Genomic DNA, 70,039 nt, shown 5'->3' with positions numbered 1-70,039 from the left:
GAGAACAAGGCAGGCAGATCACTTGAGGTCAGGAATTCAGGACTAGTCTGGCCAATATGATGAATCTCCACTAAAAATACAAAAATTAGCTGGGTATGGTGGTGCACTTGGGAGGCTGAGGGACGAGAATTGCTTGAACTCGGGAGACAGAGGTTGCAGTGAGCTGAGATCACACCACTGCACTCCAGCCTGGGCGACAAAGTGAGATTCTTGTCTCTAAAAGAAAAGAAAAGAAATTCCTACATATTGTTCATAAGTGTAAAATTGGACATTATGGAGAAAATTTAGACAGTGTTGATCAACGGTGCCTACACCCACTGACCTAGCAATTCTACCTCTCTAGAAATTCTCCATATGTAAATACTCATACATATGAACATGAAAATGCAAGAATTTAGGCTCAGCGTGGTGATTCACACCTGTAATCCCAGCACTTTGGGAGGGCAAGTCGGGAGGATTGCTTGAGTCCAGGAGTTCCAGACCAGCATGGGCAACACAGCGAGACCTTGCCTCTAAAAAAAATTTTTAAAAAATTAGCCAGGTGTGGCGTGCACCTCTAGTCCCAACTACTCGGGAGGCTGAGGTGAGTGGATCGCTGAGGTGGTAGGCTGCACGGAGCTATGACTGCACTACTACACTCCAACCTGGGTGACAGAACAAGACCCTGTCTCAAACAAATAAAAAAATTAAAGCATAACCTGTAGGAGATAGCTCAGTGAATGCTGATGTTCAGAAGAAGGATTTGAGTTATCTCTGATTATTTTAGAAAGGTGATGGATTAGCGATCAGGGAACAGTCTCTTGAATAAGGATCCCCTGGATTTGACGCCCATCCCTATTGCTTTTGGCTGTATAACCTTGAGCAAATTACTTACCTGAGCCTCAGTTTCCTCATCTGTAACTGCATTACAGCTGTGTTGTGAAGGTTCGATGGGATGGTGCCTGCAAAGCTATTTTACTCCAGTACCTGGCGCATAATAGGCACTCAATGTAGCCGTAATTATTATTTAATAAACAACATGTTGTTCTATGTGATGATGGCAGGTTAAGGGGCTACTTTGGCAATAGAATCTGCCCTCTTGGAGTAGGGCTGAAGGCTATGGAGTTGGGTGAATTCCTCTCTAGCACTAATCAGCCTTCAAGCACATCATTCGCTAGCCTCCACTGGCCTCAGTTTTCTCAAATGTAAAGTGACCAGAATAAATTCCAAGTCTTGAGAGTTTGCTCTGACACTTAAACGTATACTATTCGTAAGAGTTTAATACACAATTATTTTCTTTCCTGTCAACCTAATGGCGAAGACATGGAATAACCCATCAAACAAACAGCCCAGTAACCCCAGGAAACAAGAGAGACGGAGACTAGGGCGACGGGAGAGTCAGTTAGGGCCAGTGCGCCGCGTTTCGAAGGGGACGGCCACGGAGCAGTGGGCGGTCGCTCAACTTCGCAAAAGCTCTCCGACAGCGGCTGGGGAGACAGGATCCTACTGGAGGCTGCGGCAGCCTGACTGTCACCCGGGCAACCCCGCCTTCCGGTTCGCTCTACAACCCCTTTCCTCCGCTTCCGATTCCGGCGTCGTGCGTCATCGCTGGGCGACTGATTTCAAGTTTCCGGTCAGGTCAGTCCCGGGGTGCGGTTGGGCGGAGGGAGGTGGAGAGTCGGGGGTCACCAAGCCTATCCTCGGCGTCAGTCTGCCACTGAGGCTCGGCGCTGCCATGGATAGCGGAGGGCGACCCTCGCTGTGCCAGTTCATCCTCTTGGGCACCACCTCTGTGGTCACCGCCGCCCTGTACTCTGTGTACCGGCAGAAGGCTCGGATCTCCCAAGAGCTCAAGGTCAGTGCTGAAGCCGGCCTGGCCTCAGCCGGCTCCTCTCTGTCCCAGGTCCTGGGAGCCCACGATTCACGTTGGCCGCCCCACCGTCGGACACTGTCCAAAAAAGGAAACAGCTTCTGAAGGGTGTTATCCAGCCAGTAAATAGAGGAGCGTGGGGCAGGATTCGGGCTCGGGATAACGGCTGCTCAGCTCTTTTCTCCCAAGTCCCTCTTATGACTCAGAGTGAATCTTCACTTCATTACTTTACTCGAAAAATATTTATTGAACACTTGGGATGCTCCAGGCAGTGAGTAGAACAGATGAAAGTCCCTCCCCTCGTCCCCTCATGGAGATTCCATTTTAGTACGACTAGACAGCAAATATGTAAATCAGGCGGTGTGACAGATGGTGAGCAGTGCTTTAGTAAGGTAGGGGAGAGAGGACATGGAATGCTGGAGAAAGGGGGATCTCCTATTTAAATAAGGTGACATTTGAGCAGAGCCCAGGAGGAGTTGAGGGGTCTTGCAGATATCTAGCGGGAAGACGGAGGAAACAGCAAGTGCAAATATCCATTTACTGAACCACTCTGCTCCTTGCTTTACAGACGCTTCCTTTTTTAATATTATAGTTACTTTTTAAATGGCACTCTTTTTTTGAACTGTGCTTTATAGTTTACACAACACTTTTGTATTATTTTCCGGGTTCAGTCGATTCTCCTGCTTCAGCCTCGCGAGTAGCTGGGTTACCATGCCCAGCTAATTTTTTTGTCTTTTTTAGTAGAGGCAGGGTGCCCGGCCATGTTTTCATGTTGATATTCTTTCTCTCTCTCATTCTCATTCTCTCTCTCTCTCTCTCCCCCCTCCCTCCCTCTCTCCCCCCCCTCCCCTCTCTCCCTCCCTCCCTCTCCTCTCTCCTCCCTCCCTCTTCTCTCTCCCCTTCCCTCCCTCCCTCTCCTCTCTCCCCCTCCCTCCCTCCCTCCCTCTCCTCTCCCCCCCCCGCTCACTCCCTCCCTCCCTCTCCTCTCTCCCCCCTCCCTCTCCTCTCTCCCCTTTCTCTCCCCTACCCCCTCTCCTCTCTCTCCAACCCCCTCTCTCCTGTCTTTTCTTTCTTGTCTTTTCTGTTTTTCTTGATGGAGGCTTGCTCTGTTGCCCAGGCTGGAGTGCACTGGCGCGATCTAGGCTCACTGCAACCTCCACCTCCCAGGTTCAAGAGATTCTCCTGCCTCAGCCTCTTAAGTAGCTGGGAATAAGGGCACCTGCCACCACACCCGGCTAATTTTTGTATTTTTAATAGAGACAGGTTTTGCCATGTTGGCCAGGCTGGTGTCCAACTCCTGAACTCAGGTGATCTATCTGCCTCGGGTTCCCAAAGGCGTGAGCCACTGTACCTGGCCAACAATAATTTTTGAAGTAGATAAAATGACAGTTACCACCACATTGCAAATGAGGAAATTGAGAGGAAAGGCTTTTCCTTTTGGAGGAAAGGCCATACAGCTAGTCAGTTTGAAACTTAAATTTAGTTTTTTTGATTCCAAGGGTAGGATTTTAATCTGATTGTCATTGCTTTATTGTGACTATCTGGCTGGTCTAGAGAGATGGGCCTCTTTAGGTCAGAGACACGGTATTTATCCATCTTCTTTCCTCTAGCTTCTAACACAGTATTTGACAAGTGGTAGATGGTCAGTACGTGTTTGTGGGTTCCTTTTGGCTGAAGTTTCAGAATACAACAGCTAAAGACCTAACTTAATTTGATGTTTCTATGAAAGATGGATTCCTAAACCTGGTTAACTTCATTATCATATTGTTTTCAGTAAGGGTTTAGAAATCAATGTGTGGGCCGGGCTGGGTGATGAGAGCAACACTCTATCTCACACACACACTCACACACACAAAAAACAAAACAAACAAAAAAAACAATGTGTGAAATACCTGCTATGAAGGGAGTTTTGGAATCTGGGAAGAACCGAGTTATGAGGCAATTGAATTTGCTGTGCAGTGGCATTCTAGTGAGATTCCAGCTGCCCTGTACTTCACCTAATTCAATAATCAAGTTACTCCCAAAGTCATTAGCTCTGTGAAACTGATACTTCACTTTCTGACTCCAAACCACTTTGGCTTCAAGTTGGCTGGAAGTGGGATTTTTTGAAGCCCCATCTTTGTGTGACCTTAAAACCTTTGCCAATCAGTTCCTAAATGAGGCTGAAATAGCCCCTTCCTGGAAGAAGAGTTGAGAGTCTTTAATATTTTAGATTCTGTTTTCTATTTCCTTCCTCTCTTTCTCCCTCCCTCCCTTCCTTTTCTTTCTCTTTGTCTTTCCTTCCTGTCCTTCATTTCTTTTCTTCCTTTTTTTCTGTGTGGTGTTGTTTTTGTGACAGGGTCTTACTCTGTTGCCCAGGCTGGAGTGCAGTGGCATGAACATAGTTCATTGCAGCCTCGTGCTCCCAGGCCCAAGCCAGTCTCCTGCCTCAGCCTCTTAAGTAGTGAGGACTGCAGGTGCTCACCACCATGCCCAGCTAGTTTTTATTCGTAGAGATGGGGTCTTGCATGTTGCCCATGTACTGTTGGCTTCAAGCAGCTGTCCCACTTTGGACTCCCCAGAGTGCTGGGATTACAGGTCTGAACTACCATGCCCATCATAGAGTCTATTTTTTGATCAGATGACAAAACTGAGTGGGGCTTGTGTCCTATCCTGTGTATCTCTCACAGTGAGAATGCATACTGATTGCATGCCTCCTATGTGTCAGCCTCTGGGCTGGATTCTTTCACACCTTCAAGTTCATTTAACCCACATAAAAAATCCTGTGAAATTGCGTTTTCCCCGTCCTTTATGGTTTTGGAACCTGAGACCCAGATAAATGAAGTTGTCCCAAGTCACAGTGGATGCATTGGAACTTGATTCAACTCCAGAGCTTTCTGATTGTATTCTTCCTCTTCCCCCTTTAAAATTTGAATTGGCTATCCTGTGATAAATACTTACTGTCTGACTCAGGGCAGATCACTTCACCTCTCTGAGCCTGTTTCCTTACCTGTAATTGGTGATGATAATGTCTGCTGTATAGGGATGGTGTGAGCATTAAGTAGTTTATGCATTTAAAGTGCCTAGCATATTGCCTGGTACATAGTATATTTAAATGCCTATTTATTCATTAATTTATTCATCAAATAATGTGATAAATGCTTGTTGTGCGTCACGCAGTTATCAGCTATAGGGGGATAGCAGTGAACAAGACAAACAATGTCCGAGCCCTCCTAGGGTTTAACATTTTAGTGGAGGGAGACAGATAATACCTGAGTAAATTGTTAGTTGTTATTGCTGTTATTGTGGTATCTTCAGTGTCAGTGGCTAAGAAATTTTGATTGACCTTGTTCCTGTCATTTACTGTGTAGCAGTAGCTTAAATTCAGAGTGACCTTCATATACATCTCGTATCCCATCACCTCTTTAGAGGTTACTGAATCTATCATTATTAAGAGTTGTTTCTGGGAATACCCTGAAAGCAGAGATGGTCCTTTATTCTTCCCTGAATCTCTAACATCCAGCACAGTGCCTGGCACATAGATGCTCAGGAAATGATTGTTGATTTTATTCCTTTTGTCTTATTTTTGAAACAGCAGTAACAGACTTGGTTTCCCAAGTACAGCGGGTTGGGCACTCTGAGTTGGAATTGGGAGGAGAACTAGGGATTGTTAGAGGAAGACAGCAGCAGAAGGAACCGTGCTCACTTAATTATGACCGTGAGAAAGGCAAAAAGTAGAACAGACTGGGTGCAGTGGCTCATACCTGTAATCCCAGCACTTGGGGAGGCCGAGACAGGAGGATTGCTTGAGCTCAGGAGCTCAAGACCAGCTTGGGCAACATTGGGAGGCCCTTTCTCTACAAAATAAAAATATTCGCCAGATGGGGTGATGCATGCCTGTGGTCTCAACAACTTGAGGGGCTGAGGTGGGAGGATCACTTGAGCCTGGGAGGTTGAGGCTGCAGTGAGCTGTGATTGCACTGCTGCACTCCAGCCTGTGTAACAGAGACCCCATCTAAAAAAAAAAGAATGGCATTTGGTACTAGTCAACAGAGACTTGCCCTGTTGAAGCAAAGGCAACCTCCCATCTTGTATTTTTAATAACACACAATGCAGAGCATTGGTTTGTAAAGATGTGGTAATATTAAGAATAACACTACCAGTTCTCAAACCACTACCATGTGCTAGGCAATAGATTAGGTGCTTTAGACCCAAACCCTTTGATCATAGCTCTGTGTTGTCAAGAAGAGATTGAATGATGTACAGTCTGTGGTATGTAAATTGACTAGTACCTTTTCTATTTTCACTAAAAAGTCTTACATGAAAAGGAGTGTAGGTTTTGGCTAACTGGAAAAAGAATGTATGTGGCACCCCCATTCTGCAGTGATGGAAGAGGGCAGAGGCATGGCTCCATTCCTGTTGATGTACACAGCTTTGAAATCTGATTCTCGGTAGTCACCTTCCTGTCTAATTTCCTTATTCTCTTAACACACACAAAAATAGAATCTTTTTATTTTTTTGCCCTTAAGTTTGATTGAGCATGTCAGTGTTCAACGGCTAATTTATTTATGTGTTTTTTTTTTTGTTTTTTTGTTTTTTTGTTTTTTTTTTTTGCATTTAGGGAGCTAAAAAAGTTCACTTGGGTGAAGATTTAAAGAGTATTCTTTCAGAAGCTCCAGGAAAATGTGTGCCTTATGCTGTTATAGAAGGTATGTTTGCTTTTTGGTCAATGGAAAATAACTTCCTTTTTCCAAAAGATTGATAAAGATAATCTTGGCTAATATTAAGTGCCTTTCATGGTATTGGGTCCATGGTCCAGAACATACTTTGAAAGTATATTGGGGTCAGAAAGACGTGGGTTATTGCCTTGCGATCTCTAAGATTACCAAACCTTTCTGAACCACTTTTGCCCCATCTCGAAAATAATGCCTACCTTTATGGGGTTGTTATAAGACAGATTATGTGATCCAGGCAAAGTGCTTAGGAGAGTGCTTCTAGAATGTGGCTTATGGTGATCAGAATGTCATTGTTTTGATAAATTAGCAAAAGTCAACTGAAAACATTTAATTTTTAAACTTTTTAAATTAAAAAAAATTTTTTTGAGGCCAGGAGTGATGGCGCATGCCTGTAATCCCAGCACTTTGGGAGGCTGACATGGGCTGATCACTTGAGCTCAGGAATTTGAGACCAGCCTGGCCAACATGGTGAAACCCCGTCTCTACTAAAAATATAAAAATTAGCTGGGAATAGTGGCACATACCTGTAATCCCAGCTACTTCGGAGGCTGAGGCAGGAGAATCGCTGGAACTTGGGAGATGGAGGTTGCAGTGAGCCAAAATTGTGCCACTGCACTCCAGCCTGGGTGACAGAGTGAGACTCTGTCTCAGATAGTCTTGGTTCTGTTACCCAGGTGGCTATAGTATGGTGGCATGAAGTATAGTGGCATGATCATAGCTCACTGCAGCCTCAACCTCCTGAGCTCAAGTGATTATCCTGCCTCAGCCTCCCAAGTACCTGGGACTACAGGTACATGCCACCATGCCCTGCTAACTTTTTTATTTTTTGTAAAGATGGAATCTCTCTATGTTGACCAGGCTGGTCTCAAACTTGTGGCCTCAAGCGATCCTTCTGTCTTGGCCTCCCAAAGTGTTGGGATTGTAGGTGTGAGCTACTATGCCAGACCAGAAAACACATTTTAAATTACATGAAAGGAGAGGGCAAAAAAATTCTTCAGCAATAATAGAATTTGTGTCCACTTAGGAGCTGTGCGGTCTGTTAAAGAAACACTTAACAGCCAGTTTGTGGAAAACTGCAAGGGGGTAATTCAGCGGCTGACACTTCAGGAGCACAAGATGGTGTGGAATCGAACCACCCACCTTTGGTATGTATCACTTCTCCACTGGCCAAAACCCTTGCAGTTGGTCCATTCAGATGCTGCGGTCCTGGGTGCTGTTGCTGTGTCTTCAGCTTCTCCTGAGACAGGTGGAAGACCAGTCTGTTCATACGGGTCATGTTCCTGTGTGTTGTCTGCGGGCCTCCTTCATCAGAATCACCTACGCATCTTGTTGAAATAAAGGTTTCTGGGCTCCCTTTCAGACTTACCCAACCAGAATCTCCAGAATCTGGAATCTGTTGTTAGGCATACTGAAGCTTGAGAACCACTGGTTTTTGAATTAGTAATTTCAGTATTTCCTAAAATGCTTTTGTGCCATCACATGAAATATCAATTTTTCTTTTCTTTTTTTTTTTTTTGAGACGGAGTTTCGCTCTTGTTACCCAGACTGGAGTGCAATGGCGTGATCTCAGCTCACCGAACCTCCGCCTCCTGGGTTCAAGCAATTCTCCTGCCTCAGCCTCCCGAGTAGCTGGGACTACAGGCATGCGTCACCATGCCCAGCTAATTTTTGTATTTTTAGTAGAGAAGGGGTTTCACCTTGTTGACCCGGCCAAAATATCAATTTTTCAACTGGTCCTACTGGTTTTTGTTTTACAGTGGAAAGGGAAATGAATGGTTTCTGCAGTCTTGTGGGGGTGTTTCTTGCCCACTAGTAATCGTCCCAGGACCTAAAACTGGAGCCTCCTTGTTAGGAGGCACCTGGAGATAGTGATCCTACTGTCTTGTTCCAGGTGCTTCAGACTCCACGCTGTCCTCCACATTTAGCTGATCTCTAGCTCTGCCTGGGTGTTTGGTGTTTGCCACCCTGTATCTTCAGTTCTCTTCTTCTTTTAGGAACGATTGCTCCAAGATCATTCATCAGAGAACCAACACAGTGCCCTTTGACCTGGTGCCCCACGAGGATGGCGTGGGTGTGGCTGTGCGCGTACTGAAGCCCCTGGACTCAGTGGATCTGGGCCTAGAGACTGTGTATGAGAAATTCCACCCCTCGATTCAGTCCTTCACCGATGTCATTGGCCATTACATCAGCGGTGAGCGTCCCAAAGGCATCCAGGAGACTGAGGAGATGCTGAAGGTTGGAGCCACCCTCACAGGGGTTGGTGAACTGGTCCTGGACAACAACTCTGTCCGCCTGCAACCACCCAAACAAGGCATGCAATACTATCTCAGCAGCCAGGACTTCGACAGCCTGCTGCAGAGGCAGGAGTCGAGCGTCAGACTCTGGAAGGTGCTGGCGCTAGTTTTTGGCTTTGCCACATGTGCCATCCTCTTCTTCATTCTCCGGAAGCAGTATCTGCAGCGGCAGGAGCGCCTGCGCCTCAAACAGATGCAGGAGGAGTTCCAGGAGCATGAGGCCCAGCTGCTGAGCCGAGCCAAGCCTGAGGACAGGGAGAGTCTCAAGAGCGCCTGTGTCGTGTGTCTGAGCAGCTTCAAGTCCTGCGTCTTTCTGGAGTGCGGGCACGTCTGTTCCTGCACTGAGTGCTACCGCTCCTTGCCAGAGCCCAAGAGGTGCCCTATCTGCAGACAGGCGATCACCCGGGTGATACCCCTGTACAACAGCTAAGGGTTTGGAAGCCACACAGCTTGACATGGAAGCACCCCTGCCCCTTTCCAGGGATTTTTATATCTAGGCCTTTGGAGGAGCAGTGGTGGGGGTAGCTATCACTTCTAGATATGATTGAAAGAGGAACTGGGTAGAAACTCTCCAGACCCACACCTGCAACAGCAAGATGCCACCTTTCCCACCCAAGAGGGGACCCTGTCCATCTGGGTCTTGAGAATTAGAGCCCTGCCCTGGGAGGGTGCTGCGGCATGGCATCTCCTCCCAGGAGCCAGATTAGCGTGAGTGTGACTGAAAATGCGTCATCGCTTAAGTACCAAAGCCAGTGCTCAACAGCACTTATGTTCCTGTGTCTTCTGGTTCTTTCTGGTGAATCGTTGATTGTTGTGGACTTGGTGGAGGACTCAGTTGGAGGGGAGGAAAGGCTAGGCCCTGAGTACAGCAGATGCCTCAGGTGCAGCAACTGAAGACTCTGTTGCAGCTTTTCTTCCTTTTGCTCATGCCCTGGGAAAGTCTTTCTTCAGAATTGTCAGGCTGGGCAGGTCAACCTGTGCTCTTTTCCCCTCGTCTGCTTGCCTCCTAAATGCCTGCACGTGTGCATAGAGGATAAAGGAACGTGAAGTCAGCACATCTGCTTCTGCCCAGATGTGTGGGGCCCTGGGCAACAGATTGAAGAGAGATCACGTGAGGGGCAGTTGGTCAGGCAGCCCTCCTGGTTTTGCCACTGGCCCTGATTTGAACTCCTACCACTTGGGAGACCTCAGGGGTGGCCCCTGGTTTTCCCTCCTGGAGAATGAGGCACAAAGGCCTCGCCTCCCAAAGAATGCAGTGTGGACGCTGCTGTCCTAGTGTCCTGGCTTCACAGCTTCCTTGCAAGGCTTTCACAAGGAAAAGCAGCTGGCCAGTACCCTGAGCAAATGGCCTTTCAGGGCTCCCTGTCCAGCCTGTCGCAGCATCAGCATCCTTGGTGTGCTCATGTTGCTTCTCCTGGTGTGAGCCCCTCCCTTTGTTACCGTTTGCCCCTCACCAGCCCTTCGTGAGCCTTTGAGTGCAAGACAAGTGGGGCTGCCTTTTGCCACCTTTGAGTAGTCAGAGTTCACATACACAGCTTTCTTATTGCCCTTTTCTGCCTCTGAATATTCATCTCATCTTCCTTTGTGCAGGGGGTGCTCTCAGGGGCTGACACTAGTGCAGTGCAGTGTCCAGTGTGAACAGCACAAATTAAACATGTTGCAAACGAGTGCTAGCCTGTTGCTTTGTTAAGAGTTAAATGGCTAAGCCAATTTAACAATCCCAGGATGGGATTGAATCCCTGCCACAATGAAGTGAAAGGTGGAGAGTTTGAGGCCTCTGTGTCCTTTTCCTTGGCTGTAGTGGTTTGGGGCTCCCCCAGATGGTGTGATGAGGAGGCTGGTATGCCAGCCTCCTGGGGAGGAATCTGGACAGCCCACCTGAGGGCCATACCTGGCCTTGCTGACAGTCTTCTAAGAAGTCTGTTGCGACATCTTACAAACCAGGGCAGTGAGATTTTACCTGATGGGAGAATGGGATGGGGTGCTGGGGGACAGCAAAGAGGAAATGAGCATTTAGCAATGCTGCTGTGCACAACCTATTGTGCCGCGTGCTGTTTCAAACTCACTTCAGAGTGGGTTCATACTCACAAAACCCCTGCAGGCTGAGCCCTGGGGTCTGCTGTGCAGGTGAGGAAGTAGGCCTGGAGAGGGTCCATTCACTGGGCTGAGGGCACAGAGCTCGTAAGTCACGGGTCTGAACTTAAACCCCAGGCTATCTCTAAAGCCCTCATCTTCCTGCTCATCAGTGTGGGGCCAGCGTACTCCCTTAGTGCTAACAACACAAGAGAGGTGTTCCCAAGTCGGTAGAGGAGGACTGGCGGCCACACTAGAGGAACAGGTGAAAGTTGTGGTAAGAAGCCACTTGCCAATACTGAGTCCGTCCAGTGAAGTACGAAGACCCTGGTTTTACAGAAGGTGCTGGAGGGTGGGGCAGGGCGAGAGGCTACTGATGGCAATGAACTCTTTGCACACTTTGGAAGCCTCTGTCCCCTTTTCGTTGTCCTTCAGGCACTTAGCTTGTAATAGCAGGTGAATGAACTGGCCCAGGGGGATTTGCATGGTAATCTATCTGAGTTCAGCCTGTGGCATAGCTTTCATGGGTAAATCTGATCAAAGAGATTAGAAAGGAGCGGGCAGGCTGCTTTCCCCAGCCCACCTCTATCTTGGGCAGACTCCAACTTCATCCCGAGTGTTCCTCCCCATTGAGCTTCTCAACTGAGCTCCCTGTCGTGGTAGACCCAGGAACGGCACATAACTCCTGCCTCAGGAAGCTGGCATGCGCCTGGACCCCCTGGGTATGAGGGCCCTGCTTGGTCGTAGCCTTCTGGGGACTGAGACTGTCCCATGCTCTACTCAGCGATCACTGGCAGTTCCCACCTATTTGAAACGCCTCGTCTCCAGGAGGGCTGCATGGGGCCTAAATGGATGTATGGAACCAAGGCTGGCAGGAGGGATGATGGAAAAGGGAAAGCAGGAAGTCAGTTCTGAACGGACTGTGGGATGATGATGGTGAATTTTGAGACTCCCCTAGATCAGCCCTGTGCTCACTTTACTCCTAGGCAGCCAGCGTTGGGCAGGAATCATCTTGAATAGTTGCTGCTGGTGGTTCGACTGTCCAGGCCAGGCACTTTATTTGCATGAATGTGGCCCTATGCAGTGGATATTGTTACCTCCAATTATTGGGGCTCAGTGGGGTTACATTTTGCCTGTATCACATCATCACAAGCCCAGCAATGTCAGGCTCTTCACAGGTATTGTTTCCAATACAGCAAACCAGCAGAGGAGGCCACATCCCCCTTTTACAGGCTATGTGACTTGTTCAAGGCTACCACGGTCTGACTATAAAGCCTGCAATCTTTGCTTTTTATCACATGAGGTCTGGGAGGCTAAAAAGGGAAGTTGTCCATGAGACAACGAGTATTAGCGTCAATACATAGCATTTTACAAGCCGAGCACCACCTCGGGAAGCACCAATCACACCCCAGATCCTAGTGAGTGGGGCTGGAAGGAAGTCTTTAGAATCCAAATTCATTCAGAATTCTAATGGAAAATCTAAAAAGCAACAAACTGTGGGAAAATTTAAAAACCACATGACAAACCAGGCTACTCTCTGACACTCTCTGCAACCCTGATCATAGGTCATGAAAACCCCAGTTGGGGAATGGATGCTGATGGTCCCACAGGGCCTCTGGAATGCTCAAAATTTGGTATCATGGATGGACATTCATTCATTCATTCATTGAGATGGCATTTCACTCTTGTTGCCCAGGCTTGAGTGCAACGGCGCCCTCTTGGCTCGCTGCAACCTCCACCTCTGAAGTTCAAGCAATTCTGCCTCAGCCTCCCAAGTAGCTGGGATTACAGGTATGTGTTACCACGCCTGACTAATTTTTTGTATTCAGTTGAGATGGGGTTTTACCATGTTGGCCAGGCTGGTCTCGAACACCTGACCTCAGGTGATCCACCGGCCTCGGTTTCTCATAGTGCTGGGATTACGGGTGTGAGCCACCATGCCTGGCTCGTGGATGGGCATTTATTCCCCAACAAACATTTGTGAATGTATATTTTGTGCCTGGAGATACAAGATAAATAACAGTCCCTGCCTGCCAAGGGCTCAGAGTTGTTGCAAAGGATCCTAATTGAACAGGAGTAAGCCCTGTTTGACAGGTGTATTAATTAGCCCCTTCTCACACTGCTATAAAGAAATACCTGAGACTGGGTAATTCCTAAAGAAAAGAGGTTTAATTGGTCACGGTTCCGCAGGCTGTGCAGGAAGCATAGCAGTTTCTGTTCCGCTTCTGGGGAGCCCTCAGGGAGCTTTAAGTTGTGGCAGAAGGCAAGGGGGAGCAGTACTTCATATGTCCGGAGCAGAAGGAAGTGAGGGGAGAGAAACAACAACCGGCTCTCACATAACTCACGATCATGAGAACAGCGCTGAAGGGACGATGCTAACCCATTCCTGAGAACTGTGCTCCCATGACCCAGTCACCTCCCACCAGGCCCCCCCCTCTGACACTGGGGATTACAATTCCACATGAGAGCCAGACCATATCAATGTGTATAGTGACTCTGTTGTTAGGATCATTTGTGGTTCACAGAATATGGGACTTGAGCCTTTGTGACAGGTCTGGTTAGAGTACATTCTATGACCATTAGAGATCAACCAAGCAAGGGTGGTGGCATTGCTGAAGGGAAGCAGAGAAAATATATCCCACAGGGTCGGGAACGATCTATTTAAACCACCAGCCTTGCCAGGTCCCTCCTCTGCTTCAAGTTCACCTCCAGGTTCTCTGCCATCTGCAACATCATGTCCTGGCTCTTCCATGGCATGAGATGCCCTGCATGACACAGTCCGTGGCCACCTCCCCATCCTTGTTTGCGTCCCTCTCAGTCTCATACTTATGACTCCAACAACATTGAACTGTTGAGTTTCCTTAAACATGCCGTGCTGGCCAAATGGCTCACGCCTGTAATCCCAACACTTCGGGAGGCCAAGGCAGGAGGATCACTTGAGGCCAGGAGGTAGAGTTTGAGATGAGCCTGGACAACATAGTAGGACACTTTCTCTACAAAAAATAAATCCGGCCGTGGTGGTGCACACCTGTAGTCCCAGCCACTCAGGAGACTGAGGTGGGAGGATGGCTTGAGCCCAGGAGATTGAGGCTGCAGTGAGCTGTGATCATGCCACGGCACTCCAGCCTGGGCAATGGAGTGAGACCGCAACTCCAAAAACAAAACAATAAAAACAAAAACAAACAGAACCATGCTGTGCTGTTGTCTGTCTTTGCTCACAGGAATTCCTGTCTCTGGAATGCTGGTCCTCCTTTCTTCACCTTCCTCATGTCTATTCACCCTTTAACACTCAGCTTTAGGTGTCCCCTCCAGGGAAAATCTCCCCTGACCCTCCCCACCGAGGCCCGCTGGGTTAAGTATACCTCCTCTGACATTCCGTCATAGAGTCTCAATTCTTGATTCCTGCTCTTTAGCCATATTGTCCATGTTTTGGGCTGGGACTATCTCATTTCTTTTCCTTCTTAAGCACAAATTCTCGGTTGTCACTACAGACTAATTAGAACTCACATCAGGACTTACTATTTGCTGGTTACCCTGAGAAGTGCGGGACATGATGATCTCTTCCGATCCTCACTTGCGAGGTTTGGAGGAATATGTTTGTATTATTCTTAAAGGAAACTGAGGCTTAGAGCAGTCAAGTGCCTTGCCCAACTACACAAGAGAGATGGGACTTAAACCCAGGCAGTCTGACTCCAGAGCCCAAGCTCTTAACCACAGAATGTACACGGAATGAATGAGTCAACCCATGAATGAAATAGTAGGTGTGGGCGAAAAAATCCTGGAAGGCTGCCTAGAGGAGCTGGTTTTTGGACCATAGATGAAAGTGGTGATTGTAAGGAGTGAGGGCATTCCCACTTTTAGGACCTGGGAGCCAGGATGGATGATGTACAGGAGGAACACCGTGTGCAGTGACCTGTCCAGAGCTTTGAGAACTCCACCCAGGAAAGTCAGAGCAGCGTCACTGGATGGTGATAAATAGTCTTGACTGGGAGCCCAAAGACTGGCTTTCTTGCTGGTCCTGCTCCATTGCTGTGTGATCTTGATCAAGTGATTTAACCTCTCTGGGCCTTAGTTCTGTCTATGAAAGAAGCAAGCTGGATTAGAAGCTCTCCTCCATTCAGCTCTATTTTGCATGTCTATGGGATGCAGCATGGGTGCAGGGACCAGGGAGGACACTCCTGGGTCTGGTTTGAGAGATGAGATGTGGCTCCTCTGCAGGCTAGCTGGGTGCCACAGCCTCCAGACCATGCTCCCAGAAAGCTGGGTACTCAGCGCATTTTCTCTCTAATTAGATAGTGTTAACTGATCAGTTTTGAATGAGATCAGTTTCCATGTGTGCTGTCCCGAATTGCTCCCCAAAGTGCTCATTAGTCACTTCCCCTGCAGCTGCCTTATTGTTTTCCAGATGCCAGCGAGGGACTTGGCATTTCCCTTCCCTGAGACTGGAGCACGTGAGGCTGAGCCAATGACACTGCTGGTGTGGGGCAGCGGGGACTGAGCGGGTCTGAGTGAGGCGCCTCATCTCCTGCTTTTTTAGTGCAGTGGTCTGATCTTGGCTCACTGCAACCTCTGCTTTCTGGGTTCAAGCGATTCTCCTGTCTTAGCCTTCTAAGTAGCTGGGATTAGGGTGCACACCACCTCGCTTGGCTAAGTTTTGTATTTTTAGTAGAGATGGGGTTTCGTCATGTTGGCCAGGCTGGTCTTGAACTCCTGATCTCAGATGATCCCCCCGCCTTGGCCTCCCAAAGTACTGGGATTACAGGGGTGAGCCACCATGCCTGGCCTCTCATCTCTTGCTCTTATCCTTTAGTCCCTGCTGGAGGCATTGCCCCTCATTAGGGATCTCACATCCACATTTTGTGGCCACTGTGCTGCTGCTGCTGCCGCCATTGGGCCATGACTTTGGGGAGGGGGGCACAGCCAAACTCAACAAGCATTTATTAAGCCCTTAGTGGACCAGGCACCTTACATCTGTAACCTGAATGTTCCCTAGGTCTGGTGGGGGGGAGGCGAACAAATTAGGTCATCCCTATGTTAATGTCCAGATGATCATAATTTCATGCCTCCCCCCCTTCACTGTCTTCCCGAGCTGTTGAAGGTGCCTCCTGCATTCCCTAGTTATTGGGCTGTGCTCCACGCATGCTTGTAACAAATCGCTCATCTTCTTCATTTCCTCCTTCCCTTCCTTCCCCAGCCCCAGAATTCACGGTGGGAATCCCTCCTCATGCTGCAGTCTTCATAATGTCCTCCAGGTGGCGCTATGTCTCTATGGTTGAGGAGTGCCGGAGGACTTGGAAGATAAACAGATTGAGCTTCCAAAGGCCTGTGGGATTTTCCCTTCCCCAAGGGGTGGGGAACAGGCCTTGGAAGTCACAGAGCAGAATCTGAGGAGGACACTGGCCTCCTGATCCCAGGAACAGCTGGGAGCAGCCCAGAAAGGGCGAAGCAGGAATTTTCTCTCCAGTGTCCTCCTTTCTCCACCCGGCTCACCAGGGAGCTGGCTGCAGATGTGAAAGTTTTGAGAAACGCAGAAAATTCAGGGGGGACAAAAAAAAATCCCACATTTCCCCCTCTATAATTTCCCAGGCATTCACATCTTTAAATACACTAACCATAATTTATTTAAACAAACGAGATATGCATAATGCATTGCATGTTCTTAAAATATGCAAATGACTTCACACTGGGAAAGGATGCTTGGAAAAAAATTGTATGGCACAGATTTTGAGTTTTCTCCCCAGAAGATTTTCCCCATGGAGAAATCCTGCTTCTCCAGCCTGGCCAGCTCTCCTCACCATCTCGTCCTTTCTCCTGTGCTTCCGGCTTCTCTCTCTGCCTTCTCACTTCCTTGTCTTCTGCTTCCTCTTGGGTTCTATCCCCTGCTTTACTTGGAAGTTCTGCCTCTTGTCTGCCCAGTTTGTCTTCTGCCTCTGAGCCCAGGAAAGAGTTTCTTCCTCTGTGTGCGGCTCTGTCTTCCTCTCTGGGGTTGTTTTTACTCTCTTGGATTCTGTTTCTGCCAATTTCAGCGAGTCTTGTTTTCACCTGTCCCTAGCACCTGCCTCTTCGATCAGATTGTCCTCTGCCATGTCCAGCCCAGGGCCTGGCAGGGCTGGATGGGAGGGCCTCTGTGACCATGTGCTGGTGGCTCTGTAGTCTCCTATTTTCCCTATTACATAGGAAGTCACTTCCTAGAAAGAAGAGACCCCTTTCTCTTCCCCTGAAGGCCGTAGGGAGCTCTGGGCCATGGGACTCACTGCTGGAGCTGTCCCTTGCTCTCACCTTAATGCCTCAGTCTGCACCTCTTCTGAGCCCCACAATCTCCCTTTGAGGCTGATCTTGTCAGCCTCATTTTATAGCAGAGAGGGATTCTGGCTCAGAGAGTGGAGTGATTGCCTCAAGACGGCACAGGTGGGAGGGGGTGGAGCTGGGATTGAACCCAGGTCTCTGGGTCCACTCTCATTTAACTCGCTTTTTCCACTCTCATTTAACTCGCTTTTCGCGGGATTCAGTGAGCAGGGCATGCCGTGCTGGTTCTTGGGAGGCGTAGTCTCAGTGCTGGTGGCTCTGTCTCCAGTTGAGCAGCTCATTTTCCTCATGTGGGACTCACTTTTCCCATCACACGGTGGGAAAATATCCCTGCTGTGTCCTGCCCACTTTACAGGGTGATGATGGATGTCAAATACCTCATATCCATCCAATGGGAAAGTGCTTGAATGCAGTGCTTGAGAACTGAAGGGTCCAGAGACCTGCACAGCCTGACTTCTCGATGGGATCCTGGGCTCGGCAGGAGGGGCCGCATCCCTCTGGTCAGAATGGAGCCTTCACAGGTCTGACCCAGATCTGGGGCCTCCTCTGCTGGTCCTGGTGCCTCTGAGCTTAAGGAGTAAAAAGCTCTTCTGTCGTCACGGAACGCTGGTGGGGGATCCTATAATGCCACTTGAGGATCCAGCCCTGACTTTTTTATGTGAAGGGTCTTTGGGGTTCAGCGATCCCCTGGAAGTTGTTTACCCCAATGTTCTGCCTCTGGGAAAGAGAATTGTCTCTTCCATCCGATTTCCGAAAAGGTCCTCGGCTGTGAGAGGTTTGGACTGTGATCTATGCCCACTCTGTTTCTGGGGCTAGGCTGAGATGTAGGGACTAGAAGAGGTTTGCCTGCTGTCCTGGCCCCGGGCCTGCTCAGGGAGGCAGTGCCACCCAACAGTGGGTGAGCCTGGCCTCTGGCGTCCAACCTGCTGCCTCCCACTGGCTGTGTGGTTTTGGGCTCATCTATGAGCTTTTCTGGCCTTGGAGTCATCCTTTGTGGTATAGAGGTGACAGTCACAGCCACCTTTTGTGGCTATTGGGGTAAAGGCATGGGTACAGGGATTGGTATGACCCTGGGCTATAGCAAGCTCTCAGTAATGATGGGGGCAGGGTGTTGAACTGGAATCAGAGGGCAGTGGCTGCCCCTTCTGAGCTGGGGTGGGGTCAGCTCCTCAGCCACCTTTAGTGGCCACAGTTTGGCTCAGTTCATTGCTCTGCTGAAGTCGGGGGCCGCTTAGTTACGGGGACCTCTAGCCTCTTGGGACGCCTGGACAGGAGAAGCCTGATAGGCCATGTGATGTTTTCAGAGCCTGGGCTTTGCAGCCAGGCCATGTTTCCAAATCTCCTGAGCCTCAGTTTCAGGAGGTGTATAAAAACCCAACCTTGGGTTTTTATTGGGGCTCTGTCCATCGGGGCTAAAGTCGTCCCTGCCCCCAGGGTCTTGAGGACACTCCTGTGACTGTAGAAGTATGATTGTGTCAGATCTGTTTGCTTTTCTTTCCTCACTCTCCAGGCTTGACAGGCAGCGAGAGTTCTCCAGGGTGCCTGGAGTCCCAGCACGTCCTACCCACTCAGTCTGGGCTGGGAGTTGTAGACCGAATTTCTCCCTCAGAGCTCCAAGCCCAGAGTTCCCTGCCCGGCCCAACTCCCGTGGTCCTCACACACTGCTGATGTGGAATGATGGGAATGGGGGGTGGGGCACACAGGCAGGGGGCAGGGTTGGGCACCTGGGTGTCTGGTGGCCTTACCCCTCTCACGCCCTGGTGAGGCTGGGCTCCTAAACCCTTCCCAGCTCTCCTCTTGGTTTTTTACGTTTTCTTGAAGAGCCCATGGGACTATCATTCTGCAGGTTGTTGGTGTGATAAAAACTTTTTTAAATGACCCTATGATCTTTTTATTTTATTTTAAAGAAATACACCAAACTTCATTGTCAGAAAAAATGACCCTTTATTTTGTGACTGATCGCTCATTGCTGGAACTTCCCTCCCTTTTGTGACTCCAAGCATGACACATGTCATGTCCTGGTGGCAGGAATGTGAAACTGGGCGTAAGGAAACCTGTGTTTTACTCATCCCTGGCGGGGCCTCAGTTTCTCCAGCTGTCATGTGAGGAGTTAGATGAGCTCTAGGAGTGGCTTTTGCACCAAGTCTGGCAGAGTTTTGGGTGTCCCTTGGAGACTGTTGGGGACCAGCTAGGGGATGGATGGTCCCGAAGGTGGGGTTCTGACCTCTGTGACCCATCAGCTTACCCTTTATCTAAGTTTCATCTATTGAATTTTCTCGTAAGATTTTATTTGGAAGGAGGTCTTAGTGATTAGACAGACAAATAAGTTAACACTCTTTGAGTTGTACTGGGAGCAGGCTTGTGTCTGCCACAAAAGTTCTCAACAAGTGTTTGCTGAATGAATGAATTCTTCTCTTAACATTCCTTGATTCTGGATCTAAGCCACCTCCAGTCAGTCAGTATGCTCTTCTCTCACTGTGTGTGTGTGTGTGTGGTCACGAGGCAGGGTTGGGGGCAGAGGCCCTGCCTTTCAAATAGAGTAGGGAAGGGAAGTGGCTGCATCCAGATACCAGTCACTGAGCTGAGAGGGTGGTGGGGCCTTGGGTTTTATACACCTCTTGCGCAGAGTGGTGATTCCCTGCTGGGTGGCCACTTAGCCCCTCTGGAGGTGACCAGCTGGCTATTGACATGGCATTGCTTCCTTGCCTTTCCTGTTGACCATCTAGAGTCTGAGCTGGCTCTGGCAAACCTCAGCATTCCCAGCACCCCATCTCTATGGGAGCTGGGCTAGGCCTGCCATCCAATGCCCAGGTGAAGAAATGGACACCAGAAGGCAGGTGCAGAGGCTTGGGCTGGGCTGTCCCACAGCCACATTCTTCTCTACGTCTTGCCAGTCACTGGCTGATGCTGCTCTCCATGCCTCAGTTTCCCCATCTTTGGCAGGAGGAGACGAGACCAAGGGGAAACGGATGTGTGCTGAGCCTCCCTTCTGTGCTGGGCCCTGCTGGGGCTGACCTTCCCCTTTCTTATCCCACCAGCTTGAGTGTGGGGCTTGGTGCACAGTCTGGACTTTCAAATACCTATTTTTGATCCCGGAATGTCTGTGCTGAAAGGGCCCATGGGGATGGTCTGGTTCTGTGGTTCTTACTTCTAGAGTCCTGGGGTTTGGTGAAGGAGTTTCAGGCGAAGTTTTGGGGAGAAATTGGAGTAAGGCCCTGGGACCCTCCTTTGCTTCAAGCAGGTTTTATCTACTTTAGATTTGGGAGAAGTGGTTTTACCACTGAAAAGATGTGATCTTCTCCAGGTTTCCCATTGGATGATGTAGAGTCAGAGGCAGCTTATTCTAAGCCACAGAGAGCCCACAGAAAATAATAACAACCACCTTTATTGAGGACTGACTCTGTGAGACATGTGTATGTATGATCTCCTTCCCCACAATAAGCCACCAAGTGGTAATGATTCTTATGCCCATTTGACAGATGAAAAAACTTAGGCACAGAGAGGTGAAAGGATCACAGACCTAGGAAATGACAGAGCAGGGTTTTTAACGTTTTTTTTTTTAGATGGCGTCTCTCTCTGTTGCCTAGGCTGGAGTGCAGTAGTGCAATCACGGCTCATTACAGCCTCCATCTTCCTGGCTCAAACAGTCCTCCTCCCCCATCACCCTCCCAAGTAGCTGAGACCACAAGCATGCCTCACCATGCCCAATTCATTTTTAAATATTTCGTAGAGATGATGATCTTGCTATATTGCCCAGGCTGGTCTCGAACTCCTAGATTCAAGAGATCTGCCTACTTCAGCCTCCCAAAGTGCTGGGATTATAGGTGTGAGCCACTGTGCCCAGCCAGGGCTTTGAACTTGACTGCCTCAGTGGGCTCTTCATCCTAGACTACTGCCCCAGACCATGTACTGCCAGGCTTTCTTGTGGGGAAGTGGGGAGGGAAGCCTTCATTCCTGTCTTATTAGGTTCCTTCACCTGGGTCTGGCCCCTTCAACACAACCCTGGGCCTCCGGTACAGAGCCAGCCCCTTTGGCTTTTGGGAATGAGTGTAAACAGGCAGGAATGGAGTCCCAGGACTTCAAGGTGAAGGGATGCCTCCACCAAATGCTGAAAGGAATGGAGGATTGAGTGAGGCCTTTGTGATGAAGACAAGAGAGAGGAATGGGGGTGGAGGAAAGCTACAGTGACTCCCACCTGCCCTTGCGGAACTTCTGCGTGACCTTGGAGACCTCACCCCACTTTCAGGCACCTAGTCTGTGAAATGGGCATGACAGCCCCAGTCCGGTCCACTTCTGAAGCTTGGCAATTAATGAGCGCATAGTTACGGAGATGCTTTTCAAGCTGTCAACCGCTGTGAGTCATATGTGCTTCATGAAGGGGGTGGGTACTGAGTTGGGAACGCGGATGCTGCCACCTTTAACCTTATTTGGAACAAGGCAAGGTAAACATAAAAACAGATGGGGTAGATAACGGGCTTCTCTTCTTCCTCTCACTTGCTGTGTGTGCGTCAGCCCTTGCTGTGTCTTTCTGCTTATCTTCTGTACAGTAGGTGCTCAGTGTGTAAATTGCTTTGTGCCTCTCAGCAGCAGGGTAAGAGCCAGGTGGACGTGAGATGAATGGGGTGGTTCCAGACCTGCATGCTGACACCACTGCAGGAAGTCCCCTATGGAATCACGGCTGGCCACAGTGGTTTCTCCTATCACTAGGTTGTGACCTTGGGCAAGTCACTTATCCTCTTTCTGCTACGTCAGTTAAACAGGGATACAACGTCTCCTCTTTCTACCTCGAAAGGTATTTATTTTGAGAAGCAAGGTCAATAATGGATGTGAAAATGCTTTGGGGGAAAATAAGAAAGCAGGAGGCAAATGTCAGAGCTTCTTGTAACTTTATCTCCTGCTTGTTACGCTCTTGTTTTCTCTCTTAGCACTTGGCCTCAGTGCTAACCTCAAAGCAGGCACTCGGGAAAGCCCTAATGAATGAGCAGGTGGCTTGTGGAGAGGAACAAGGTCAGTCTGGGGACCTGAGGCTTCTGCCATCGACAAGCTGTGAGATTTGGGGCTAGCCTCTGGCCCTCTGTTTCCCCATATGGAAATGAGGGATAGGCCCAGCTCATCTCTAAGGATTCTCCCAGCTCATGTGGTCCTGAAATGGAAACGAATGAAGTGCTACTGCTGTTTCTCACTCATTAAGTCATCTCTCAAATGTCTTTTGCACATCCACACCCAGCCAGGCATCAGAGCCTGATTTTATTTTTGTTTTCATAACTGTCCTGCAGGGTACACAGGCAGTAGTTAGCAGAGATCATGGAAGCTCAGAGAGGAGAGATGACCCGCCCAGGGTCACCATCAGCAAGCCACCTGACTGGGATTCAAACCCAGACCTGAATCCAAGAGGCATACTTATTCCACCTGCCACGTGGCTTCAGTCTCCCCTTTCTCGGCTCCCTTCCTTCTCCCCGTGGGGGATCTGGCTTCCCGAGGCCATCCAACCCTTTTACACAGTTTGGAGAGGCGGCTGGACTGACTCCCCCCGCCCCCACCAGATGTTATACCAGAAAAAACCTCCCCCTTCTGCCTCCAGCCCCATCTGCCAGAGTTCCAGATGGGAGAGCTCCTTCCACTGCTGAGGGGACCCCCTGCAGGGCCGCGGAATGAACCGGGCGAGACTGGGCCACCTGGCTGTATTTCCTAGCCCTGCCTCCAGCAGCTGGCATGACCTTGGGTGGTCGCCCCTCCCTGTGGTCAAGCCGGCTCTGCTGAGCAAAGAAGGTCTCTGGCGGAGGCAGGTGATGTTGGCTCGGGTGAGGATAATGAGCGCTCCTCATGCACCTTGCCCCCTCGGAGTTACCATCTGCTTGGCAGATGCGCCTCCTAGGCCTCTGGGGCTGCCCCAGTCTCCCTCCCAAGATCCGGGAGCCCGGTCCTCATCTCAGAGGCCGTAGTCTCTCCCTAGGGCCCGCGGCTGTTGCTGGAAGGGAAGCCCCCGAGGGCAGAGGGCGGCAGGCCCGGGACGTTCCCAGCGGAGACAAGACGCCGGGAGCCAGGCGAGAGGAGGCGCTCCCAGCTCCTGCAGGAGGCGGGGCTGCCCCTTCCCTCTCCCCCTCCCCTTCCCCCTCCCGGAGGCCCCGGAGGAGCGGGAGTCCAGCGCCTTGGGTGGGGGCGGGGGGAGCGAGGCCTTCCAGGTCGGACTGAGCGGGGGCGGGAGGAGAGTGTGAGGCCCCAGCGGCTGGGCCCTCAGGGTCTGAATTGGGCAGCAAGTGTGGTGGGGAGAAGGGCTCCCCGGTTTGGAGCTGGCGGAGATGGGGGCTGTGTCGGCGGGTGGCCCTGGAACCCTCCGATCTTGGCCCCGCAGCATCTGTCCCCCAGGGAGGTCAGCATGCGTTTGCCCTTCCCCGCGTGTGCGTCGTGGGTCCGCTCCCCCTCTGGCTCCCCGAACCCCCACTGTCCCGAGGTCCCCTCGGGAGACAGAGCCCGCGGCGGGGCGGGCGCGTACCAGCTCCTGGCCCCGTAAACACCCGCGGGCGGGACGGCTGGGGCTGGAGGCGGGGGCAGGAAGCTAGCGGCAGCCCGGGCCAGCCGGCGCGGCCCCGTGACGTCGCTCCGCTCGCAGGGATCTCTCCCCGGGGCCCGCGGGTCCCCTCCTCCCCGCCTCCTCCCGCCCTCCTCCCCGCGCCTCGCCTCCGCGCAGCGGCCGGCATTTCTCCTCGCAGCTCGCTGCCTCCTCTGTCCCTGCCTCCCTCTCCCCCCCTCTGTCTTTCTCCCTTCCTTCCCTCTCCGACCCTCTTCCTCTCCCTCCTGATCCTTTCCCTCCTCCTATTTCTCCATTGTCTCCCCGTTCTACATCGTCCCCCCACCTTTTCTTCTTTCTCCTCCTCTCCTTCCTCTCCCCCTCTCCTCTGCCTCCTTCCACCGTCTCCCCTGCTTCCCTGTCTTTCAGTCCCTGTTTTTCTCCCCGTCTCCCTCTTGGTTTCTCTCCCCCTCCCTCCCTCCGGGTTTCCTCCCCCGGTGCCCTCCCACCTCCCTCCCTCCCCTCCCCCTCCACCCCTCGCAGCCCCGCCGCTTGCAGCTCCCAGTCTGCCTCCCCGAACGGGCGCCGCCGCCCGCACTCGCGGCAGGACCGGCCCGCCCGGCTCCCGGGGTGCGCCCTCCTAAGTCCCGCGCCCTCCGGGCTCGCAGGGACTCCTCCTCCCTCCCGGCTTGCGGCCCCGCCCAGAGCCCCAGCGCGCCGAGGATGTGAGTCCTGCTCGCCTCTGGCGGAGCAGCAGCCACTCGCGCGCGGAGCCGGAGCGCAGCGCAGCGCAGCCGCGGGCGCTCTCCGGGCCGCTCGCGCGGGTGTCGCGCTCTTGCCCTAGCGGCGTCCCCCGGCTTCTCGCCGGCGCCACCGCCGCAGCAGCCCGCGGGCCGTCCCCGGCCGGCCGCCCCCGGCCCCAGCGCCGCTGACCCTGTCCGCCGCGGGCGGGGACGCGGGCGGAGGAGGCGCCGCGGCGGAGCCCCCGGACGCGACCATGTCGGAGGTGCTGCCCTACGGCGACGAGAAGCTGAGCCCCTACGGCGACGGCGGCGACGTGGGCCAGATCTTCTCCTGCCGCCTGCAGGACACCAACAACTTCTTCGGCGCCGGGCAGAACAAGCGGCCGCCCAAGCTGGGCCAGATCGGCCGGAGCAAGCGGGGTGAGTTCGCAGCCCCCTTCCCTGACACCCCCCTTCTCCCGCGCCGCGGCCAGCGCCAGGGTTGCGGAGGTCTCCCACCCGCCTGAGCCCGTTCAGACCCGACGGAATCCCCTCCTGCAGAATTAGGGGAGCCCGCACTGCGGGTCCAGCTGAAGCGGGTCTCAGGCATGCGTCCCCCTAAGCCCGATCCCCGGCCGGGTCACCCCGGGGGCGTGGCGGCTTCTAGCTGCAGCTGGGGGTCCCCACCCGCGGCAAAGTTTGCTTTTTGATTTGCGCCCCCACCCCCGCCTTTTGCGCAGTGTAGTTGCAGCTGCGCTCGCTCCACAACCCTGGGGGGAGGGGGTCCCAGGGTCCCCCAGGGGACGGCGTGGGGACCTGCGTGAGGAGGATCCCAATTCCTGCAGAGAAGGCGAGGGCATTCGGGTTGCACGGGCTTTTCATTGTTACTTGGCCTGAGAGCGGGTTTGCCAGGCCTGGGAGATCGGCGCGAGAGCTGGAAAAGCCCCAGAGAGGCAGAGAGGCTCCGAGAGGAGCTCCGGAGGCTTGGGGACAATGAGAGGGACCGAGGGCTGTCGAAAGAGACTGAGACGCAGGGATGGAGGGGAGGGGGTACGCGGGAGACCGAGGGTGGCTGAGACAAAGCTCCCGAGAGGGGAGCTGGAGCTGGAGAGACAGAGCCGAGGACGCGGGTGTGGGAGGACGCGGAAGCCGCCAGAACAATAAGGGCGACCGGCACCTTATACAGGGAGACCCAGAGACCTCGATCGGCGGCCGTAGCTCCGAGAGACTTTTGAAGGGACGGAGAAAGGCGAGGCTAGGTCGAGACGGTGAGAGAGGCGGAGGTTACAGCGAGTGTCTGTGGCAGGCAGAGAAGGAAGGCTCTGACCTTTGCCGCAGCGGGTAACGCGGAGCCGCGGAGTCAGTTGGTCCGCGGCGGGGAGAGGGCGCGCAAGAGGGGGCGCCTACCCAGGCCAGGCCCTAACCCCCACCCGCTGCGCGTCGTGGGAACCGGCTTTGGCGTCCCCTTCTGGCGCCACGCACCTCTGCACCCAGCCTGGCCCACCGGAGCTGCGCTCGGGACTCCCCGAGGGTCCCGAGACCCGAAGACTTTGACTCAGTCCCCTGCCACAGCTCCAGACCTTTCTGTCTAAATTAGTGCACCCGGTGCGGGAAGGACGCGGCCAGTGCGCGCCCTGGCTGCAGCAGGAGCGGCTGGGTTGGCGCCCTCTCTGTTTCCTTTTCTCAGAATGGAGCTGGGACGCTGGCTGAAGGATAGGGAATGGTGGGGTGGTTCCGAGGAAAGCAGGGTAGGGACCCTCCCCAGCGCTCCCCGCTGCCCCCCCCCCACCCCCCGGCAGGGGCGGAGGAGATTGGAGCTGTTTCACCGCGCAGTGAGCCATGCTCTCTCTCCCTCTCCTCTCCCAACCTCCAACTCTGGGCTTAACGGGAAATGTCAGAGATCTCTGGCTAGGCCCAAGCGCGCTCACCTCTTTTTCCCCCCTTTTTTGCAGTTGTTATTGAAGATGATAGGATTGATGACGTGCTGAAAAATATGACCGACAAGGCACCCCCTGGTGTCTAACTCCCCCAAAGACAATGAGTTAAGGGAGAGAATAAGAACGGCGGTAACAGTTATTGGCAAAACGCATGAAAAGAGAAAGCACTTTGAAATGTATTACTAGCTTGCTACCCACGATGAAATCAACAACCTGTATCTGGTGTCAGGCCGGCAGACAGATGAGGCGTGAGAAGGAGGAGGAGGAGGAGAAGGCTCTGGGATCCTCTGCAAAAATAAAAATAAATAAATAAATAAAATTTTAAAAATAAAAAATCACTATATACACACATATAAAGAAATAAAAAAGAAGTCTCAGTTGCAGCTATTTGTCAAAATTAATATCCATTTCTTTTTCTATACGGTGATTATTGCGCAATTATAGATCTGGATTTTGAACCACTTAATGAAGCGGCAACACCAGGTGTTTTGAGGTGTTGGCATTCTTCGCTGATTTGGCTGTTCCCAATGTTTACATTATTTAATCTTGCAAAATGGTTCTGTGCACTTGGATGTGAAATGCTGTCCAGTTTTATTCTTTTTATGTTGTTATCCTTGGATGTATAAAACATTCAGAAAATGATCTCTGTAGATATTCTATTTTATTTTGGTCATCTTTAGAAGTTATCAGGAATGTGTTTAAAACAAGAGGAGAACTTTTCTAAGGAATGATACATAGAAAAGATTCTTGTTTTATTTTAAAATGAGTTGTAAAGCTTGTGTTTCTTTGTTGCTGCAAGCTGTTTGCCCAGGTTAATGCAAATGGACACATTTTTTAATGTCAGAAAACACACACTCACACACACACACACACACACACACGAAAAACAAAGAAAAAAATGCTTGAGCTTTTTCTAACCTCCCCTTGCAGTCTGTTGTGTGAGCAGCCTGTTTATTTCTCTAATATTTGTCAGTTTATTCTCTTTAATGGACTGTAAAAAAATGTAATCACAAGAGTGCCAAATATCTTGAAATGCCAAAAGGCATTTTAGTTTCTTTTCTCTGTGCTCTGAGTCCACGTACAGGAATGCTTGGAGTGTCTTTTCTGTTATTTATAGGGATTCTCTTAAGGCACACCAGCTGCCTGTTTTGCATGGTATTTGCAAAAATGCCTCTTGCGTGAGGAAATCTTTTACCATTTTTTGTTTGCAACTTTGGACCTCAAGAGGTTTCCCTTCCCTTCCCTGTTCCCTCTTTTCTTAATTCAATATTCTGTATGTTGCACCTTGAACCAGCACACAGGGCTATTTCTCCAATGTACAATAAAAGAACTGTTCCTGTGTCTCACTCTTTTCTCTGCTTTGCCTGGGGGGTGGGGTAGGGGGACATGACTTGCTGTTTGTCAGCTGGCTGCAGACAGGAAGAAGGGATGGTGGCTTTGGTCTGCGAGGCAAAATGGCAATGTGGGGGCTCCTATGGGTGGGCTCAGATGGGAGGAAAAAGGGGCTGGACTGGCAAGGCCATCCCCTAAGGTGAATTTATTCCATTTTGGATTTGCAGGTTGAGCTCTCACTGCATCCCTGAGGTTTCTGCCATCTCCGGTGGGGTGAGGAGAGAAAGAGGGATACTGTACAGGGAAGCAGGCAGTCTTGTTAGAGCGACTTTGCAGGCTGGCAGAGGGTTGAATACAAGTCCCAGCTCCCTGACTTCCTAGGTCTTTGGACTTAAGCAAGTACCTGAACTTCTCTAAGCCTCAGTTTCCTAATCTGTAAAGTGGGGATAACTCAGCCCCTGCCTCAAAGGGTTACTAGAAGGATGAACACAACACCAGCACATGGAAGCACTCAGTATCAGGCCACTCTATGCACTTTTCATCCTTCGCTCCCCAGTCCTCTGAGGCAGAGCTGAAGATGAGTTGCACTCTTTCTGCATCTTCACCTTCCGGGGCTCACAGGTGGAGGGATGCGCTGCTCCTGGAGGTGCATGGCCTGAGAGGCCTCAGGCACCTACCCTTATCAGCCTTCCTCTAATCATCATTTGGAAAGGCTTGATAAGAAAACAAATCTTAGCTCCTTCTTAGGCTTGGGCAGTCAAAGGTGGTGGAGCAGGTCCCTGGGGGAGGAGGGTTTGGGAGGAAGATTTTGGCTGAAGAAAGACTGGGAGAGGCTTTTTTCTCCTGGGCTATTACACACCCAGAAGTGCTGGGGGCTTTTAATGTGTTTGTGGTAAAGCTGTCAGCCAAGCGTCACAACACAGCTCACAGTGACAGGAGCCTAAGTGTGACTCAGACATCAGGTAAGAAGCTAGGAGAGGCGGGTGGGCAGGAGGAAGAGGGGCTCCTGAAGGCCCAGAGCTGGTGATGTCTCAACCCCCTTCCCAGGCAGTGGAGGACCAAGGCCTCAGGAGGTCCCAGCAGAGAGCTCTCCATGCAAGCAGTCACTATTGGGAATGGCAGAAGTGGTGATACCAGATTGGTTTTCCCAGGTGCCTGACCCTCCTCCAGAACCAGTCTTCCTTCCTGCCCACCGGGGACTCCCAGCACCTCCGAGCTGAGGGACACCATGGAGCTTGGCGATCCCCTGTGCTCTGATAGGCTGAGGAGGGCCAGGCATCGGTCTGCTGAGGGGCAGAAGCCACGTGATAAGATTCTTTCAGAAGGCACGGTTTGTGTCCACACCCAGGAGTAATTGCCACTGACGTGAGCAAAGCACTGTGTAATTACTCTCCTGTTTTCCTGTGTAGTCATCTCAGTACCCCTAGAAGCCCACGAGCCACTCTTTTCAGTACATAAGGAAATTGAGGCCCCAGAGAGGCCAAAAGGATTGCACAGCCTCTGCATTAATTGGGCTCTTACTGTATACCAGGCTCACAACAGCCCTATGAAATAGGCACTATTATTATCCTGATTGTACAGGAGAAACCAGGGCTCAGGAAGGTGAAGTCATTTGTATAAGGTGACTCAGCTAGTAAGTCACAAAGACAGGACTGGAACTCAGGGCCCATGCTTCAGGAGGGGGATGCAGGGTCATCTGACCCCAGGCACAGGCTCAGTTCCAGCTGCAGTCTCTGTCCTTCAGCCTTAAAGGTCCTTTGTTGGTTTGTTGGTTTGAGGCTCTGTTTGCTCTGATAATCATTGTGTAAGGATTTGGAAGCGGGGCAGGGCTTGGATGTGGTCAGCTAAGGCCTGGGGCTGTCCTCTGTTGGGAAGCAGGGAGCATGGGAGCCCTCAGCCAAGGCTCCAGCTCCATTTTAATAAGTGATGTATTAAAACATTCCTGCTGGAGGCCACCCCGCCAGTGCCAGTGGAATGCCGGATCCTCTGCTTGGGAAGACAGAGTCCTCCTTTCTCAAGGACTCCATTCAGCAAAAGGAACACAAATCTTTTAAATACACTATAGCATCAGGTAAACATTTGTTGAGAGGGCACTTTGGGGACTGGACAGATATCAAATTAGACTGAGTGTGGGATATGTTTGAAGTGTCTGGTTAGGTAGCAATAAATATGGAAAAGGCTATTAAAAGACCGAGGTGGGGGAGGTCTACAGGCCTCCACGCATCGAGGGAAGCATGCCAGCGCCGCATTATTCAAACTTAGTTAATTGAATGGTTGTAATCAGCATCCATCTCCCTGGATTCTGCTTCCGTGGCCTGTCCAGGCTGACAGCCTGAAGGAATATCGAAAAGCACCTCTAAGGGGGAAATTGGCAAATTAAATTTTAAAAGAAAGAGACTTGAAAATTACTGCTATCTGGAGGCCACAGATGAAACAATGAGTAAGGGGTGCCTCTGCGGAGAGCAGGGAGGGGATTCCCAGGGTCTGGGGGCCTGGTGGGACTCTCTGGCCTAGAGGGAGGGGTCAGACATTAGGGTGGCTGGTGCATGGGTTTGGGACAAAGATGTCTTGGATTTGAAACCTCTCTTTTACACTTTTCTAGTTGCGACTTGGGTATTTCTCAAGTTCTTTGGGCGTCTGTTTCATCTTCTATAAAATAGGGACAATAACAATTCTCACACATCATTAGATGGGAACCCCTTCCTTCTCCCTAGCACAGGGCCTGGTGCATAATAAATGGCAGCCATCAGTATGAACATATGTGAAGTGACTACCACATGCCAGGAAATGGACTTTTAAGATCTAGCCAACCTTTTTTTGTTGCATGAAGCTTCTTTTTTTGTTGCATGAAGCTGCCCAGTCCCCAAAGTGCCCTCTCGACAAATATTTACCTAATGCTATAGTGTATTTAAAAGATTTGTGTTCCTTTTGCTGAATGGAGTCTTTGAGAAAGGAGGACTCTGTCTTCCCAAGCAGAGGATCCGGCATTCGGCTGGCTCTGGCTGGGTGACCTCCAGCAGGAATGTTTTGGCAGTTGCCTTGAGGGTCAGTGGAGGCATCTCAGGGGCTTGAAGGGTGGAGGTTTGGGTGATGAGGTAGGGAGTAGTTTTGGGGGTGGTCAGCCTACCTCTCATGATCTCCAATAGCTCCCAAAATGCCCCAGTAAATAGAATCCTAAGTAAATCTACGTGCTTGCCTTCTAAAGGCGGAGTCAAGAGGAGTCTCTACCTCCTTCTAACCAGATTGCTAGAAGTCTTCCTTCTCTGGATGGAGACTAAGAGGCACTGACTTCCTGCCCTGGAAAGAGAAGACCTTGGCTTTCTGCTTTGATCACTTCCTTCAAGAAGACCTCCTCAAGTTTCTTTCATTTGACAAATATCAATTTAGCATCTGCTACGTGCCTGATCCTGTGCTAGGTGAACTGGTTATACAATGGTGAACAAAATGGATGTTCTTCCTGGGCTTGAAAATGATGATGGTTCCTATGGAAATGAGGTTGGGATCTAGGGGCTTGGATACTCCCCAAATCAGAAGCTCAAATCCTTCATGCCAAAAAAGGGGAATCAAAGATAGCTATATTTGGGGGATTACCTGAAACCCAGTCAGATGAATCCCTTTTTAAAAAGTAAACTTTCACTTGTAGAATAGTTTTAGATTTACGGAAAAGTTATGCAGATAGTACAGAATTGTCATATACCCCGACCCAATTTCTCCTACTGTTAACGCCTGACATTATTACGGAACATTTTTCACAACACTGGTATTTACTGTCAACTAAACTCTGTAGTTTATTGGGATTTTATTAGGTATTATTATTTTTTTTGAGATGGAGTCTCACTCTGTCTCCCAGGCTGGAGGCGCGATCTCGGCTCCCTGCAACCTCTGCGCCCCTGCCTCTGGGTTCAAGCAAGTCTCCCTCCCAAGTAGCTGGGATTATAGGTGTCCGCCACCACGCCCAGCTAATTTTTGTATTTTTAGTAGAGACAGTGTTTCACCATCTTGGCCAGGCTGGTCTTGAACTCCTAACCTGGTGATCCACCCACCTTGGCCTACCAAAGTACTGGGGTTACAGGTGTGAGCCACTGCTTCTGGACTTGGATTTTATTACTGTTGACCAACCATCCTTTCTCTGTTCCACAGGGGCTCCCACATTGCATGTAGCCATTACCTTTCCCTAAGCACCTCTTGGCTGTGACAGTTTCTCAGACTTTCCTTGTTTTTGATGGACTGTTGGTCAGGTATTTTGTAGACTCCCCCTTGAGTGGGATCTGTCTGCTGTTTTTCTTACGGTTCAACTGTGGTTATGGGTTTGGAGAGGCAGGGGGGTGATGTGCTGGTCTCATCACATCACATCAAGTGTCCATGCTATAGACATGACTGACTGCAGCTGATGTTGACCTTGGCCATCTGGCTGAGCTTGTGTTTGTCAGGTTTCTCCCCTGCAAAATTACTCTTTCCCCTGCTTTCCATACTATACACCATAGAAGGAAATCATTCTGCACAGCCCACACTTAAGGGACAGGGAGTTATGTTTCACCTCCTTGAGGGAGGAGTGTCTCCATAAATTATTTGGGATTCTTCTGCACAGGCGATTTGAGTGACCCATTTTTCAGTAGTTCAAACTTCGCCCCTGTGTTGGGCAAGGCCGCTGTGATTTAGATTTAATAATGAATTCCAGGCAAATGGGAGCAGTGGGGGGAACAAAAAATGCCCACAGGTGCTGCCTGATGACCCACAGATAGTCTTACAAAAGAAGAGATAAAAACATTAATAAAAGTAACTTCCTGTGGAGGGGAACTGTCACCCTGGTTAGAAACTGTGCAGAATTTTTTCTTGGAAACCTTCAGGCAGCTGCTCTGGTTTATAAAGTCTGCCTATTGGAGGGAAGGAAAAGAGAGAGAGAGAGAGGAAAAAAAGGTTGTCATTATTCCAGCAACAGAGATTCTCCCAAACCATATGCAAAAATAAATCTGAGGCGACTGGGCTGTATCCGAGGAAACCTGGCAGCTGGGCTGGAGCTTGCAGGGTGGCCTCTAAGGACAGAGATTCTGTGTCCAGAAGCCCCTGCCACCTCCCCAATGGGATTGAGAGTCCCGAAGCTGCTGGATCGCCCCTATCCCTGTCATGGCAGTGCCAGGCCCCGTCTGTTTACCCTGGGACTGGGAATGAGGATGGTTTACCTTGTTGCCTCTTACATTTGAGGGTGTCCTTAACCCAGGGGAAATGCATACCTCTGGACTGGAGGAGGGTCCTTGACCCCAAAACAGCTGTTTTGGGGACAAAGGATCACTAAGTGAGGAGAGGTCAGGGAGGGTAGGCTGAAGGGAAGAGGGGGACCCAGGCAACGTGTCATGGGAAATCTGAACAGCAGGGTGATGGCAGTGGGTTGGGGTGAGGGGTGATGACAGGAAGTGGTCACAGTAAGGGGTGTCCTGTAAGGCAGAGAGCTGGTGGCCAGGGGATTCAGGAACATGCTCTGGGAGAGTGTTTAGGTGGAGGAGATGAACTAATTAATTAATTAAATCTATATTGATTCGACAACTCCTCAGCCCTGCATGGGGTAGAAACCAGAGGTGCAGGAAGAAGGTTTGTGTGTGGCACTGGGGAGACCGGGCTGGCAAAAGCAGGACCTTTTCTTGTTCAGGGACCTCACTGCTTGGTCAACAACCATTCAATGACTGTGACTGTCAAGAGGTCAGAGAGGGGGGTTGGATGGGCCTGCAGGAAGCACAGGTAACCCCTGAGGAACCCCAATGTGTCCACCCTGGTTGTCTTAGGAAGAACTGCCAACTGTATTCCAATCCCAAATCTGCCAGTAGCACGCTGTGTGACTGTCACCTTGGGCAAGTGTTTGGGACTCTGTTCCCAGCATGGAAAATAATGCTTACTCAGTGCTGGCTACAGACCAGTAACTGATCTGCCCTCTTTGCATTTAGTGCATTCAGTTTTCACAAGCTTGTAAGGTAGTCACTATTATTATCAACCCCATTTTACAGATAATGAACACCAAGGCACAGAATGGCCAAGTCCTCTGCCTAGGATCCCACAGCTGGAAAGTGGTGGAGCGGGACTTGCAACCAGAACAGGCAGGCCCCAGAGTCCGCCGTGGTCTCAACTACTCCCATAAAGGGAGGCTGTTAGACAGGGTGATTTTGTAGGTTGCAGCTGCTGGAAGCTCCCAGAGCACAGAGTTGTGAGTCTAAGACGCCCAGCCTCCCAGTGGGGAGGGGAAGACCGAGGATCTGGCTGTGAACCCTGGACCAGGCCAGCTGGTTGCCATGGGGACCGCTGGGTGGAGGCGGCTGGTCAGGCCTGTTGCCCCGAGGGGCAGTTCTGGGGAGCTCCCTCCTGCCAATGGCAGGGAGTGGCACAGAACTGGCACCTGGGACTGTTTTCCTGGTAGTCAGAGTCACACGAATTTTCTCCTCTCAGACAGGGGAGACCACAAGTCCCCCTAGCCGTCTGAGCCTCCTCCGCCCTGAACTCGATCTCCCACGAAGCCACGCTTATCTCCAGTTCATCTGTGTGAATTATTTACTGCGTCTGGCAGCCTCCTCTGCGGCCTCCCTGCCTGCGAAGAATGTGGAACCCACATCCTGGGTTCTGAAGCCTGTTTTTTCTCATTATCCAAGGAGTTCCAGAGTTAGACCTCAGGCAGACCTGGGGAAAGGAGCTTCCCACCCCCTCCCGCCTTCACCCAGAATTCTAGTCCGGAACCAGAGAGAACTGAGTTGGGAGTCAGGGCACTTGCTGCTCTGCTTGGGTGCTCTGTGAACCTCAGCATCCTCATCTGTGACCCTGGGGTGGTGATTTCTGCCCTAGGTGCTTCCAGAACTGCTGATCAAACCCCACAAGGTAATGCTGGGGAGTGACCTCAGCAACCAAGGAGTTGTATGAGTGCACAGGTATCACTGTCGGTATTTTAATTTTTTCCATTATTTTTATTTTCTTAATTGCCTTCTTATCATATGCCACAGTGCTAAGTGTTCTGCATGTGATTTAATTCTCACAGCAACTCTAGGAATTATGTTTATTGTGTGTGCCAGTTACAACTATATATCATGTCCATTTCACATACAAAGAAACCTAGGCCCAGAGGGTCTGGGTAACCTGTCCTCAGTCAGGAAGGAGCCAGGAGTGGAAACTGAGTCTGAGTCTGGCTTCCACCCTGAACTCTTAACCACTCCTAAACTCCATGCCATGTTGCCTAATAAACCTGGGGGCCTTTCATCAGCACCCAAGAGGCTGCTTGGGCACCAGTCTCATCTATGATAGCCATCTGCACAGAGTGATGACCCAGCCTGTGTGCCTGTCTCTGTGCAAGGTGCCAGGGACACAGGGGTGAGTCAGGCACAGTCCCTCCCCTCAAATTGCATGTGTCTGGAGTTGGGGGTGGGTGTCAGGGACAGGGAACAGGGAAGCCACGACCTGGTCACACTCAGATATGATACAAAATGAAGTGCCCGTCATGATGAGGGCTGGGCACATTCAATGTGCTCTGTGGGGTGAGGAGACCATTTAATGAGTGGACAGGATTTCAGCTGGGCCTTGGGGAAGGGGGTAGGGGTGGGAAGGGCACTCTTGAGCTGAAGGACAAATGTTGGTAAGTCTGGGGTTTGCTTGAGAAAGGGCGGTCCTTTAGGGCCTGGTTGGAACAAGGCATTTGTGGCGGTGCTGGGACTGGGGGAAAGGAGGTTAGGGCTAGAACAGGAGGTTCTTGACATATGAGCTCAAGGGTCAGTTTAGAGCAGTGCTTCTCAGCTGGGGCCGATTCGACCCCCCAAGGGACTTTGGCAGTGTCTGCAGACAGTTTTGGTTGTCACAACACTGGGGAGAAGGCCAGTGCTGCTGGCATCTGGTAGGTGGAGGCCAGGGATGCTGCTAGACACCCTCTCAGTGCAAGGACAGCCCCACCACGAAGAATGCTCCAGCCTCCAACAGCAATGTGTTGCGGTTAGGGAATACTAGTGTAGAGCCTGTTTAAGAGCCTTTAAAGTGAGATTTAGGGCAAGCCACTTAACTTCTCACGCCTCAGTTCTCACCTCTGTAAGATAGGCTGATTGTAACAGTTAAGGTTTGAGGAAGTAACTGCCATATATTTCACATTTATTGTGTGCCAGTTACGACCCTAAATGTATTATCTAGTCCTTATAGCCAATGGGCACCAATGGGGAAGCTGCAGACCAGTGATTCAGCCTGGCCTCTCTGATGCCTATGTTAACCTGAACGCTCAGCACCCGATTCTTTTGCTTTCTCTGACCCTCATCTGTGAAATGCAGCCACGAATCCTGGCCTCAGAGGATTGCTGGAAAGGTGGTAAAATGATCTATTACCCAGCACCTAGTAGGTGCTCAATAAATAGCAGATTCTTTCCCTGAGCCTCCTGGGGCTCCATCCTCAAGTCTGAGCTTTGGAGCAGTCCTTGCGGAGGTGCTGGTGTGGAGCTGATATTAGAGGAAGGGGGATCCAGGGGTAGCAGAAGGAGGGGGAAGGTCTCTAATGACTGCCCTGCCCTGCACTATGAAGCAGGGTCCTCACCATCTCGGAGAGTCCCTTCCCGTTATGCTGTGCTGCCTTTAGGCTACAGAGTGGCCATGCTGCCCCATCATCCACAGGTGCGCCCAGGGAGGCTGTTTTTCTGGGGATGGGTTGCGTAGCACTCTTCCCATTCTCTAAACAGTTCTGGGGATCACTGGCAGTTAAAAGAATAGATGGGGTGTGGTCTACACTGCAAGCCTCATCTTCCTCCACTTCTCCATAAGCCCGCTTCAATGCCCTGGCCACACTGTTGTTTCCAGAGTGCCACACTTTTTATGCCTCTGCACTTTTGCACATGCTCTTCTTTTAACCTCTTACTCTTTCCATTTAGCTAAATCCTCCAGGTTTCAGCTGAGATGTCACCTTCTCCAGGAAACCTTTCCTGAGGCCCTTCCACCTGAACTGAATGAGGTCCTTCCCTTAGGCTGCCGCAGTGCGGAGGCTTCCTTCTGCCCAAGCAACGTGTGTCATTGCTGATCGGGCCTCCTCCATCAGACCATGTTCCCTCTTGGGCAGGCGCTGGAGCTCCCTCCTTGGTCTCCATATCCCCAGGACTTTGCACAAATGCCTGGCACACAGCAGCTCCCCAGGGAATGTTAGTGAATTAATGTTATGATAATAACAATGTCTTGCGTAAATCAAGCTCTTTTCCCATTTCAAAAGCCTTCTTAATGCAACAACGGCGTCATCTGAACCTCACAGAAAACTCGACAATTGAGGTAGCTGGGGTTTGAATTGGTGTTTTCTTTTTAAAGGGAAGAGCTGGAGGCTGGAAGAGATTAGGTGCAGTGCCAGGTGGCCGGTGGGACAGGCGCGATGCCCACATGGTCTTGCCTGAGCAGGCCTGGATGCATTTGAGAGATATCTGGTCCAGAGTGGGAGTTGCCTCAGAGTTCTGATCCCGTCTGGGGACCAGTGAGGAGTAGGGGGCCAGGACTTGCTGCTTTCGAGGGTTAGTGGGGAGCTGAGGCCAGCTGTGTGGTGGTGGTGATGGGGTGGGTATGTTCTCTGGAAGGGAAACTGTGGGAGGCAGTACTTCTCTTCTGCGAAGATTTAGTCACTGCTACGCTATTGATGATACAGAATACTGAAAATTCAGGAAAAAACAAACAGGGGAACGACTAAGTAAATTGAGTCCAGCAGCCTGCAATATTTGGTGGCCATTAATAATAATGTTTCTACCAGGTACGGTGGCTCATGCCTGTAATCCCAGCACTTTCAGAAGCCAAGGCAGGTGGATCACCTGAGGTTAGGAGTTTGAGACCTGCCTGGTCAACACGGTGAAACCCATCTCTACTAAAAATACAAAAAATTCCCCGGGCGTGGTGGTGGATGCCTGTAATCCCAGCTACTCGGGAGGCTGAGGCAGGAGAATGGCTTGAACCCAGGAGGCAGAGGTTGCACTCCATTGCGCTCCAGCCTGGACAAGAGTGAAATTCCATCCCCCAAAAAAGTGTTTCTGCAGCTCATGCAAGGACATGGGTAGGTGCGTATGTATCTATGGGAGGCTTAAGGCAAAAAGGAAAACATAAATGTGTCCCCGGTAGGAAAGACAGAGTCATGGAGTGGTCTGAATCCCAGCTCTGCCACTTACTGGCTGTGAACTCAGGCAAGCTAACCTCTCTGTGCCTCAGTTTCCTCATCTATAAAATAGACAAAATAATAATCTTGTCTCAGAGAGCCATTGGGAGAATTAAATGAGTTAATACTTGAGCAACAGCCGGGCGCGGTGGCTCACACCTGTAATCCCAGCACTTTGGGAGGCCAAGACGGGTGGATCATGAGGTCAAGAGATCGAGACCATCCTGGTCAACATGGTGAAACCCTGTCTCTACTAAAAATACAAAAAAATTAGCTGGGCGTGGTGGCGCGTGCCTGTAATCCCAGCTACTCAGAAGGCTGAGGCAGGAGAATTGCTTGAACCCAGGAGGCGGAGGTTGTGGTGAGCCGAGATTGTGCCATTGCACTCCAGCCTGGGTAACAAGAGGGAAACTCCGTCTCAAAAAAAAAAAAAAAAAAAAAACTTGGACAACACCTAATAATGCCTAGTATATATTGTTAAGGTTTAGTTACTATTATTAATCATGACTGCCATCTCAACTATGTCAAACGTGTAAGAAAAAATAAAAAGATGGAGGAGAATGTTCAGTGTTTTCTTTGGGATGTGGGTTAATGGATGGTTTTTACTTTCTTTTTTTCCACTTCCCTGAATTCTCTACATATTTTACAATGGGGGATGTTTTACTTTTATTATCATGAAAGAATAAACTTCATTTCCTCCCAAACGACCGGAGATAAACGCAGCAGCACTTTTCTTTTGGTGGTAAGGGGGTGACTGCAGGGAGTCGCCTCCATAATCAACACCTGGGACACCCTGAGAGCACACTCATGTCAATATTTCTTTACCGGGAAGGTCAGCTCCCGGGTAATCTTTCTCCAAACAGATCCGGCTGTGCCTCCCATCTCTCCTCTGCCTGTTTAATAATTTCATATGATGCCTATTGAAACAAATAACCAAGCTGTTTAAATACCCACAGCCGTGAACTGTCACCACCTGATGACAATGAGAATTCCCCAGGCAGGGCACATCAGAAATGAAACTAAATCATTCTGACCAGCCCTGTCATCATCACACTCTCCCTCTATCTGGTGAGACAAGGGCATTGACTGAAGGAAATGCCAGCTGCTGTATGAGCTGATATGGGCTCTCAGTCAGCTAACCAGGCTGGCAGTCTGCCAGAGAAAGACAGCCTGCCAGCCAGCTGCTCAGCAAATGACTGTGCCAGGCACATAGTAGGTATTCAATGACTCATCCCATTTGATGAGAGTTTTGTTAGTTCTGGCCAATGTGAGCCACTGTATCCTGAGCAGTGTATGCGTGTCATGGCAAGGACAGGAGGATGCTAAAGATGGCCTTCACCTTTAAGGAGCAAAGACCAATAGATATTTTCAGACCTTTCAACTGAGAGTTTCATGAGTTCTAGGCTTTTGGGATGGTGGTTTCTGGGCTAGGGGGTCTATGCTAGATCTTAATTTTTTTCCTGAACCTTCTTGGGATATGGGTTTAAATGACCATACCAACCGTCATTGTCAAGAGCTTACCATCTCTCACCTTCCCATCCCCCTATTTTTCATCCATCCATGTATCCATCCATCCATCCATCCAACCAACTGTCCATCTGTTCATCTGTCCGCCTATCCTTCTATCCATCCATTTGTTCCATCTGCTATGGTTTGAATACGTCCCTTAAAGCTCATGTGTTGGAAACTTAATCCAAATGCAATAGCATTGAGAGGTGGAATCTTTAAGAGGTGATTAGGTCATGAGGGTTCTGCCCTCATGAATAGATTAATGCCATTATCAAGGGCCTGAGTTTGTTATAAAGGTGCGTTTGGCTCCCTCTTGTGCCCTCTTGTCCTTCCACATTGTGCCATGGGATGATGGTGTAGCAAGAAGGCCCCTGCCAGATGCCAGCCTCTCAACTGTGGACTTCCCAGACTCCAGAACTGCAAGAAATCAATCTCTGTTCTTTATAAATTACCCAGTCTCAGATGTTCTCTTATAGCAGCAAAACCAAACTGAGACACCACCCAACCATCCATTTCTATCGGTGCATCCACTGTGAAATAGTTTAATGGTGGATAAATAATTAGACTCTAAAGCTGGACTGTCTGGTTTAAAATCTTTTCTGGTGTGAGAGGCAGACAGATAAGCAGACACTGAGGCCACAGGGAAGTTCAGGGTGCTGTGGGTGCAGAGAAGAGAGGCCTGACACCCAGTTGGAGCCTCAGAGGAGGCTACAGGAGGGGGACCCAATATTACCATTACTATCATCAGGGGAATTTCTTTGACTATGGTGGGGCCATGGTCAAGTGCTGTCATTGGCAAAGCTGGCCTGGGAGCCACAGCCTTGTCCCTGGCATGCTTCCTCCTCCCAGCACCATCATTGCTATGTACATAGTAAGTGCATTTACTGTGCACAATGGAACCACCTACTCTGAACATTTTGCATTTCCCAGCACTACTCATGTGCAATTTTTAGGTATTTTGAGCATTGACTGTGTGCATTGACTGCATTATTGAACACATAATGTGTGCCTTTGCCTATGAATTTCGACCAAATCTAGGCTTTAGCTTTCTTCAAAAGACAGCATGTGGAGTGGAGAGGTGAGATCCCCGTCAGGCCTGGGTTGAAATCTCACGAACTTTCTTGCTAGCTTTATGCCCACAGACAAGTCAGTTACCATCTCTGAGCCTCCGAGACAGTAATACTATAGCTACCTGGCAGTGCGGTGGGGAGGGTTACTGGACAATGTGTAAAGCATCTGTGCAAACTGTCAAGCACCATGTTAGTGTGAGAGTTATCCCAGGAGCTTTACATGCTGGGCAGATGCTCCTCTTACAGGGGCAGAGACACAGATGGCTGGGGATGCAGGGGGCTTTTGGAGGGGGCTGGGATCTCCAGGGCTGTAGACTGGGCTGGCTGTGCCAGTGTCCAGGGATATGGCATCACCACAGAGTTGCCTAAGACTGATTGGCATCTGATTGTTCTCTCCTGGACCTGATTACTCAGGGCCTTGTAGGAAGTCTTACAAGATCTCCCCCATGCCAGTGTCCCCTGGGGTCGCATTGCTGGGTGCTCCCCCTTACTTCCTCCCCTGGGGAACTTCTACTGTCTGGACCTCTGTGTTCCTTGCTTGCAGAGAGGGAATGTTTTGGCCTCCCACCAAGTAACCCAGCCTCCTTTTGATTTTGAATCGGCAAAAAAGATGGTTCTCTTTCAGTGAGATCCCCCTGGAGATACCTATCCTTCATGCATGAATTCATTCGTGCATTCATTCAGCAAACATGTGTTAAGTCTTACCATATGCTGAGCTCTGCATGTGAAACGGTATTGCGGGTGACCTGTGCTGAGCTTTGGAAGAGTCTCTGATGAGTGGTCTCAGGCACTCCCCTGCCCTTCCCAAGGGTCTGCTCACATGATGCAATGGGCTCAGGCTCAGGAATGGGGTTGAAAGTGGTCCTTGGTAATAAAAAACATAAACTTACAACTGGGCACACCCACCTTGATGCTTCTGTGTCTAAAAACTGTCGAAATGTCACGACTCTATCAGACTGTTGGAAATGGGGGAATCAGGAGAGTTGTTGGGACTGGAGATAGATTTGAGATTCTGAATTTGTAGGCAATGGGTCAAATGATGGGGGTGGGTCTATTGCCTGGGCTGGGGTGGGGATGGGGAATACATAGGGAGAAGTGAGGGGAAGAGAAGTGGAGGATGGGATGAGGGGGGATCTCTGGGAACAGCAAATTAAAGATGGGGAGGCCAGAGGAGGTGCCTTCTAAGAGATGGGAGGAGCACTGGGAGGGAGGAGAGCACTTCAGGAAAGGCAGGGGTCAGCAGAATCTGAGGAGACCCAGGGCTGGGGGCTGGCATGCATTGGCGACCTCAACATGGCCTCCTCGGTGTCCATGAGGCAGAAACCATGTGGAGGGATTAGAAGGAGACAGGGGCCTTGGCCATTCTTTGGAGGAGGTGGGCATTAAGAAGGAGGGGGTGCTCTTGGGGCTGGGGACCAAGAGCTATGGGGAGGATGGAGTTTGAGGCAGAAGGAAAGCATCTCCTTGGTACTGGCCATATACTAGGTGTGTACACAGCATATGTTGATTGGGCATCTTTTTATATCTTCAGTGGCTTCTTGGTCACCAAATCCTGCCGGCTAATCATACTAGTCAGCACCCCCCCATCCCTGCTGATAACTCCTGGGCACCTGCTGGGTATCAGATTCTGCTTTGCGTGCTGGGGATGCCGCTGAGAAAAGACAGACAGGGTCCTTACCATGGAGGCTTTTCCCTTATCATGCGGTGAGAAATGCCATGAGCCAGTACTAAGAAGGCTGGGTACCAGTGAGGGCTAAACCCGAGACGAATCCATTGGGCTTCAGTAGGAGAGGCGACACTGTTACTGATGGTGGAGAACCAGGGCTTTATGATGGGGGTTAGACCTTGTTCAGCAGTGGTAACATACGGGCAGTGGGTGCAGGCCGCTGCCTCTGCATCTGGGGTTAGGCCTGAGTCACTATAGGTCAGCCAACTGGCCTTTGGGAGGGACAGCTGAATGGAGCCAGCGTGGGGACAAACTGGAACCCATGTCTGTCTCTGGTGACCTCCAATGTTGATGATGCTGCTAGAGTGAGCTGCCACAGGGGCTGGTACCCTTCAACATGGAGCTGCACACACAGCTGGCCTGGACTGGAGAGTGGAAGTGGGAGTTCTGGTGGAGTGGAGCTCCTGCAGTCCCAGGAGCTGCCCCTCGTCAAAAGATGGGCCACAACAGTGAAAATGGTGCACCCTGCCCCGACCTTCAGAGCATATTCAAAACACACAGCTGCTGCTGCTTTACTCCCACCTTCCGAGTTGCCTGCAAGATGTCTCTTGCTCCCCACTCCACCCCAGCACCATCCAGGGAAGGGTATTTCAGGAACCAGCATACCAGCTTAGTTAGTTGCTCTGTGTTAGCTGTGCTGACGCAGTAGGCAACGTGGTCCAGAGTGACAGGGTTGGGGTGTTGCTTTAGCTTAGCTGGGTGGGGAAAGCCCCTTGGAAGATGTGGCATTTATAACAGGAGCTGGGAAGCTATAGTTGGGCAAGTTCCAGGGGCAGGAAGAAAGACAGGTGTCTGGGGCACAGAGGTGGGAGACGCAGGGAGACAGGAGGAGATGAAGCTGGCCATGGCCACGCAGCGGGAGCTACGGGGGTCACATCACACTGGCCCGGGGAAGTGGGGGAGTGGGGCGTTGGATCTGATTCTGCTTGCAGTGGGAAGAAGGGCAGGGACGTGGCATGATCTAAACTTTTGAAAGCTCTCTTGTGCTGCTGGGTGGATGAGGGACTGTGGGAGTGGAAAAGGCTGGAATTGAGGGGGTCCACATTTGGGGGGCACTATTACAGTGGTGTAAAGAGACATTGACAGCTAGAATGGGTATGGTAGCTGTGAGGAGGGGGGTGATTGGATCTGGATCCATTTTGGGGATAGAAATTGAATTGAGGTGGGTTTGTACGATGAGGGTTAGAGAGATATCAAGGTTCTTAAGAATGACAGTTCCCCTGAGCTCCTCGGATCGCTGCTTTCGGGAAAGCCCATTTCTTCCCGAGTGGCTTTCTTGCTAGTGGCCCTTGTGCTCAATGATCATGAGAATCCATCCCTTCCCCTCTGACATTCAAGGCCAGTCCCTGTGACACCATGCCCCCCAACTCTCTCCACCCTTGGCTGTCCCCTGCTTTTGGGCTCCTGCCAGCTGTCAGCAACCCCAAGCTCCTGTGCCTTTAAGATGAGGAGTGAAGGGCCAAATGAAATCTATCTCCTCAAAGTCCTACCACAATAAGAGGCAGAGAGAAGATAATAAAAGCAAGAACCAGCCTGGGGGGAAAAGAGATTTTTATCCTCCCAACCCTGTAAGCTCCCCTCTGGCTCTGAGAAGTCTCAGAAGATTTCTCTCCACACATCTGAGTAATACCCGGCAAAAATGCCGTCTTCGGAGCAGAGGGAGACGACGGAGTGATTCTGTGTTTGATTAGAATTTATTTCCAACCTGCAGCCTCCCTCGTGCCAGCCTCCTACACTTGCCGCCCCTACAGAGCTTGGTGGCCAGAGAGGCAAGGCTAGAGGAAAGGAGGTGATGAGAGGAGGGAGGAGGGAAGCAGGGAGACAGTGGGCTCTAGAGCTCCCTGAGAGCCTCCAAGTGTCTTCTTGATGGGCAGGACAGGGAGAAGAGATGTATCGTCCACTTGCTGCTCCCACAGGGGCCAACGGGGTTGCCATTCCAGCATAACTGTGAAAAAGAGTCAGTTGGATTCGCTGGGGTCAGAAAGGGATGGTTGACTAGAGCAGCCAGTTAAGCTTGGCTAATAGATTGCTGTGTGAGCTTGTGTAGCTCCTGAACCCTCTCTGGTTCTCCTCTGAGGCCAGTTTTCTCCTCTGGCCTAGACGAGCTTTGAAGGACCCTTAGAGGTTGTGCTTTTAGGACAATTGCAACATCCCTGCCTAAGAGCAGATTCAGTTCTTACTGGATTGGGTTGCAGGAGGACCACTAGATGTCAGATTGCGGAGTGAGGTAGGGCCGAAGGGAACCAGGACAAATTGGAGTATCCAGACTTTGAGTCAAGGGTCCTTTCTTTTTTGGGTAATCTCTAGGGGACTAGGGTGAATCAAGCCAAATGTCTCTCCTTTCATCACTCCATTATTCACTCAGTCATTCAATGATTCATTCATTTGTTCACTTTATTAGTCACAGGCTGCATGCCCAATGCTGGGCTGAGTGCAGTGAGGACACAGTCTCTGCCTTCAGGAAGCTCTTAGTGTGGTGGTGGGGGAGGAACAAGCGCTGGGTACAGAGGACACTGAGAAAAGGCCCCTGGACTGGGCTTTGGAGGGTAGATAAGGCTTCCTGGGGAAGCTGATGTCTAAGCTGACACAAAGAGTGAGCAGGGGGAAACCAGGAGTAAAGATAGAAGAAGGGAGCCCCCAGAAAAGAGAAGGGTCTCTTCAGAGGTGCAGAGTGTGAGTGGTCAGGGTATGTGAAGGGATTGAAACATGCCAGTGTGATGGAAAGGAGGCCCAGGATCAGGGGTGAGATAGGGCAGGGGTGGATTTAGCTAAGTGTGTGGGTTCAGATTTCATCTCATCGCCATGGGTTCATCAGTGGCTTAGAGCAGCAGATCTCCAGGAAGGTGTGTGGCCAAGAGCATTTCAGGGCTGTGGGTGTCTATGTGACACTCAGATATTTTAAGGCCCACCCCTTGGAGCCCCATTATTCTCTCGCCCTGGAGGTGGACATAGTCATGGTTGAAAGACATGCGAGGGGGAGCTAGATTTCTTTAGCATAGATCGAGGGCTTCAGTGGTTAAAAGCTTTGAAGAAACAGACTTTTTGTGACTCCATAACAGAGACTCTCAGTCTCTGTTGGAGCTGGATGCCGGAGTAGGAGTGAGGTCCTGTCCATAGAGTAGGTGGGTGGCCATTTATCCAGTTCTGGAAAGAAAGGTGATTGGGATGGACAGAATTTCACCTTGTAATGCCTCACCAGAGGCATGAGCACTGGAATGAGGACAGACAGATCTGGTGTCCCAGTCATGGCTCTACCATGCACAAGTATGGCATGTATCCTTGGGCAAGTCAATTAACCTCTCTGTGTCCCAGTTTCTGTATTTGTAAAATGACATCAATAGCATCCACTTCTAAAGGTGGTTTTGGGGCTAAACAAGATGATGTTGGTGGTGGGGGTGGTGGTGGTGATGGTGATAATAATGGTAATGATGATGATTATAGTGGTGGTGGTGGTAATGATGGTGATGGTGGTTATGATGGTGACAGTAATGGTGATGCTGATGTGATGGTGATGTTGGTGATGATGCTGTTGTTGGTGGTTATGGTGATGGTGGTGGTGATGATGGTGGTGGTGGTGATGATGATAATAATGGTAGCAGTGGTGATGGTGGTGATTGTGATGATGGTGTTAATGATGGTGATGATGATGATGGTAGTGGTGGTGGTGGTCGTGATGATAATGGTGGTGGTGGTTATGATGGTGATAATAAGGGTGATGCTGATGATGTGATGGTGGTGATGCTGATGTTGGTGATGATGATGCTGTTGGTGATGGTAGTTATGGTGATTGTGGTGGTGATGGTAGTGATGATGTTGGTGATGATAGTGGTGGTGATGTGGTGGTGGTGATGATGATAATGGTAGCATTGGTGATGGTGATAATGATGGTAATGATGATGATGATGGTAGTGGTGGTGGTGGCTATGATGGTGATAGTAGCAGTGGTGCTGATGATGGTGATGGTGGTGATAATGATGTTGGTGATGGTGATGGTGGTGATGATAATGTTAGTGATAATGGTGATGATGATGATGATGGTAGTGGTGGTGGTGGTCATGATGATAATGGTGGTGGTTATGATGATGATAGTAATGGTGTTGCTGCTGCTGCTGATGGTGGTGAAGATGATGTTGGTGATCGTGCTGTTGTTGGTGGTGGTTATGGTGATGTGGTGATGATGATGGTGATGGTGAGGGTGGTGATGATGTTGGTGATGGTGTTGGTGATGATGGTGGTGATGCTGATGATGGTGATAATGATGGTGATGATGATGGTGGTAGTGGTGATGGTGGTGATGATGGTGTTGGTGGCTATGAAGGTGATAGTAGCAGTAATGCTGATGATGGTGATGGTGGTGATAATGTTGGTGGTGATGGTGCTGGTGGTGTTGATGATGACAGTGATGATAATGGTGGTGGTGATGGTGATGATGGTGGTGGTAGTGGTGACGATGTTGGTGGTGGTGATGGTGATGATGATGGGGATAGTGGTGATGGTGGTGGTGATGGTGACGATGATGGTGATAGTGGTGATGATGGTGGTGGTGATGTGATGATGTGATAGTGGTGATGATGGTGGTGGTGATGGTGATGATGGTGATGGTAGTGGTGATGATGGTGGTGGTGATGGTGATGATGGTGATGGTGATAGTGGTGATATGGTGGTGATGGTGATGATGGTGGTGGTAGTGGAGATGATGGTGGTGACAGTGGTGATGATGATGGTGGTGGTGATGATGGTGGTGATAGTGGTGATGATGTTGGTGGTGGCAATGGTGATGGTGGTGGTGGTAGTGGTGATGGTGACAATGATGATGATGATTAACAGCTAATATTTATTGAGTCCTAGGCCCTATTGGTGGATGATGCCATGCATTGCTGAAGTCCCCCTTCAGGACTGAGGCACTAGTCCCCCAGTTTCCAAGAGCTTGCTGAAAGCTCACTGCTGAGTGCCTCCCTGGAATTGCCTTCAGCCTAAGTCAGGGCCACACTCTTTCTCTGGATGTAGCCCCATGGCCTCAGGGCAGGAGAATCTGAAGGGGAATCCTGCCTCAGAGCTCCAGTCTGTGGCTCCTGCAGATCATTCAGTTTCTCCTGTCCAGTCCTGCTTCCTTCACCTTGTCAAGTGCTTTCTCAAGAGCCCTCCCCAACAAGCATCTTGCATGCAAATGTTCATCTTAGAAGCTGTTTCTTAGGGATCTGACCTAAGAATCTGACAGCTCTTTGCCCATACTATCTCATGTAATCCTCCCAACATCCCTTTGAAGGGGAACTGTGATTAAACCATTTTTACATACATGAAAACTAGAGGAAAGAGATTAGATCCCTACTTGCAGCCACAAAGGTAGTAAGTGGCCGTACTTGGATTTGAATGTGGGGCACCTGCCTCCAGGACCCCAGCTCTGAGCCTGGCCCGTGGCAGGCAGTTATCAAAGGGCAGTGAGTAAGTAGTTAACACCCCTTCTTGCTGGGAGACTTCCGTCCCATTGCCGTTTGCTCTGAGGCCTCACATCCCCTTCTCTCTCCCCATTGTGCAGTAGCCGTGATAGTAGCAGCAGCAGCAGCAGCAGTCTTGATGATCCTCCCAGTGTGCCAGCACCACACAGTGGAAAACAACACCTCCCTTGGCCACCCACTTCCCAGCTGCCGATATAATACCATTGTCACTGCCGCTAGGATAGGTGTCTTCGCTCATGTGCCTCCTCACATGTGGATGGTACAGCTGCGAAAACTGCTGGGAGAAGAGATTTGGAATCCGATCTCACTTTATTCTGACTTCTAAGACCTTGGAAGAACTGAGACCCCAGCAGGACCAAGGTTCTGGCCAGGCTTTCACTGTGACAAGTGGTGCACTGGTTGTGATGAGACATGCGTTCTAGTCCTAATGCTTCCACTGATTTGGGAGGAGTCATTGTACTTCTCTGGGCCTTAGTTCCCCACCCAAAGTTGGGCAGTGGCCTTTCAGAGCCAGTGTGGAGTTCACATGCATGTAGGATGCCCCATTGGACTTTTGCTTCTTCCTCCCTGTACCCTCAGAATGTCCAGAAAACCATCTCCTTATTCACTGGTTCGGAGCGTTACAGATTGTTAAGCATCTTCACAAGCATAGTCTCATTTGAGCCCCGCCACAAAGCTGTGAGGTTGGCATGACCACCATCCTGTGTCAAATGGTAAATAGAGCTCAGAGAGTGGAAGGAGCTTGCTTCAAGTCATGCAATCTTTGGGACACTCTTGTAATCCCTTCATTTTTAATCTACAAATAAAAACATATATGATGCTAAACACTGGAATTAAGAGACAGCTCAGAAATCATCCTAACCTATCCACTTGTTTGACTGAGATGGAGCTGAGGCCCTAGGAGCCCTCTTTCTCCCAGACTGTACAATGACCAGTGGCAGAGCTGGCGCCAGGGCCAAGTCTGCAGTTCATTCAATGACTCTTGATTCGGTGTTTTTCAAATTTCATAGTATGAAATTTTATCCCATTTAAGACAAAAACCTAAACCACTTATAGGTAGGCAAATACTGCATAAGCTTGTGGACATTTGGTGCCTTGCTTCTGATGGCCTGTTTGCGGGAGGAGAGCAGAGCTCTAACAGAGATGTTTGGGCTTGTCTCACTTTGTAACTCATGAGCTGTGGGTGTTCACAGGGGAGATGGGTTCGTGCACTTATTTTCCTATCACAGTGGCATAGGCAGCCTAGAGAGGAGGTAAGGCTGGGGAGCAGAGACAAAGAAATGTGTGTGTTCTGGCACATTTGGGAAATTAACTCAGAGGCTGTTCCAAGGAGAAAATGATATTTTGAATCAGGAGTTATACATCTGAGCTCATGCCTTTTGAAGAACACCTTGCTTACTTAACTGTTCTGTTTACAGATTTATTTATAACTGACTCGGTTTCAAAAGAAATCTGAAGTGGCTAATTATTTAATTTAAATGTGAGCTCCTTGAGGGCAGGAACTACCTTCATTATCTCTCCTCCTCTTCTGACAGGCTAACTCCTGCTTGCCCCTACCCCTGGCCTCCTCTAGCTGGATTCTCCACCTCTCTCTGTTGTAATAATCCCTTTCAGTAACTTGGTTCTCCCTTGAACTGTGAACCTGGTGAGGACAGGGTCTATGCATTACATATCTCACTATCTCATCCATCCACCTATCCATTTCTCCAGCAACAATCAGTCATTTATTCAATCATTTATCCAACCAACAAACCAAATGTCTATCTAACCATCTGTCCTAGTCTGTTTCATGCTGCTCCAACAGAATACCTGAGACTAGGTGATTTATAGTGAACAGGAATTTATTTGGCTCAAGGTTCTTGGGGCTGGGAAGTTCAAGACTGAGGGGCCACATCAAGTGCCTTCTTACTGTTTCATAATATGGTGAAAAGCATCACATGGTGAGACAATGTGAGCATGAGAGGGGTTCAAATTCACTTTTATAACCAACCTACTCTTGTGGTAATAAAGCAACTCCCACAATAATAGAATTAATCTATTCTTTAGGACAGACCTAATGACCTAATCGTCTCTTAAAGGTCCCATGTCTCAACACTGTTGCATTGGGGATTAAGTTTCCAACACATGAGCTTTGGGAGACGCACTCAAACCCTAACGCAATCCACGCTCCATCCATCCATCTATCCATCCAACCATCCATCCATCTATATATCTGTCCAACCAACCATTAATCCATCAATTGATCCATCAGTCAATTGATCCATCCATCTATCCATCCATCCATCCATCCATCCATCCATCCATCCATCCATCATCCATCCATCCATATTTGTGTCCAACCAATCACCTATTCAACTATCTATCTGTCCCATTTTTCATTTATGCAACCACCCATCATCCATCCATCATCCGTTCATCCATCTGTCCATGTATGCATGCAACCACCCCTCCATTCTTTCAAAACCCCAGAAAGTTACACCACTGAAGCCAAAAAGGATGGTTAGTTACCCTTTATCCAGTGCTCACTTTGTTCCAAGCACTATGCTACGTGTAGTACATACATTAATCAAGTAAGTGAAGTCCAAAGACTCCATGAAGTAGGATTATTATTTTTATATTCCAGATGACAAAAGTGAGATTAAGAGAGTTTCAGTGCCTTGCCCAAGGTCACATGGTCGGCAAATGGCAGAGTGAGATTTAAAGCCTGGCTTCTGACTCCAGAGCACGAGAGTTTTTGCTTTACCATAGTGGGAATTATTTTGGGGGCAATGATTTACCCTGACCTGCACTTCTTCCCCGCAACAGCATAAACTTCCCCACACCCAACCTTCATCTCTCCAAGCCCTGACCCTGCCGTCATACTCCCATCTCCAACACCCTCCTAATAAAAAGTATCCTTCTTGATCTCAACCTCTGGGGAGAAAAGAAGAGTGAGAAAGGCCTGAGTGAGCTTTCCTTGCAGGCCAGGTCTGGAGTGAGGAAGGAAACAAAACTCTCCATGGGCAGCCCAATACCCTATCTCCCTTCTTGTCCTCTGGGGAGGCTCAGAGCCTCACAAAGCATATAGCTCTGCTGTGAGTGGGCAGTGATGAGTTAGTGTGTGGGGGAGGGCCAGGGAGGCCCAGCCAACGACAAAATGCATTGGCCCCAGAAGCCCCGGGGGCTTCAAGAGAAGGAAGTTTTACTGTTCCAAGGTCACTGGCAGCCAAATGCAGTTCACACAGAGCCCTGCACCTGTGGGGCTTCTCCACTCGATCACCTCCAGGCACCTGAAATCCCCCAGCTCCAGAGCTAAACCCAATTTCTTTTGCTCCACCTCCTCCACTTGCCTCTCCCTGCTCCTCTCTCTCCTGGAAATGACATCATATGTTTTGCCTGTCTGTTGCACTTTTCTTTCCTTCTTCCTTTGAGATTAGCACCCCTTTCTTAGCATGGTTGTTCCTCTCCCATTCTAGTTCTAATGGGACCTGCCCATTAGCAGTCTACCCTCTGGTCATGGGGGTGGGAAACATCCAAATTGGGCCAATCATAGTTCCCCAGGCCATGGCGCAGGGCCAGGTATAGAGATGGACACATGACCAACCCTGACCAATGAGAGCGCTTCCTTGGGATTTTTCTAACTGGAAGTGACAGGGAAATGTGTTTTCCTGGGTGATTACAAAGCTGTAAAGACAACAGTACTGAGCTTTTTGCGGTTACACAGAGAGAATGACACCAAAATATTAAGAGGAGAGGGGGCTGGGCACTGTGGCTCACGCCTATAATTCCAGTACTTTAGAAGGCTGAATGGCTAGATTACTTGAGGCCAGAAGTTTGAGACCAGCCTGGGTAACATGGCAAAACCCCATTTCTGCTAAAAATACGAAAATTTACCAGGCATGGTGGCGGGCGCCTGTGAGCCCCGCTACTGGGGAGGCTGAGGCAGGAGGATCACTTGAACCTGGGAGGTAGAGGTTGAAGTGAGCTGAGATTGTGCCACTGCACTCCAGCCTGGGTGACAGAGTAAGACTCTGTCAAAAAAAAAAAAAAAAAAGGAGAGAGGGCATCCTGAAGAAGGAGCCAGCTGAGGCCCCAAGTCCTAATCACCCCTGAGTCAGCTCCGCCCCTTACTTCTCTCGGTTTGTTCCGGGACAGAAGGTGATGGATGGGTAATACATTTCCCCTTCCTATGGTTTGATTGGGTTTCTGTCCCTTGCCATCAAAGAATGCTGGTGATTACATTGCTCAAACCAGCAACTCAAGTGTCTTCTTTGACTCAACCCTCTCTTCACCGCCTTATCCAGCCAAAGCCAAATTCTTAAACTCTACCTCCTAGCAAGCTGTCAGTTCTGCACACTTCTTCCCATCCCTGCAGCCTTCTGGATCAGGGCAGCTCCCTGTCTGGGTCATGGCTTGTCCCCTCCAATCTCTCACTTTAGCCAGAGTAATCTTTAGAGCACACCAATCTGACCTGTTTATACCATGGCTATAACACCTTTAATGGCTCCCCATTACCCTCAAGACAAATCTAGCTTTGTAAAAAAGCCTTGAACTTTGAAATCATTTTAGATTTATAGAAGAGATATGAAGATATTACAGAATGTCTGTATGTCCTTTACCCACTGCCCCTAATGTTAACTTCTTGCATAACCACGATATGGCTGTGAAAGCCAAGATGTGAACACTGGTACCACATTATTGACTACATTACAGACGGTATTCAGATTTTACCAGTTTTCCCCAGTATTGTCCTTTTGTCTGCAGGCTGTGATCCAGGATACCAGGTTACATTTAGAAGTCTTACCTTTTGGGGGTCCAAAGTGGCTCCCGCCGGAGGTCATGGCGCTCGCGAAGTCGAGGTCATCAGTTCAAGGCTAACCTGAGCACCCTCATAAGCTCAAACTGATTGGCAAAAAAAAAAAAAAAAAAAAAAAAGAAGTCTTACCTTTTGAACAGGACACTGAAAGCCTTTCAGGATCTGGTCTCTGATGACTTTCCAGCCTGTCTCTAGCTCCATCTTGTTCTGCTCTGGCTACCCCAAATGACCTGAAATTCCTCAGAGGGCCCAGGCCTCCTCTGACCCCTAAACCTTTGCACATGCTCTTCTTTCTCCCTTCCTTACTCCCTTTCTTGGCCTGACTAACACTTATTCATCCTTTAAAACTCTGCTTGGGGCCAGGTGCAGTGGCTCACTTCTGTAATCCCAGCACTTCGGGATGCCAAGGTGGCTGGATCACCTAAGGTCAGGAGTTCGAGACCAGCCTAACCGACATGGCAAAACCCCATCTCTACCAAAAATACAAAAATTAGCTGGGTGTGGTGTAATCCCAGCTACTTGGGAAGCTGACGCAGGACACTTGCTTGAACCAGGGAGGCAGAGGTTGCAGTGAGCCGAGATCGCGCCATTGCACTCCAGCCTGGGGGACGAGTGAAATTCTGTCTCAAAAAACAGTAACAAAAACCCAAAACAAAACAACAACAAAAACTCTGTTTGGGCAATGGTCCTTCTATGAAGCCTTCTAGACCAAGCCCTGCCAGCCCCTGGGCTTCCCCGGTCTCCTGTGTTCTTTCCATCCCTGCTCACCTTGGATTCTGTGATCCGCTTGTCTTCCCCATTGGGCAGGAGCTCCTTGAGAGGCCAGCACCCTGCTTTATTTCTTTCTATGGGAATCCAGGGAATGCTTACAAAATGGATGAAGTTAGGAAAGAGTCAATACCCACTTAAGCATTGCAGTAACTCAGAGAGAGAAATCGGCTGGCTGGGGAGACGTCCTGATTTGAGTCTTACAGGATGGAATCATAAACTAACATTTGTTGAGCATGGACTATGCATCAAGCAGTATTCTAAGGACTTTACACATTGAAGTAGGTACTATCACTATCCCCATTTTATAGATAAGGGGAGGAGGAGGGAGTATTCCAGGATGGGACAACTGGCAAAGGAAAAACATTTTTGAAAGTGAGTATGCATGACCTTGGTTCTTGAAGAGTTTCTGTTAGGAGGGATGTGTTGTTGGCTACCCTTGAGGGTGACAGGTTGGGAGGACAATAATTTGGAAATGTGGAGCTGGGGAAGAGAATCGACTGCGTCCTGGTGGTAGAGGCCACTGATGCTCTCTGGGGTGTAATGTAGCCTGAGACTGATCAATTAGAAAGTTTCAAGAACTGGGAGCAAGCCAAGAAGAGATTGCCTCAAGGAAGGAAGAGCATAGAGGTCCAGAGAAAGTGGAGCTCCCGGGGCCAGGGTGGGCATGGTCAGGCTGCACCTGCTAAAGGGAGAGCCTCATACTGAGTTCTGGCAAGATGGGTGCTGTGGCTCAGCTGGGCACCTGCAGACTTCCACCATCTTTCCTATTTATTCATTTGGAAACAGAGTCTTGCTCTGTTGGCCAGACTGGAGTTCAATGGTGCGATCTCGGCTCACTGCAACCCCCGCCTCCCAAGTTCAAGCGATTCTCCTATCTTAGCCTCTTGAGTATCTGGGACTACACGCATGCACCACCATGCCCTGCTAATTTTTGTATTTTTAGTAGAGACGGAGTTTCACCATGTTGGCCAGGCTGTTCTCTAACTCCTGACCTCAGGTGTTCCGCCCACCTTGGCCTCCCAAAATGCTGGGATTCTGGGCATGAGCCACTGTGCCCAGCCATCTTTCCCACTTATAGCCTGAGATTTCCTCTGGCTGCAGTCATACAGCACTGTACCCCACATGGAACTGCAATTCCTTGTATTTGTAACTACTATTTTGCAATGTTTTAAATGAAAAAAAAAAAAACTCTTTTATACTTGATTGCTCTTAATCCATCCTTTCAATGGAAACAAGGCAGGCAGGCAGGTATTATTTCCATGTCCTTTTTCCAAGTTAGGAAATGGAGGCTTAATGAGAAACCTGACTTGCATAGGCGACATAGCTAGAAAGGGGCACAGTAAATGGTGAATGAATGAATAAATGAGAACTTGAACTAGGTGTCCGCGCATCTGATTTCTATTCTATAATCTCTGAGAAAGGATTATAACGCCTAGAACTGGAACATCTGGCACATAGTGAGAGTTCCATAAATAGGTGTGGAATGGGTGAATGAAAGTGGTATTAGCAAGAAGCAGGAGAGAAAGGCCCTAACAACACAAAAACCTACATATATTGAACACTCCATTTGCATTTGGAATGATGCACAGCATACATCATCCAATCAATCCTCACTTCAACTTAGCTGGCAAGAGCATCACGGTCCCCATTCCACAGGGGAGGGAAAGGAGGCTTGAGGAGTTAGGCAGCTTGGTGGGGAGAGGCACAGACAGGACTGAGCCCTGCTCTAATGTGGAGCACTCACTGTAAGCCACTACATGGTCACGCAGTCCCACAGACACACCGGTACACACACACACACACACACACACACACACACACACACAGATACATATACAGACATATAGCCACACACACAGACATACCAGTACACACACACAGCTACACATACACACTGGCATACACACACATGCAGATACACACACAGACACAGGCAGACACACAGATACATATACAAACACATAGGTACACAGACACACAGATACACACACAGGTACACAGACATACAAATACACAGACATACACATAGACACACAGGCACACACACACAGATATACAAAGAGACAGACACAGAGATATGAACACACACACGCTCACACACATGCAGACACACAGATACATATACAGACACATAGGTACACACACAAACACATATACAGATACACACAGACACACAGATACACATATATACCAGTACACACACACAGACACAGATACACATACACACCAGTACACACACACAGAGATACATACACAGGCACAAGACATACACAAAGACACACAGACATACACACATACACACAGGCACACACACATAGATACACACACAGACACACTGGTACACACAGACACACAGACACACAGATACACATACAGGCACATAGGCACACACACACATAGACACACCAGTATACACACACACATAGATATACACACATATACACCAGTACACTCACACCCACAGATACACAGACACACTAGAACACACACACACAGACATGCACACAGATATACATGCAGATACATAGCTACACCTAGACACATAGGTGCCTGCACAGATACACAGACACACTGGTATACACACACAGATACACACACAGACACACAGACACACTGGTATACACACACAGATACACACACAGACACACTGGTATACACACACAGATACACACACAGACACACAGACTCATACATATGCACAAACACAGACACACACCCAACAGTTGTAGTCTTTGGAGAAGAATTCCTGATGCCTTGGCTGGCGTCTCCACATGAATAAATCTTAGAGAAACTTCTTTTTTCTTTTTCATTTCTTTTCTTTTCTTTTTTTTTTTTTTTTGAGACAGAGTCTTGCTCTGTTGCCCAGGCTGGAGTGCAGTGGCATGATCTTGGCTCACTGCAGCTTCCGGCTGCTGGGTTCAAGCAATTCTCCTGCCTCAGCCTCCCGAGTAGCTGGGACTACAGGTGCCCCCCACCATGCCTAGCTAATTTTTGTATTTTTAGTAGAGATGGAGTTTCACCAGGTTGTCCAGGCTGGTCTTGAACTCCTGACCTCAAGTGATCCACCCACCTCAGCTTCACAAAGTGCTGGGATTACAGGAGTGAGCCACTGCGCCCAGCTGAGAAACTTCTTTAGTGGTTTCTCAGAATACAAAAGGCAGGCTTCCTGGAGGGGAAGAATCCCCTCCCCATCCCTTCTAGCTTTTCTGAGAGGATGATGGAAAATCCAACTGAAAAGGGGCTGGAGGAGGGTGAGGGCGATGAAATCACTGGGAATTGGGATGCAAATCCCACTGAAATTAATTGCTTTGCATAGTTTTAAATTCCTTCTTAAAAAAAAAGGCAGGTATTAGCTGATGCAGTGGCAGGTGCCTGTGGTCCTCACTGCTTGAGAGGCTGAAGTGGGAGAATCGCTTGAGCCCAGATTTCGAGCTATGATCTTAGCACTGCACTTCAACCTGGGTGACAGAGTGAGACCCTGTCTCTAAAAATAATACAATAATAATAATAAAAAGGCAGGCAATGCATGTTCCAGCTGGCTGGGCTCTTTCTGTGGAAGGCAGAGACTTCCCCTCCTTCTCACTCCCCCGCTGCATGGCAGGAAAAGTTAGGATCCCATTCTCAGGGACAGCAGAAAAGACCTTGGGTTTAGAGCCAGACCCAGTTCCAAATCAAGCTCAACCCCTTTCTGCCTGTGTCATCTTGAGCAACTCACTTTGTCTCTTTGAGCCTCACTGTCCACATCCGACCATCCTCCTAGGTAATGGGGAGGGTCAACCAAGAAAATTTCTCTAAAGTGCCCAGCCTGAGCCTGCTTGGCACAGAGCAGACGCTCAGTCGATGGTGTTCCCTTCCCCTCCCACCAAGTACTCTCTCCTCACCACCGTGTGTGGCTGGCACCTTCACATAGGAGAGGATCAATAATGTGTGAGATGAATCTTTCCAAAATGCAGATCCGCTCCCCAGAGTCGTCAGTGGAGCTTCACGTCCTCAGAGGGTAGAAGAGTAGGCTCTGTAGCCTGGCATTTGAAACACCTCCTGCCAGAATCACCACCTGCCAGCACCGAGACCTCGGCACCTGGGGCCCCAAGCTGCACGTTCTTTAAAAGGCTCTGATCTGAACTTCCTCTGGCGAGGCCAATCCTCACGGGGCAAGCAGTCTGCAAGGCCAAGGGCCAAGGTCCTCGGAAGCCACATTTCCTTCTCTGGACTATACGTTGGGGCCTGGGCCCCCAAATTCCCTGCTTGAATGGTGCTGGGCTGCTTCCTGGGCCTCGTGAGCCTCTTTCCTGGGTCCTCCTCCTGCAGTTGGACTACACTTGCCATGCTCACATCCTTAGGCTTCAGGGATGGAGAGCAGGACAGTGGGACCCCCCCAGGTCCCCATTCACCTCCAGGCCTGCTGAGGGGTTGCTGGAGTGGGGTACCAAGAGTAGCCTGAATGAGAGGCTTGGCTGGGTTGCAAATGCTCCCAGATGGAGGTTAGCAAGCGCCTAGTATCAAGGAGGCCCAGACTCAGCCCTTAGGTTGACCCCACAACTTTGCTCAGGGGGGTGGTTTGCCCAAGGGGAAGAATGCAGGGCTGGAACTGAAACTTGGGGCTCCCCCTTCCCCTTTTTGGTCACTTTATTGAGGTATAATTTATATACAAGAAAAGTTGCCAATTTCACACGTACAATTTGATGAGTTTTGACAAATGTATACAGTCGTGGTTGTTACCACGACCACAGTCATGATGAAAGGAAGACTTTCTCTACAACTACTAGGATCTGTTTTTCACTCATAACACGTCTGGCAACAAGTGTGTGCTCCGCCAACCCCATACCAGGCAATTCTCCAATTCTCCGTGGACACCAACTGGGTGTCCTACAATTTAATTGGATTCTGATGCCAACTACTTGAGGTTAGCACAGACCCCACAGGTTACTCAGTCCCACAAGATGCCCCCCACTTCAGATGCTGATTGCAAGCAGTGGGTCCCTGGGTTACCCACCCTCTGTCTGACTTGGCTACACATTAGAGGTTCCCGTGCCCCCTTTTCAGCTTCCGTCATTTGCTATAAGGGCTCACAGAACTCAGGACAATATTTACTGGCTGCTGCTGCTGCTGCTGATGATGATGATTTTTGAGATGGAGTCCCACTGTGTCACCCAGGCTGGAGTGCAGTGGTGTGATCTTGGCTCACTGCAACCTCCTGGGTTCAAGCCATCCTCCTGCCTCAGCCTCCCAAGCAGCTGGGATTACAAGCGTGTGCCCTGCTAATTTTTGTATTTTTTAGTAGAGACGAGGTTTCACCATGTTGGTCATGCTGATCTCAAACTCCTGACCTCGAGTGATCCGCCCGCCTTGGCCTCCCAAAGTGCTGGGATGACAGGTGTGAGCCACTTTGTCTGGATGTTACTGGCTTATAATAAGGGATATTATAAAGGATACAAATAAATCACCAGATGGACAGGTCCGTAGGGTAAGGTCTGGAAGAGCCCCGAGCTCTGGAACTCCTGTCCCTGTGGAATTTGGGGTGCATCACTCTTGTGGCATGTGGATACTTTCACAGACCGGGAAGCTATCTGAACTCAGCTGTTTAGGGTCTTTATGGAAGCTTCATTATATAAGCATGATTGATTAGGTCATTAGCCATTGGTGATCAATTTAACCTTCAGCCCCTCGCCTCTCCCCAGTGGTCATAACATGGGGCTGAAAATTCCACCCTTATCATCACAGGATTGGTTTTCTCAGCATCCAGCCCCTATCCTGCAAGAGCCACCTCATTAGAATAAACTCAGGTGTGATTGAAAGGGGCTCATTATGAATAACATAATAATAAGAAGCTACCTATACCCGTCCCATCACCTAGGAAATTCCAAAGGTTTTTAAAAACTTTTATGCCAGGAACTGGGGGGAAAACTAAATATATATTTCTTATATTACAATCTTGCAATCACATAGAACATTTCCATCAGCTCACGGAACTCCCTCGTGCTCCTCCTGAATCTTCGCGGTGAATCCTCTCCACCATCTCTGTCACCAGAGTTTTGCCCTTTTTAGAATTTCACATAAATGGAATTGTATGGTCTATGTCTTTCACGTCTGGCTTCTTTCACTCATAATCATTTTGAGATTCATCCATGTTGTTTTTGTATCAGTAGTTCATTCCTTTTTGTTGCTAAATAGTATTCCATTGCAAAGAGGTATTACATGTTATCCACTCACCAGTTGATAGACATTTGGATTGCTGCCAGTTTTTGGCTATTAAAAATAAAGCTGCAGTGACCAGTCACACATGAGTCTTTGCATGGACACGTGTTTTCATTTATCTTGAGTAAATGCCTAGGAATGAAATTGCTGTGTCATATGGTAAATATATGCACATGTTTTGCAAAATGGCTCGACTATTTTGCATCCACACCAGCAGAGTCTAAGTTCCCTCCATATCCTTGCTACCATCACTCTTGGTGTGCCCAGTTCCTAATCTCTCTCTGAACCACCATTCCTCCTTCTATAAAAGGAGGACAAAAACAACCTCAAAGAGTGAGCTGGGAAAATTAAGTGTCCAGAGCTTGTCTAGAAGTTAAAATATTTGCTGAGCACCTACTGTGTGCCTGACACTGTTTTTGGTGCAGGGAGGACAGAAGAGAATAAGATAAACACAGCTTGTGGCTCTTATCCGCAGTGGGGAAGGCAGATCATAAAGAAGGAAACAAATGAAATCAGCAATTATCACCGGTGACAAGTGCCATTTGAAAGGGCCAAGTCACCCTTTACTTTAGACAGGGTGGTTGGAGAGTCTCTCTGAAGAGGCGATATTGGAAGGGGGTCCTGAATGCCAAGGAGGAGCTGGGCACATGGAGAGGCGTTTGCAGGCGCGGGAACAGCACCTGCAAAGGTGCAGAGGTTGGAAGGACTTACTGTATTTCAGGGGCAGAAAGAAGAGTGGTGCCACCCTGGGACAGCCATCTAGGGAGAGTCATAGAGAGTGGTGGGCTAGGTTGGCTTGTGCTGTGCCTTTTAGGAGTTTCGATTTTGTACAAAGAGCAGATTTATTTTAGACACAAGTGAATGTTAGCTGTTATTATTCTTCCTTCAATTTTCCATCATTCAGGGGTCTTAATTCCCAGTCAGAGCCTCTTTCCAAAAACCCACTGTGGGCAGGTGCAACGCTGGGGTCTGCAGCCAGCGGAGCCTGGGCCCCCTCCCCAACCTCCCAGGCAGGCCTGGCAAGCCCAGCGGCACCAGCTGGGGAGTGGGGGTAGGGCTCCGGGTGGGGGTGGGCAGGTTGGGGGAGAGACCATCTGCTGTTCCCCATTGTTCATCAGCCCATTGTTCAGTCCATGCCCTCTGCTCTGGGGACAATGGGTGACAATGGAGAAATGTGATCTTCAGGCTCCTATTTCCCGGCCTGGCCTCTCACCCCCAGGATGATACCAGAAGAATGCCCTCCTGGGCCGGGCTGGAGGCAGGGGCTCTGCCGGGAGGCAGCACTGCCTGCTTTCCTCATCATCTCCCTGGCAACCGCAGCTGCCACATTGTTGGTTGGAGGAATTTTTTTTTTTTAGCATCCTGGGTGAGGGTTTTCTCCTTGCATCCCCTGTAGCATGGGGTGCTCTTGGGAAAAGATGTGCTTCTCCCCTTCTGAGGATCCCTGGTGCCTGCCATGGGATTCACTGAGCCCTCAGGCCACCTGGGAACTCAGGGTAGGGTCACACCAAGTCAGGCTAAGTGGATGCTTCAGTGCTTCCAAGAAGGAGCCACCAAAATCAACTCCAATGATATTTGAGTGACAGCATCCATGTGGTCATTATCCCAAAAGTCAGTGTTGTTAAAACATCTTCATGCTCTTAGGGGTTATTGTTTTTCAGACTTAGATAGTGGGCGTGGGGATGAGACCCCATATTCTTTTCATTGCATAGAGTCTCTAAAAGCCTGGACCCAGAGCTCAGGGGGCATGCAGGGAGGGGAGGAGACCCCTGGTCAGCTTCACTATCATCCCGCCAGTGGAGACATCTGATTCTTGCAGGGCAGCTCCGAGCACTGACTTGTCTGCTCTCCGGTGTTCCAGAAGCCTCAAAGGCAAGACATGGATAGTAATAGCCAATGCTTATTGAGCATTTACTATGTGCCAGTTATTGCTTCGTATACATCAACTCATTTAATCTTCACGACAATTCCAGAAAATGGGTACTATTATTATCACACCCATTTTCTAGATTGGAAAACTGAGGTGCAGGTAGGTCAAATATATCACCCAAAGTCACATAGTTAGCTGGCGGCAGAACGAGGACTCGAACCTGGGCTGCTTAATTTTACATGCTGAGCTCTTTTGCTCTCTTACCTTTTTTTTTTAGACAGAATCTCACTCACTCTGTCACTCAAGCTGGAGTGCCGTGGTGTGATCTCCGCTCACTGCAGTGTCCGCTTCCTGGATTCAAGTGATTCTCCTGCCTCAGCCTCTTAAGTAGCTAAGGACTACAGGCATGTGCCACCATATACAGATTTTTTTTTTTTTTTTTTTTTTTTTTTGTATTTTTAGTAGAGACAAGATTTCACCATATTGGCCAGGCTGGTCTTGAACTCCTGACCTCAAGTGATCTACATGCCTCTGCCTCCCAAAGTACTGGGATTACAGGCATCTTACATCTTTTTTATCCCTCTGCTACCTAGGCTCCTGGTAGGCTCACCTCTCCTATTAAAGGAGATGAGCCCCAGCTCCAGTCCTGCTCCAGGCCAGAACTTTGGGGAGATGAAACTGAAGGAGCCAGGCACCACCTCCCAATGTGTTGGCATAGCCTGGGGTTGGAGCTAGACAGACCTAGGTTTGTGCCCTGACATTTATCAGCGATGTGAGTTTGGGTAAGCCACTCCGCCTCTCTGAGCTCATTCTCCCCTCCTGTAATTTGAGGTAATAATAGTACCTCCTTCATTGGGTTGACATAAGCATTAAATGAGTGAATATAAGTCAGTGCCTAGAACAATGCCTGTCCCTTAGAATGTGCTCAGTAAGTGTCAAGGGTGACTCTTCTTACTGCTTTCACCCTTCTTTTTAGGGCGATCATAGAGATAGGGTAATATGCAAAGGCACTTTGTATGTGGAAGGCAATTACACAAATGTCAGGGCTTGGTGTGACTCATATAAATAAGAGCATTCAGTTTGGATAGCAGAGGTGGGCGGGGAATGAGAGGAGAACCATCTACCCAGCACTCAGTGCCAAGTGCCAGCTCAGCGGGGTGGTGGTGAGGACACCAGCAGCAAGGAGGCAGAGGGAGGCTGCTGGTCTGGCCCCTCCTGGGAAGACCGAACCACAGGGAAGAGCCTGAACGCAGGCCCCCTGGCATGTTCCTTTCCCTCTATGGGCCTCAGTCTCCCCGTCTGCAGAATGGGTGACTAGGGACTAGCTAGTCTTAAAGCCTCCCTGCCTCCATCCCAGTTCTGATTCTCTGTGACTTGGATAAGAATGTGCAAAAATAAAAGTGAGAAACAGACCCATGGTGTGGCAAAGATTGATTGCAAAGATGTGCCCAGTCCTTCCCTGCTCTCCATAATCACACCATTTGCAAAGGGACTTGACAGCTTCTCACTCAAGAGGTGGACTCTGTTTCCCCAGCTCTGGCTGTCCTGGAGGTCTGCTTTGGCCACTACAAAGTGGAGGAGGTGGCAGTGTGCTAGTTTCAAGCCTAGACCTCAAGAGGTCTTGCAGCTCCTCTCTCTCTCCCCCCCCCCCCACTGTCATGCCATCAATTCCAGGCTAGCCTGCTAGAGGATGACAGACATGTGGCCCAGTCACTTCCATCACCTGAGCAATAGCCAGCCAATTGTCAGACATGTGAGTGAAACCATTCTAGACCATCTAGCCCTCACTTCACCTGCCAGCTGTCAGCAGACACCTGAGCAAGACAAGCTGAGATCAGCTGCACCTGGTCCAGATCCCCAGAACCACCCACTCAACCTGCAGACTGGTGAGAGGAAATAACTATGTATTGCTGTGAGAGGTCATGTGGTTGTTTGTTACACAGTGTTCTTGAGTCAATAGCTAACAGATACATGTGGTCAATAGTTGGGGAAAGATGTGGCCTTTTGCCAGAGTGGGACCTTGGCTGGGGAGGGTCTGTTGCTTTCCTTGAGGGAGCAGGGGACGGTGGGTTTAGCACACTAGTTAAACGGAGGTTAGGTTCTGGGTGGAAGCTGCCTGGCTTCGGATCTCAGCTTTTCCGCTTTCTAGCTGTGTGGTTTTTTCAAGATACTTAACAGACGGCTTCTGTTTTCTCCAAAATCTAGATAATCATAGCACCCACCTTTGGAATTGTGTGGATTCCGTGAGTTAATACTTGTAAAGAATTTAGTAAAGCTATGACTAAATGATCAGATAGTGTGAGCCTTAGTCATGGTTCTGCCACTCACTGGGGGTGTGGCTGTGGGTCCTTCCCCAGCTGCTGTGTCCCAGTTTGCACACTGGAAATCCTGGGGGCATCTTCCCGGTCAATGAGGCTGTGTGCTAAAGGGCTCTACCCAGTGCCTGCCTGGAGTATGCTCAGGGAATCTCAGCTTGGGAGAGGAGCCTTCCCTGGCAGATTCTCCTTTTCCCTGCTCCAGCTCAGACCACCTGCTTCTGGTGACATGGAATCTTAGAATAGAATGTTTCGAGACGGGTTTGACTTTAACTTCCTCATATTAAAGATGGGAAAACTGAGGCCCCCAATAGAACTTATTCAAGGTCACAGAGAGTCAGTGGCTGAAACCTACACATTCTGACCTCAAGCTTGGTGCTTCTCCCATCATGCTGGGATTGTTGGGCCCCAGCAAGGTACACAAGTTCTGGGCTTGGTCTTGGACCAAGCAAGACCCTCTGGCCTGTACAGGCCAGATGGAAGGACGAGGTTCTCCCTGGGTGGTGAAAGCCTCTTACTGACCTTGTCCAGAACCCCATTCAGCGCTGGTGCTGGGGAGTTCCTGTAGGGGGAGGAGCATCACCCTGACCATGGGCTCACCACCTAGTGGGGCCTGATGTCCTCTTTTTTTTCTTTGGCGTGGAGTCTCGCTCTGTCACCGAGGCTGGAGTGCAGTGTTGCAATCTTAGCTCACTGCAGCCTCTGCCTCCCTGGTTCAGATGATTCTCATGCCTCAGTCTCCCAAGTAGCTGGGACTACAGGCATGCGCCACCATGCCTGGCTAATTTATGTATTGTTTTTTTGTTTTTTTTTTTTAGTAGAGACCATGTTGGCCAGACTGGTCTCAAATTCCTGACCTCAAGTGATCCTCCTGCCTTGGCCTCCCAAAGCGCTGGGATTACAAGCATAAGCTACTGTGCCTGGTCAAGGGTCACGTGTTCAGGTGACAGGTGACACATGACATATATCTCACTATGAGGACACAGAGCGAAGGGTCAAGGTGATTCCCTCCAGGTGTCATGGGATAACTGAGGCTCAGGATGGGTAGGGCATTGTCCAGAATGCCCAGTTGTGTAGAGGTCGAGCCAGGCCTAGACCCCAGGTTCCTGACCCCCAAGCTGGGGCTTTCTGTTCAGTGTCCCCCACCACAGCACCTTGGGCTCTGGCCTTTTGGGTATAACAGGGAGAAGGCAAGAGCAGGGCAGCATGGAGCCTGTTCCACCGCAGGCTTCGAGCTGGTTTAGAAGCCTCCCTGGGGCTGTCCTCTGGCCCCACCTCTGTCCCCACCTCTGTCCCAGGTGATTACAAAGCTCTTGGACCTGGCTTAGGCCAGGATACTCCTTCTTGGGCCTCTCAGGTCCCTGACCTCATTGTCTATAGGGGCTGGCACAGATGTCAAGTCAGGAATTCCCCAGGTCCCAGCTTGCCTCAGTGAATGACCCTTTAGGTCTTAGCCCACCTCCAGGAGGAGGGAAGGGATTTTCCTACCTCTTTCTGATGTTCCCTGGGCTGGCCCTGCAAGGCTGAAGATGCTATGTGTGTGGGGTGTGTGTGTGTGTGTGTGCATGTGTGTGAATGCTGCTGTGTATGTGTGCACATGTGTGTGTACCTGTGCAGTGTGGACTTGCTCTACTGGTGCACTATCTGGGCATTATTTCATGCATGTTGTATTTATGCTGTACTATGTCTACTACACGTAGGCATGTGGATGTGTTCACATAAGTTCTCACTGTACCCTTTTTCTGCCTGCTGTGTGGGCCTCCTAGCCATGTGTTGTGTGCACAAGTCATGTACGGTGTGTGTGCATGCACTGGTGGATAAAGGAAGACTTGGGGCAGATGCCTGATGTGCTCAACCCTGAGTACTTCCTGTACATACTGAGTGCACTAAGTGTGAACTCTGTGTGTCTGCCCAGTGTTAATGCATGCAGTGGTCAGCCCTCTGAGACCCAGGCTTGGCTCTGGAGGTGGGTTGGGGCTGGACTTCAAGGTTCAGTGTTGTGGCTTCACTCTGCTACCTTGACCCAGATTGTGGTTCAGTGGTACCTGCTGTCACAGCTCAGACAGGCCCAGGGAGTGGGAATTGTCCTCAGGGAGCTGGAGGTGAGTGGATCACCTTTGGTCGGGTCCTGCACTGGCCCTGGGTGCCGCTCAGAGACTCTTGGTGGAGACAAGAGAGGCAGGTCCTGGGGGCCTCTGTTGACCAATCTGACCTTTGGCTCCCAAAGACCTTTTGCCTCCAGGACTCCTGTTGTCTTTGAGTGTCCTACGCAGAATAAGTCTTTGAATTGCCATGCAGGGGGATGTAGGCTCCTGGCAGCCCCTTGGTTGTGCTTGACCTAACAGCTGGCCTTGCTCTAGCCAGGGATGAGGAGCAGGCCTGGACCTGGAGCCCGACCACTGCCCCATCTGCCTGGGCACCTTTAAAGAGTCCTGCAGCCCCAGATGAGGGGTGGGGAGAGGATGATACTGTCTGAAGTTTGCATCCATCTCCCCAAGTATCCTCCTGTAATCCAGGTATAAGTGTCTGTGCACACTCAGCACAGTCTCCTCACCCCCATTCCAGGCTGCCATGGCAACACAGAAGTTGGCTCACCATCTGCTGTCTGTGGGGACCTCAGTCAGGCCTTTGCCATGCGAGGGACTAGTGTGGGGAGGCACCTGACCTGCTGTGCTCCAGGGCAGGCATTGGCCACATCTGGCACCACTCGGTCCTGGAGAGTTTGGAGATGATACAGCCTGGAGTCCCTCTGGCTGCTGGAGAGGAGCATACATTGAGAGAGTCTGTGATTCCGGGGTAACTTCTCCTTAGAACATCCTCTCTGAGGAAGGGGCTGGAGACTTACTCATAATAGACTGTAAATGACTAACCCCTTCTGGGAGGGTGGTGGGTTGGAAGGGTGTAGAAACCTGGACTTTCAGAGAAACTAGAAACTTAATTAACACATTATCAACAGGGAAGACTTTAGACATGGGAAAGAGGTGTAGGGTATTAAAAATTTAAAGCTTAGTTGCTAAGGTAGCCCTAGGTATGCAGTGGGCTACTGCAAATCTAATTTGCCCTTGGGTGTCTTGCTGAGGGTGGAGGAGGCACCCATGCTCTATCTGGCCTGGTCTCTGCGGCCTCTGCCTCTGCTGGGAGGCTAAAATTTTCCTATTGGGTTCAGAGATTTTTCCTACCCCCACTCCTGGCTCCTTTAAATTTGCTTTCTTTGGAAAAATGAAAGAAATGGATGTTCTGTGCTTACTGTGAGAAGCGCAGGGGAGAGGAGGAGGGATTCAATATTCCAGATGAGGCTGGGCAGGAGTGAGGTGAGATGGGAGGTGAGAGAACTTGGGAGAGATAAAGAAAGAAGGAAGGTCTGCAGGAAGGTGACACCAGTTGCAGGGGCGGTTGAATCCAGGATCTGTCACTTGAGGGCAGTGTGAGTGTGGGTGAGTAATGTCCCATCTCTGTGCCTTAGTTTCGTTACCTGGAAAATGGGTACAAGAACTTGCTTGTAAGGATTGGGAAGACGCATTTGGAGACCTGGCACAGTGAGAGCATGCAGTAGCTGCTTAGGAAATGACAGTTTGCACCCTTCTTCCCTTTTGACGTGGGTTCTGTGTCAGACAGGGAGGTTTCTAGAGCTCACTCTGGGCTCTCACTCTTGGAAGGAGGAAGCTCTGGCATCTGAGCTGGCCACCTGCTGACCTGGGTTCCACAATCTGCCTGAGTGAGGAACCACCTCCCGCAGGCCCTGGGCAGGTCCCATAGGCCTTCTCTTCACCAAGTGACAGGTCCACAGGCTGAGAGTAACCCACATAAATCGAGGTCGTTGTACTGAGTGGAGCCGGGATGCCAGAGTCCTCTGCCTCAGGGGCTCCCAATCCAATCCCAGGCCCAGGAACTGGGACAAACCCAGAGATAAACAGGGGAGTCATTTTCAAAGGCAGAGCCCACCTCCTCACCACGCCTGTAGGGTTCAGCAAGGCTGTAACAGCACCCAGCTTGGCTTGGTAGGGAAGATAAAGGGTACAGATAGGTGGGGGCAGAGCAGAGCAGGGCAGGATATCAAACCCTCTGTACCAGTGAGCTCCTTCCTGTGAAATTTTAGCATCTGCAAATTTATTTCTGCAAGCAATTTACCTTTTCTGCAAGCAAGAGAAATCTGTTCTTGTTTATGAGTCACTGCTTTATGGGGAAAATTAGAAAAAGAGGCATCTGCAGTTTGGAAATAAGACAGGGAGGTGAAGTTTGGTGGCAGGGCCAGTAAAAATGAGCCCTGGAGTAAAGTCTAATGTGGTCTCACTCCTATTCAGCCAGAGGCGATTTATTGTTGGCTGGAGGTACAAGGCTTTATTAATATCCACACAGCATCCTTTTTTGATAAAGCGAACATTTTCTAAGTAAATAAACTTTGAAGCTTAAAATTGAAAGCTCCACTTGACACAACAGAATAAACTGGAAAATATGCTGTCTGTAGAAAGCTGTTAGAAAATGTTAAGCCAAGAGTGGTCTGGGAAGGGGTTTAGTATTAGGTCCACAGCTGGGGGCTGGGGAGAGATGGCTGGATCCTGTCTTTGGGAGTATTGCCATCATTCTGTGCTCTGCCAGGGAAACTGCTACTGGGAGGCCACCTGGGCATCTTTCCAGGGCTGTCATCCCTCTCAATGGGCACCTCGGTGAGGCATGTCAGGTCACACTACCTGGTGTTGTAGAGTGTACCAGTTGTCCCCTAATATTCACAGCCCTCCAGCTCAAGACTACATTTCCCAGTCTCCCTTGCAGCTAGTCTGACCATGTGACTGAGGTATGAGTGAAAGTGGCACATCTGACTTCGGGTTGTGCTCTTAAAAGAGAGTGTGTTTTGCCCTCCTCTTCCTCACTTCCTGCTGCTGGAGCAGACCCCTTGGGCCCCAGGATGGAAGCCACATGTGGCGGCCGGCAGAACTGCCCTGCCAGCCCTGGACCATGGACCTCTAGATTGTCATATGAGAGAGAAGTGAACTATTATCTTAAGTCAATATATTTTGCAGTCTATTATTTTGTATCGTAACTTCTTCATGTGGCAAACACAAGATTTGACAACTGGCCTAAACCCTGTGACGCGTTACTTGTAGTTAATGTAGCCAGTGCCATGATCAGTAGAGCACTGCGGTCAAAAGCCTTTTAGACCTGACTTCAAATTCCTGTCCCTTCAGTCAGTAGAAGTGTGATTTTGGACAAATTATTAATCTCACTGCAGCAGGGTGATTTCAATAAAAAATGCCTTTTGGCTGGGCAGTGGCTCATGCCTGTAATCCTAGCACTTTGGCAGGCTAAGGTGGGCAGATCACTTGAGGTCAGGAGTTTGAGACCAGCCTGGTCAACATGGTGAAACCCCGACTCTACTCAATATACAAAAATCAGCTGGGCATGGTGGCATGCACCTGTAGTCTTAGCTACTCAGGAGGCTGAGGCAGGAGAGTTGCCTGAACCTAGGAAGTAGAGGTTGCAGTGAACTGAGACTGTGCCACTGCACTCCAGCCTGGGTGACAGTGAGATTCAGTCTCAAAAAAAAAAAAAAAAAGAAATATCTTTCACGTGGCTACCCAGTGTCCACTGCATATGTAATTGAAACAGAAGTTTCATGGAATAAAGAGCCATATTACCTGCAGCATAGTCTGATATTTTGTATCCGTACTTCTCAAAGTGGGTCCCTGAACCAGCCGCAGCAACATCACCTGAGAACTTGCTAGAAATATAATTTCTTGGTCCCTATCCCAGACTTTTTGAATTAGAAACTCTGGTGTAGGGATTACCAATCTGTTTTAAGAAGACTTCTGGGTGATTCTGAAGCAGCTAAAGTTTGATAACCACTGTTTTACTCTAATTTTAAAAAGTGCAAATTAAAAAAATGCTGGTTATCACCTAATAAGTTGACCTTATAAGCAACTAATATGAGCCATGACTCATGTAGATGTAACTGATGCCTGTTTATCTGTTTTCTGGTCTGCATTTATAGCTTCTTCTTCAACTTCCCAAATTTTCCCTAGGGAAAGTACTCCTAGTCCATGGCTACAGGGATGGGTCAAACCTTAGGCCCTGTCAACTGAAGCAGTGATTGGTTCAGGGATGAGCATGTGATCCTTGTCATCCAGTGACATGCAATCCTGAGACTTTTGCTGGAACTACCAAGAAGGAGAAGCTCTTTCTCCTGGGGTTGCTGAGCTGCAGGAAGAAAGCCTGGGGCTGCCCATGGTGCTATTGCCAGCCCTCCGGACGAGGCTCCCTGATGCGGCAAGCATCTCAGAGGAGGGGAGTTGAGGGATTCAGCAGAGAGTGCAGATGTTTTTGGCCTCCTGCATTAGCTCCTTGTGCCTGAGCTCAGGCACAGCTGCAGTGGATAGTCCTGTGCACACTGGCAGGATCCATTCCAGGAGTTTCCTGAGCTGAGGAGCCTGCTAGCCTGAGCATGGACGCAGCTCTGAAGTCCAGGGAAATTAATACTCTTGG

The 70,039-nt window shown here is 49.8% G+C and overlaps 3 protein-coding genes and 1 long non-coding RNA gene across 4 annotated transcripts in view; 3 read left to right on the top strand and 1 right to left on the bottom strand.

The window, feature by feature from the left end:
* Positions 1-1,537, bottom strand: part of LOC144576944 (uncharacterized) — a 1,664-nt gene extending 127 nt beyond the window's left edge. Inside the window, exons 1-2 of the long non-coding RNA XR_013519839.1 lie at positions 875-1,537; positions 1-216 (exon numbers count right to left, since the gene is read on the bottom strand). The exon at positions 1-216 is cut by the window's left edge and continues 127 nt beyond it. This is a non-coding gene — a long non-coding RNA (uncharacterized LOC144576944). The remainder of the gene's footprint in view (positions 217-874) is intronic.
* Positions 1,538-1,603: 66 nt separating this feature from the next.
* Positions 1,604-10,525, top strand: MUL1 (mitochondrial E3 ubiquitin protein ligase 1). The gene is made up of 4 exons (XM_009000553.5): positions 1,604-1,834; positions 6,450-6,537; positions 7,589-7,709; positions 8,559-10,525. Exons 1-4 carry the CDS (start codon positions 1,715-1,717, stop codon positions 9,286-9,288), a joined length of 1,059 nt encoding a protein of 352 aa, XP_008998801.3. The 5' UTR covers positions 1,604-1,714; the 3' UTR covers positions 9,289-10,525.
* Positions 10,526-22,826: 12,301 nt separating this feature from the next.
* On the top strand, positions 22,827-24,092 carry LOC118155358 (uncharacterized). Its single transcript, XM_035308002.3, has 2 exons — positions 22,827-23,038; positions 23,191-24,092. The coding sequence occupies exons 1-2, from the start codon at positions 22,889-22,891 to the stop codon at positions 23,746-23,748; spliced, it is 708 nt and encodes a 235-aa protein (XP_035163893.1). The 5' UTR covers positions 22,827-22,888; the 3' UTR covers positions 23,749-24,092.
* A 380-nt stretch (positions 24,093-24,472) lies between these two features.
* CAMK2N1 (calcium/calmodulin dependent protein kinase II inhibitor 1) lies at positions 24,473-27,750 on the top strand. The gene is made up of 2 exons (XM_002750381.6): positions 24,473-24,908; positions 26,420-27,750. Exons 1-2 carry the CDS (start codon positions 24,743-24,745, stop codon positions 26,488-26,490), a joined length of 237 nt encoding a protein of 78 aa, XP_002750427.1. The 5' UTR covers positions 24,473-24,742; the 3' UTR covers positions 26,491-27,750.
* The last annotated feature ends 42,289 nt before the right edge of the window (positions 27,751-70,039 follow it).

The sequence above is a fragment of the Callithrix jacchus genome, chromosome 7 (genome assembly GCF_049354715.1).
Source record: "Callithrix jacchus isolate 240 chromosome 7, calJac240_pri, whole genome shotgun sequence".
NCBI lineage: Eukaryota > Metazoa > Chordata > Mammalia > Primates > Cebidae > Callithrix > Callithrix jacchus.
The sequence above is the reverse complement of the archived record's forward strand: the minus strand, read 5'-3'. Positions and strand labels throughout refer to the sequence as shown.

Coding starts and splice junctions, on each gene's coding strand:
- MUL1 (XM_009000553.5), top strand. CDS start 1,715: ATGGATAGCGGAGGGCGACCCTCGCTGTGCCAGTTCATCCTCTTGGGC. Junction 6,538..7,588: donor GCCTTATGCTGTTATAGAAG/GTATGTTTGCTT, acceptor GTGTCCACTTAG/GAGCTGTGCGGTCTGTTAAA. Junction 7,710..8,558: donor AATCGAACCACCCACCTTTG/GTATGTATCACT, acceptor TTCTTCTTTTAG/GAACGATTGCTCCAAGATCA.
- LOC118155358 (XM_035308002.3), top strand. CDS start 22,889: ATGAACCGGGCGAGACTGGGCCACCTGGCTGTATTTCCTAGCCCTGCC. Junction 23,039..23,190: donor GGCAGGTGATGTTGGCTCGG/GTGAGGATAATG, acceptor GTCTCTCCCTAG/GGCCCGCGGCTGTTGCTGGA.
- CAMK2N1 (XM_002750381.6), top strand. CDS start 24,743: ATGTCGGAGGTGCTGCCCTACGGCGACGAGAAGCTGAGCCCCTACGGC. Junction 24,909..26,419: donor GATCGGCCGGAGCAAGCGGG/GTGAGTTCGCAG, acceptor CCTTTTTTGCAG/TTGTTATTGAAGATGATAGG.